The 70,346-nt window shown below is 53.3% G+C and overlaps 1 protein-coding gene across 4 annotated transcripts; it reads right to left on the bottom strand.

Annotated features, from left to right (window-relative positions):
* Positions 1–41,745: 41,745 nt before the first annotated feature.
* Positions 41,746–63,049, bottom strand: EFNB1 (ephrin B1). 4 transcript variants are annotated; one of them, XM_033849170.2, is made up of 7 exons: positions 62,140–63,049; positions 53,369–53,646; positions 52,510–52,602; positions 52,164–52,292; positions 51,673–52,001; positions 42,373–42,446; positions 41,746–41,800 (listed from the first exon to the last, which is right to left on the bottom strand). In XM_033849170.2, the coding sequence occupies exons 1-7, from the start codon at positions 62,265–62,267 to the stop codon at positions 41,761–41,763; spliced, it is 1,071 nt and encodes a 356-aa protein (XP_033705061.1). In that variant the 5' UTR covers positions 62,268–63,049; the 3' UTR covers positions 41,746–41,760. The 4 variants fall into 4 exon arrangements, with proteins under 4 accessions (XP_033705061.1, XP_073655302.1, XP_033705063.1 ...); XM_073799201.1 differs by lacking the exon at positions 41,746–41,800 and having other exon boundaries at positions 42,241–42,446; XM_033849172.2 differs by lacking the exons at positions 41,746–41,800; positions 42,373–42,446 and adding an exon at positions 50,150–51,155 and having other exon boundaries at positions 62,140–63,048.
* Between the last annotated feature and the right edge of the window lie 7,297 nt (positions 63,050–70,346).

The following is a 70,346-nucleotide window of genomic DNA, read 5'->3' as shown; positions in this document are numbered from 1 at the left end:
ACACACACAGCTCTCCCTCCTGGCAGCCTGCAACCATCTTCTCCGTGCTCAGCCCTGCCTTGGCCCAACCTGGCCAGGTCAGAGGTAGGCACAGAAACCCGAGCCTCCCTTCTAGTGCCCAGGGTTGCAGGGCTAAGGACCAAGTTCAGCCCAGCTTCCAGTCCTGGCTAGGCAATTCAGGAGCTCTGTGGCCTTGGGCTAATCCCCTCTTGGGATCACATGCGACACATGAGGTGAATCCTTAGGCCCACTTTGCAAGGCTGGTGGGATGAATCGGGAGAACTCTGTGCAGAACCTGGGCACAGATGGGCTCCTCTACCACCAGCCTCTGCCTCTGGCCAATGTCCTCCCAGACTCAGACCCGGCTGAACTATTCCCAGAGCACTGCACGGGACCTGGGGGCCTGCTGGCCTGTGCCCCATCACCAGCACAGGCAGCCTTAATGGACTATTGCTTGGGCAACAGACAAAGCTGCCCGGGGCACGTCGGCCCCCCGTGTCTTTACAAAGGTCCCAAATATTCCTAATGAACTAACTCTAGCTCACTCACTTTCTCTCAGAATTCTTGGTCTCTTAGTAACTTACCTCTCCCAAAACAGGAGCCCAGCTCTGTGCCAAGCTCGCCTTTCACACTACTCCAGCCCAGCCTTGGGGGGGATGTTCAGAATGTCTACCCCATTCCTCCTCACTGGCTGACCTCAGCCTTCCCATCTGCAAGACATGTGACCTGCGCTCCCCTGCCCACCCGGGGGCAGGGGCTGCCATCTCCAGGCAGAAGAGTACTTCACGGGACGTTTGCCAGCTCCCAGCAAGTCTTTTGAAGATTTAACTTCATACAATATTCCTCTTTCTCTGTCTGACTATATCCTATATGTGGAATCTAAAAAGAAATGATACAAATTCACTTATTTACAAAACAGAAACAGACTCACAGTCTTAGAGAACGAACTTACGGTTACCAGGGGGGAAGTGTGGGGTGAAGGGATAGTTAGGGAGTTTGGGATTGACATGTACACACTGCTGTATTTAAAATGGTAACCAACAAGGACCTCCTGTATAACACACGGAACTCTGCTCAATATTAGGTAACAACCTAAATGGGAAAAGAATTTCAAAAAGAATACATACATGTATATGTATAACTGAATCACTTTGCTGTACACCGGAAACTAACACAACATGGTTAATCAACTATATTCCAGTATAAAATAAAAAGTTTAAAAAAGATTTAACTTCAATCTTTGCCTTTGGGGCTGGCATTGACACTCCTCCTAAGTTCGGAGGCATGAATTAGATGCCATTTCAAAAGCTCTCAGAGCCTGAAGCATTCATAAGAACAGCTTAGTGGCAAGAATCTTCATCTGGGAGTCAGATGGTCCTGGATTCAGATCTCTGCTCTGCAAATCACTGGCCATGAGACCTTGAGCAACTTAACTCTCCTTTCTGAGCCTTAGTGTCCTCCTCTGTAAAATGGTGTTAATGACCACAGCTGCCTCGTGGTATGCCTGCGAGGATGACACGAGATCACGTGTACACAGCATTTAGAAACCGTGCCTGGCACGTGCTAGATGCTCAATATATTGGACTATTTTTAAATTGAGATATAATTGACATATAACATTGCACTCGTTTTAGGTGCACAACATAATGATTTATTTACAGACATATATATTGTAAAATGACTACCACAATAAGTTTAGTTAACATCCATCACCACAGTTACAATATTTTTTCCTTACGATGAGAACATGTTGGGCTATTATTATCACTCCTCTTGCCTCCATTTCCCCATATCTCCCCCACCCCATCTGGCCTAGCCCAGATCCAAATCCCCCCAGAGCAGCCCAGATGCTCCCGTGCCTGGTGGGGCAGAGGGCATGGAGGGAGTCCCCGCCCCGGGGGAGCTGGGCCGGGACTGCAGGGGTCCATGTCACCCCCGGGGCTCCTCCCTGTGCTCCACAGCAGGCCTGGGGGAGCCGGGTTCACGGAGGCTCAGGCTGGCCCAGGCAGTGAGCTCAGGGACTGGGGCTTCAGCACCAGGAGTAGCCGGCTCTAGGAGCAGGAATTTTGTGGCCTGGGGTCTGGTAGCCTGGCTGCCCGTCCCAGATGTGCCGGGGACTCCGTGTGCCCTTGGCCGAGTCCCCGCTTCTATAGGGGTGTCAGCTGGCACCCCTTCCCCAGCGGTGAGGCAGCAAGATCTCCAAGGCTGCAGAACTGGAAGTCACTGCTAAGGCCTTGCCCCGCTCAGTGCGGTCAGTCGGCAGAGGTCAGCTGGCATGTCCCATTCCCACTGTCCGCCCCTGCCCCCGCACTGCTCCTCTCCCCTCCCTGGCAAAGCTTTTTCTCGAAGGCTCTTCTGCAGCGCGCCCTCCGAGCCTTTCCGCCCGCATTCCTGTGCAAGCCTTCCAGCAGTCCCAGACTGAGCTGGGGGCTCGGATGGGATATGCACTGTGAGCTGAGTTCCCATTGTCCACAAATCGGGACCAGCTGTGAGCAGCCTGAGAGCCCCGGGCTCGTGGCCACCCCCACTCCCACTGCAGTTACAGAAGAAGGGAGTGGAGTGAGCCCACCGCCTGCCGGCCTGCCCAGGGCTCCCCCAACCCCAACACACACAGCATGATCGGCTCCCTAGCCAGGAACAATCAAGCATTATGAATAAAGATGTGCAGCTGGACAGAGAATTCCTCCACACCCACCTGGCCCACCCAGCAACTCCCAGCCTTCCTCCCCCATGCAGGCCCTTTCCACCTCAGGGGTACCCCACCCTGGCATGCATGCGTGCAGAGGCCAGCTTCTAGGGGCGGAGGACTGCTCCCGCCTGGCACTGTCTTCAGAAGAGCACCCTGGTCCTCTGGAAAGAGGTCGTTTGACCCTGTCTGTCATAAGTTGGGTGGGCTTGTGTATAAGGCTTGCTGTGACCTTGGCCATCAGGACTGGTGGGGAAGAAGGAGGCCAGACCCTGGGGAAGCTGAAGCCAGGAACCTGATTCCTGAGCAGGAAGCTTGGTCCAGTGGGGTGTAGACCCTTAACTTGGTCAGACTCAGTATTGGGGCAGGTCCAGAGACAAGAAGCCAGGGGGTGGGTGCGTCTGTTGGTAGCAGAGTCAGAGGATTCTAGATACTCTGCACTGACAACAGCATTCTAGCCAGGGTCTGAGCACACTGGAAATAGCATCCAAGGCTTTGGGTGGGGAGGGCGCTTTGGGAAGAGCATCAACCCTGGGAGGAAGAGATGTGCTCCCCTGGACAACAAATCATAGGGTTTGGACCCATGTATGCCTGCGGGGTGGGGCGGAAGGGAAGCCACGCCGGACACAAGTTTGGCCCAGGATTCTGCTGTAGTGTCTGCCTAGCCCCAGGCACTACAGCCTATATAATAAGAGGAATTCCATATCCTTTCCCATCGCACCACTCCTCCCCTACTCCTGCCCCTGTGTCCTGACTCTATCCCAACCTCCATTCCCCACTCCTATCCCAAAAACCCAGTGGGACTGAGGTGGCCCAGGTCAGGATTAGCTTCAGACCTGAGGGCTGGGTCTCTAGGTCAGTGGTCTCAATCCTGGCTGCACTATTGAATTACCTAGGGAGCTTCGAAAAATCCCCAAGGACCAGGCTATACCCCAGACCAACTGAGTCGGGATCTCTGGGGGTAGGATCCAGCCATCAATAAGTTTAAAGCCCGCCAGGTGAGTCCAATATGCAGCCTAAGTGGAGACCACTGTTAGAGGCAAGGGCCCAGCAGAAGCAGAGCGGTTAAGAACAGGAGCTCAGAAAGCAGAGAGCCTGAGTCAGAATCCCAACCCTGCCGCTTCCTTGTGTGGCAGATTACCCAACCTCATCAAACCTCAGTTTCCTCATCTGTAAAATCGGACCTCCATGATTGTTGTGAGTATTACACAAGAAAATACACACAAAGATCTTAGCATGGTACACAGGAAATACTCAAACGATGTTGGCTATTATTATTATTAGCCGAAAGGGCTGATTCCGGCAGAGGCTGACACGTAGGTGGAAAAGTCATTCCCTCTTCATCCAGAGGCCTGTAAACTTGGGTTACAGGTTGGCAATGTCAATGGCGTCCCAGAAGAGACGGGCAAATTCATCAATGGTGGAGGAATAAAGTATCAGGACTGAGGCATTAGAAACCATTCACTCATGTTACAAAAATGGAAACCAAGGTGCAGGAAGGGAAAGAGACCAGAAAGCTGGTGTCTCGACTCTCATGTGTGTGCTCAGGTCAATGTACGTTTATCTACTATGTAGGTAAACACACAGTAGGGCATCTACTATGAAGCAGGAATTGTGTTGGCATGGAAGGAGCACAGAGGTGAATATGGCAGAGTCCCTGCTCTCAAAGGGCTCAGAGCCAGGCTTGTAGATCTGTTAATCACAAAGGATGGGAAGCGATCAGTTCCACCTAGACAGAGAAGTTGTATCCAGTTGGAGAATTCCAGAGAAGGCTTCAACAGCCAAAGGTGGGCCATGGAGAAGGCATTCCAGGCAAAGGAAAAGACATGGGTGAAGACACTGAAGGTTTTGGAGCAGGGTTAATCTTTCTAATCTTTCCAAAGAATAACTTAGCTTCTGCGTGGAGGATGGAGGAAAACGTAGAAGTAGGGAGGGGACCACTGCTCTAGGTCAGGGGACAATTGATGAGGATATGATTCAGTCCTTCTGTTTCTTCCCCAGTCCCCACCCCTCACTGTTGATAACCTCGCCTCATTATGTATTGAGAAAATGAGCGCCATCAGACAGGAACTTCCTTTTCTCCCCACAAATTCTATAGTCCCATTGCTCCTTCTTCCCCCATCACAATGGAGAAGGAGGCCTTCCTCCTATCTCAGACCAACCTTTCAAACTGCCCACCCTTCTCACCTTCCCAAGGCGTTTTTGGGTAGCCCCTTCCACTCTCTGTCTCATTCCCTTTAACAAAGACGCAAGTTCTGTAACTTCCTTCTTAACAAAAACAGGCGGGAGAGGGGAGGGGAAGGGAAGGAAGAGGACAGAAGGGGAGGGAAGGGGAAAAAGGGACACTTTTTAAAGACTAGACTTTCCTTTGATCCACATCTCCCTCTAGTTATGGCCCCACATCTATGCTTTCCTTCACAGGGGAATTTCTCAAAAGAGCCATCTACACTCCATCTCTGCTTCCTTAGAGTCCATTCATCTGTCAACCACTGCATTCTGGCTTCTACCCTTGCCCCTTCACTAAAATCACTCTTGTCAAGATCACCAACAACTGCCGGATGGCCAAATCCAGCAGACACTTCTAGGAGCCGATATTATGACAGGCAGGACAGTGTGGTGGTTAAGACAGGGCTTCTGGAGAGAGCCTGCTTGCATTTGAACCCTGGCTCTAACACTACCCAACTGGAGGACCTTGAGAAAAATACTTAACCTCTCTGAGACTCAATATCCTAACCTCTAAATTGGAGGTGATAATCATAGCACCTATCTCATAGAGTTGATGTGAGGAGTCAGTGAGGTAATACCTAACCCCCTGTGCCCAGCACTTGGCACACAGCAGGTGCTCCACATGGGTTGGTTCCATCCAGGCTCCATCTGACCTGACCTCTCAGCAGGTGTCCCAGCGCTGATTGACTTCTTCCTTCTGTAAAAAGTCTCTTCTCTCAATCCTGGGAGAACACGCTCTCCTGTTTTTTCTCCTACCTCACTGGCCCCTCCATTCACTCCTCCTCTATCCAAACTCTCCTCTCCTCTTTGCACTCTCTCTCGAGGTGAGCTCATCCATTCCTGTGGCTTCAAATGCCATGTATATGCTTGTCACTCCCAAATGTTCATGTCCATCCCAAACCCCCCTGATCTCCAGCCTCATTTAACCAACCACCTACTTGATATCCTCACTTGAACGCTTAAAGAAAACTCCAAATTAAACAGGTCCAAAGGAAAAATCTGAATTCAGCAGGAAGCCTGTTCCTCCCGCAGTCTTCCCATCTTAGTAAATGGTACCATTTACGAGTTGCTCAGGCCCAAACCCCAGGAGTCTTCCTTGGTTCTTTCCTTCCCCTCACTCCCCGCGTTCAATCTATCGACAGATTGTGTTCTACCTCAAGTATATCTCATCCATCCACGTCTCTCCACCTGCCCCACCATAACCATGTCTCTCTCCTGGACAGCTGCATAGGCCTCCTCGCTGCTCTCTTGCTCCTCTCTTAGCCTGTGGCAGTCTAGTCATTGGTTTTCGAAATGTGTTAGGAGACTCCTCCTCTCCCTAACTTAAAACCTTGCGGTGGTTTTGGATTGTACTTGGAATCAAAGGTAAGCTTCTTTCTCTGGTTTACAGGGCCCCGCAAGGTGTGGTCCCTGCCTCCCCCTCTGACCACATCTTGTCCCATTGACCCCCTCTTTCTCTTCACTTTAGCCGCAGTGGCATTCTTTCTTCTCCACAACACACTTGAGCTCTTTCTGGCCTCTGGATCTTTGCAGTTGTTGGTTCCTCTGCCTGGAAAGTTGACTCCTTAGCTCTTCACATTGCTGGCTCTTCGTCAGCCTCCAGGTCTTAGCTTAAATAAGGCCTCCTTAAAAAGGCTTCCTCTGAACAGCATACCTAAAATAGGTGGCCCTGTTGTTCTCTATCACAGCCATGCATTTACTGCCTTCCTAGCTCCTTATGTATTTATTCATTTGTTTCTTCACTACCTGTTTCCCTCACTAGAATGAATGTGTCATGAGGACAGACACCTCGACTGTCTTGTTCACCATGGATTCCCCAGAATCTGACACAGTGACTGTCACAGAGAATTCAATGACTGCTGAATGAATGGATAAATGAAGCAAAACAGAAAATAGGCCTGGAGAGAAGGGGACAAACTGGAGAGATATTGAGGAAGTAGACATGATAAAACTTGGTGATGGATTGGATGTGGGGGGTGAGAGGAAGGAAGGAGGCAGCGATGACTCCCAGGTTTCTGGCTTTATTAACTGAGTGGATGGTTGTACCATTTATGAAACTGGACAATAAGAAAAAAGACCAGTTTGGAGGAAAAGATGATACCTTCAGCTTGAGGCATTGAGTTTGAAGTCCCTGTCTGACATAAAATGAACATGCCCAGTAGGTACCTTGGGGCTTGAATTGAGTCTGGAACTGAATGAATGATCAGGGCTAGTGATGATAAATAATGGAATGTGATGAGAATGGCTGGAAGCAGGAGGATGGACATGACTGCTCTGGAGAGAGCATAGAGAGAGAAGAAGACAAAGACAAAAGTAGAGCAAAACTGGCCCATGTATGGCAAGAGTAGAGAGTAAAGGAGCTGCAAGATGCAAGAGACCTGAAGCCATTCGGTGTCTCCAAAGCCAAGGGAAGAGAGAATGGCAGGCAGGAAGGGGCGCGTGGTAGGGTCAGATGTGAGGATGGAAAAAGCCCACTCGATTTGGTGACAAGGAAGCCATTGGTGATCTTTAAAGAGCAATTTCAGGCAAGGGGGACAGAGGACCATAATGCAGTAGACTGAGGAGAGAGTGGGAGGTGAGGATGCAGAGGTAATGAGGGGAGACAATGCTTCCAAGAAGTTTGGCTGAGAAGGGAAGGCAAGAGAGAAGATGATAACTTAAGAGGGAGGCAGGGTCAAGGGAGGGTTTCTTTGAAGGATGGGGGAGAGCTGAAAATCCTTGTAGGCTGAGGAGGAAATAGCACTCAAACGAGGGGGAGAGATGGAGATATGAGATAAAGAGAATAATTGATGGAGTTAGAGGTTAGGTATGGAGCAGAGGGTAGACATGTCTTCCTAGGAGACAAAAGGGAGAGGGAGAAAGAGAGGGAGGGAGGGAGAGAGGGAAGGAGGGAGGGAGAAGGAGGAGAGAGAGAGACTGGGAGGGAGGACATACAGAAAATTTCTGAGATGGACAGCCTTTGTCTTAGCAAAATTGGAAGCCAAATATTAGGAGGCGTGTAGCCGTGAGGCTGGAATGTAAGAAAAGTGGAAGATGGGAATGGCAGTCCCCATGGGATGAGTTAAAGGACTGTGGAACATCAGTATCAGTAAGGGCCTCCTGTTGAGGCTGGCAAACTTGTAAGTTCTAGGAGCTAACCGACCAGGGCTGGGGGCAGCAGCAGAACCAGCAGAGGGTGTGCAAAGCTTGAATGGCTTTAAGCCACGAAGGTCATGGCTGGCATCAGGGTCTAGAGTAGACAACGCAGGGAGGTGAGGGAGGCCTGAAGAGGACTGAGGGCTGGTAGAACGGGGTAGGGAATTGCAATGAGAGACTGAAATGCTCAGGAGTGGGGGAACCAGTTCATTTTTTTTCATTAATCCAACAAATGGTTACTTAGCCCAGTGCCAAGCACTGGAACCAAGACCAGGTTTAGGAGGAATGAAGGAGCCAGTCATCTGAGGGGTGGGGGTAGAGGAGTGGAGGATCGGAAATCTTGGGCCTGAAGTCTTCCCAAGTAATGACAAGGCTGAAGATGTAGCCAAGTCAGTGGGAAGCTTCTATAGAGAGGATGTGTAGATGAGGTCATGAGCATTGTAGGATGGCTGGGGGTCGGGCTGAGGGGATGTCCATGAAGATGCTGAAGGCAGTGGAGAAGGCAGCAGTAGCCAGAGTGGAGAGAAAGGCCAGGGGCCTAGTGCTGTGGGAACTGAAGAGCAACCAATATTTTCTGGTGGGCAGTGGGGCTGAGAAAGGGGAGAGGGGTTTCTGGTCGATAGCATGGCTTTCTATGGAAGAGCGGGTGTTGGAAGTAGGCATGGGAGCCCTGGGCCATAAACAGCAATTGCAAACCTGGACTACAGCAGTCTCCCTACTGCTTCTAGAAGCCAAGCTAGGCAAAGGTAAAAGCAGGGCGTTCACTGGAGAGAGTTGCTGAAGGCAGACACAGGTTTCAGTTCTGATCTGAGGGTAAAGGGAGGATGATTTTGGAGGAAAGATGGAGGCAGGTGGCTTTGTGGCCAATAGAACGGTTTCCATGGAGAGCACTCAGGGTGTTGATGGGGTAAGATCAGACCTGGAGAGAAGGACGAGTGACTGGGCGATTCCTGAGAGAACCCTTTGTCCTTGGAATGTCATCACAGGTGGCAGGACCCGGGGTCAGGGAATGGGGCAGCCAGGGAGATGAGACTGGCCTCTGGGAGCATGACCACAGCAGCTGGTCCACCCTCTACTCCTCCCAGCAGAACCATGTGCAAGAGGCAACAAAGAGTAAGGCTGCCTGGGTCCCTGAGGCTGATCAGCACAAAGTGTGGCAAGCCTCCTGCCTTTTCCTGGAGGTTTCTCAGCTCAACCAGCCAACTCCACTTCACTTGTCAAGAAGTTGGCCCTAATATCTCCTGAACAGAATTGAGGTCAGGTGTTTGGTGGTGTAGACAGAGCACTGTATTGGCCCAGGACAGTAAGCAGGCCTGCGTAAGTTCTATTCTGCTGCTTTGTTCTCTGCACTTCATCAGTTTCCTCACCTGAAAAACCAGGGTAACATTGCTTTCCTCACAAGACGGTTATGACAATTAACTGAGAGAATGCTCTGATAAGTTTTTGTAAACCTTTAGTCACTGCAGAGATATCAGTTGGAAGCATCTCATTACCACTGGGAGGAGGGCTGTGGGCCCGAGGCACTCTGATGAAGGCCAGCGGACCCATTAGTTTGTCTGGCTGTCCAGCGGCCCATCTTCCCACTTGTCAGTACAGGAAGCTGGCCGTTAAGGACCTGTACCAACCTAGGCACCTGCTGCTCCTGGGCAGGTAGGAGTCCAGTGGAGAAAGGGATGGGACACCAGAATGCGGGGAGAGGGAAGCATGGGAGGATCAAGAGGAGGCATTCAACTGGCTGCCATCTAACCCTGTTCCCTAGAGACACCAGGACCTATATGATTCCTATTTCTTGCCTTTCTGGCTAGTTGGGACCTCAGGCTGGCCAACTGGATGCTGGGCAGGAAGCCCAGCGGACCAGCCTGAGCTGGGGGGCATTTCTACAGGGGACCCTCGGGGACCTAGAGAATGCAGTGGGAGAGCCCTAGACTGAGCAGGGAGGGGCCTGCAGCCCCAGACTCATCCTGCCCGGGAGGGAGGGGATGCGAGTAAAACAGCTGAGCTGGAAATTGGGGAAATCAAACATAAACCACCTCAATAAACCTGTCAAGGCCAACAAACTCCCTCCTTTGTTCCCATTGCATGACCTGTACTTGGCTTATAAAGGCACAGCAAATTAACTCTCGTTTTGAGGCAAGGCCTCTGGTACCACTCCACCCGGGTTGGAATCCCGGCTCTACCACTTACTAGCTGTGAGACCTTGGACAGGTAAGTTAACCTCTCTGTTCCTTATCTGTAAAATGGGGTGTTGTGGGATTAAATGATTTAATATTGGTAAAGCAGTTAGAATGGTATCTGGCACAGAGTAAGCACTCTTTTTTTTTTTTTTTCGGTATGCGGGCCTCTCACTGCTGTGGCCTCTCCCATTGTGGAGCACAGGCACTCCGGACGCGCAGGCTCAGCGGCCATGGCTCACGGGCCCAGCCGCTCCACAACATGTGGGATCCTCCCGGACCGGGGCACGAACCCGTGTCCCCTGCATCGGCAGGCAGACTCTCAACCACTGCGCCACCAGGGAAGCCCAACACTCTTAATGTTTCTAGAACACTAGAGTCTGGGCAGCAGAGGTTCTATGGAAAAAGCATTAGACTTGGATTCTGACAGATCTGGGTGCAAACCCTCCATATCTCACTTGACCTCTCTGAGCCTCAGATTCCTCATCTTTAAAGGAGGTGGTGGACTAACTCTAGCCCACAGGACAGACTATAGATCAGATGAAGAAATGCCTATAGTTGTGTCTGGCCATCCCCAGCCCTTAGTAAGTGCTGAGTAAACGACAGCCTCCTGAAATCTCCCAAACACCTAGCACCATTTCCCAGAGACTATCCCAGATGTGTAATCACCAGTACAATGCAGGATCCCTTTTAGACGCTGCGGCCCGCCTGGTACCTATCTTTGCAGGGGTTGGGGCAATTCAAGGGCCTGAGACTTTTCTGCAAGTGCTTCCTGCTTCGTGTGTCTTAGAGCAACAGTGCTTCTCAAACTCTAGAGCCTATCGGAACCCCCTGGAGGACTTATGGAAACACAGATTGCTGGCCCTACCCCTAGAGTTTTTGATTTAGTAGAACCAGGGTGGGGCCTAAGAATTTGTATTTCTAACAAGTTCCGGAACTGCTGATGTTGCTGGTCCGGGGAGCACACTTTGAGCATCACTGCCTTAGAACAGCAACTGTGATGTGCAGACAGAGCACCTGGGGAAGTTGTGCAGCCGTGAATTCTGACTGAGTGGATCTGGGGTGGAGCCTGGGATTCTGTATTTCTAAGAAGCTCCCAGGTGCTACTGCTGCTGCTCCACTGACCACACTTTGGGTAGCTAGGCTCAGAGGAGTGCTTGACACTTAGTTCATCACCGGCCCTTCCCAACCGAGAGGCTAGCAGGTTAGCAGAGGCAAACAGACCCGGGGAGGGGAGTGCAGGGCTCACAGTCAGAAGTTCAGCCGAAAGGCAGTATCAGAGAGGAGGTGACAATGGAGAGCTTTGCTGGCAAGGTGAGAACAACACTGAGGGCAACAGGGCTTGATTCCAGGAATGGCGGGCAGCCTGCGTTTAAGGCGCTAACAGTGGCGTGTGCTCATCCGTGTGCACACACGAGAGAGAAAGCACAAAATTTTGAAATAATTTGATATTTGTTTCTCAAGCATCAAAGTAGTATCTTGGGAAAAATCAAAACTTTGTTGGACTTCTTTACATGTACTTTATAGGCTAGTATTGTTTTTAAGTTTAATTATTTATGGACAGTGGGGGGCAGGGGGTGTGCAGTCTGTTCAGAGCTTAAAGCCTCGAAAGTTCTTAAAACCCAACCCTGGTGGCCACTGAAGTCTCTGTCCCTGAGCTTTGGGGCGTAAGGTTGTGGCCAAGTGTGTGTTCTGCTGGCTGTCCCTCACTTCTCCCCAGGAACTGCAGAGGAGATTCAACTTTCTTAGATGGAATACAAGTCATCATCAAAGGGGATTCAGGATTTGTAGATGGGGCACCAGATGTCACACCAGAATAAAGAGGGTCCAAGGGCCTAGAGAGGCATCAATGTCACTGAATCAAGGAACAAAGGAAGGGCACAGGTTCCCCGTGGACATTCCAATCAGCAGCCTCCCACACCAGCAGCTTGCTCCCCTGTACCATGAGAAGTACCCCCAGCCCTCCCAAAGGCAAAGAGGCCAAGGATTCCAAGTCACATTGACCAGCACGTGAAGCCCAGTTCCACCTCTTCTTAGCTGTATGACCCAGGACGAATGAACTTTCTATTCTCAGCCTTGGTTTCTTAATCTGTAAAATGGGAATAATAATAGTTTCTACCTTATAGGGCTGTTATGAGAACTAAATGAGTTAATATAAACAAGATGCTTAGAATATGCCTGAGACCTAGTGTGCTCTCAAAAATCATGGTTACTATAATTATCTAATAGTAGTCCTTATCATATTAATAGCACCATCTCAGTAGAAACAGAGATGAGTTTGGGCAATGGGAAACATCTGTTCAAGGAGACAAAGGGGCAGACGTGAGAGGTGAGTTGTGTTCAAGATGTGTCTGAAAGGAGCCTGCCAAGATTTCTCAGGGCCACCACCCACTGCCCAGTCCTGCCAAGTCACATGGGGTCCAGTGAGACCATCAGACAAAACCCAGAATTGTCCTGAGGGACCCAAAAACCCCAGTAATGGAACTGAAAACCTTGGGGACACAGGTCCTATTTCCATCTCTTCTCCTAGTTGAAAGTTGTTAAAACAGAACAGCAATAAGAGTTGGAGCTCGGTGTTCCCTCTCCAGACTGCTGTGGGCCTATAAGAATAGTGTCTGACCCACTAGTCAACACCAAAATGCTAGCATAGATCCCAAATACCCAAGGCCTTCCTTTTTCAAAAGAGCACACCTGCATTCAGATGTACTTGGGAGCCGTGAATCAGCTGAACAGTTCCCATTCCATCCCCACCAGGACACAAAAGTTGGCTGCAAAGGCGGTTTCAGGGAGTGATAACCTGGTCCCCACCTCCTCTCTCACCTGTGCCAACCCGTCCAGGCCAGTGGGTCTCCCAATTAGCATCACTGGGAATCTCTTTCACCAGCTTCTTCAGGCTTTGAAAGATTCATTCTCCCAAACACTCAGAATTGGAGGCATAACAATTTATTTGTCTTCCTGGTTTTATCATACAGACATCCTGGGCTGCCAATCGAAGCTTCTGGCCAGCATGAGATTGGCCAGGAGCACACCGAGCTGCCGTTGGAATGACAGCCCAGACCCGGGACAGGCCTCCTGAAGTGCTGCAGCTGACTTTCAGATGCCTCTCCAGCTCTTCTCTTCACGGATGCTGGCTTGGGATGGGAACCATGGATCCTGCCCCATCCCTTCACATCCCCAAAATGGCCAGGGACTAACCTAAGGGTGTACAGGGATTTCTGGGAAGAAAAGCCAGGTCTTGGGCCTTCCGGCTCTTATAGCCATGTTACCGGACTGCCTCAAACTTTCTCAAACCTACCTCCAACTGTGCACGCAGTGCCTATTAAATCAGTCTTCTTGGCCTGGCCAAAGCCCTCCTCCCCCTTCCTCCGGGCCCTCCATCCTGCCTCACAGACCCCCTCCCCTCCAGCTTCAGGGCCTAATCCCAAAGTGTCCTTTTCACATCTGCACCCCTCCCCTCTCCCAGCCTGTTCTCCATAGGAATGGGCCTCCCTCAGCCTTCCCATCTCCTGCTTCCCACCCCCCTCACCCCCAGCACTATAGAGTGTCATAAATTCTAACGAAACCCCATCAGGGGAAGAAAAGGAGCAAAAAGTGCCTAATTGGCAGGGGCCTCGAAGCTCTTGGTCCCCGTGGTGGGATTGATAAGGTTCCTGGGAAGCAGTAGGGGTTTGGAGAGAGAAGGGGGGAGGCTGGGGGCCTGCCTGCCAAATGTAGCCAATTAATGTCAGTGCTGCCTTTCATGCCAGCCAATTAAGTCCCACATACTTGTCACCAGCCCTGGGAAGGGGGGCAGGGAGGGCGGGGCAGGGGGTTTCAAGGGAACAACTAATTTCCCTGCAGCCAGGATAATGCAGCCTTCAAAATGGGGAAAGGGTTCAGGGGGAGTTAGAAGGTGTCTGGGGGTCACCAGGGGCAGGCAGCTGAGGAGGGGGCAAAGTGCAGAACACTGGGGCTCTGTGGGGACTTTGTTTGGGGCCCTGGGAGAAATGGAAGCTGGGATTGGCTTCAGGGGCCAAGAGCTGCTGGGAACTGGAATGGGAACTCACTTTCTCACTTTGTGCCCTGAGCTAGCAGAGCCGGGCACTTGCCAGTTATGCCATTCAGTTTGTACAACTCCTGCGCAGCTCAGAGAGGTTAGGGAACCTGCTCAAGATGGAACAGCTATAAATGGCCAGAGTAACAAGGTATCGACCTGCCAAGGTCCACGGTAAATGTTCCCTAAGACCCCTGTAAAGCAGAGACAGTGGCCTAAGCATCCAGGAGCCCTAGCCACCTCCCTCCTCACCACCACCAACTGGACAGAGGATTCTAATGGAGGGCAGCACAGTCCAGGCTCCTAGACAGCAGGTTAGCCTGGGAGATGGTGAAAGATCTTTCGAGGCAGGGAGAAGGACGTTGGAAGGGGCACAGGAAACAGCGTCTCAGTGAAGGAATATCCTTGTGAAACTGGGGGTGCCCACTGTTAGCCCTCCAAGGATGCAGCTGGCTACAGATAGAAGAGATATTTCCAGACAGTCAGAGGTATCAAGAGGGTCTTGGAAGCTCTTCCCTTGGAAAGCCAATGCTTAGGAAAGTTGCCTTCTTGCTGGCTTGGGGGAAAATTCTGAGAGCTCCTGAAGGAGGGTCCAGTGGCTCAGGAGCAGGCCGACAGGGGGCTTCAGGGCTGGGGGAAAAAGACCACCCAGGGGTCCCTGGGAGCGAGCAAGTCTCTTTGGGGCAGCCTCTGGCTCAACATCAACCACTTACCCTCAGGAGCAAGTCAGGCTTCTCCCAGGCCTCCCCCGGGGAGAAAGTGAGTGAGTGAGACAGAGCCGAGTGCCGATCTTGGCTCCACCTCTTGTGAGCTGAGCGACCTTAGGGGAGTCCTGGACCCTCTCTAAGCCTCAGTTGTCTCATCTGTGAAATGGGGTTAAGCAGAATCCCTACTGCCAGGGCTGCAGTGAAGCTCCCAGAAGAGATTGGATGGGAAAGGGTTTGTAATCTATGACTGACTAGCTAGGTTGGAGGTGCTTGTGAGCAGGCAGCTGGGGTAGGGGCATGTGCCCAGGAGCGGGGCTGCACAGTGCCGCCAGCTGCCCCTCTGCCCCGGGTGCAGGGCATAATATATGCATTGTCATGCAGATGCTTTTCTGGGCTGCCCACCCCCAGTGGGCCTATAATGACCTTGAGAGCTGGTTGGAGGCTGGGGCAGGCTAATTACATGGCCCCAAGCCCGCCAAGACCCAATAATTACACATCAACTTGTACAGAGAGGGTGGCTAATTGTGTGACAAGCTGTGAGGGGAGGGCCAGGGTGCCCCCCAAGCTAATGAGCTTCCCCCACAGTCCATGGAGCAGGGCCAGGGTGAGGGGATGTGGCATGCAGGCCCTTCCCATTCCCAGCCCCCCATGGTGCCCAGCTCCCTGGAGGGTGGCAGGGAGCGCAGGAGGGAGGCAAGCAGTGATTACGAGCAAAAGCTCACCTTAGGCCTGTCTCCTCTTGCCAAGTCTTGCTCAAAGACGCACCTGGTTGGGTGCTATGGGCCTGCTCTCTAAGGAGAAATGCCCCCCCACACGCCTCCCTCACCCCAGGATGGCTCAAGCTCTTCCAGGCTTGCCTTCCGCCCCTGGGCCCGACTGGCTGGCAGACTGGCCGTGACAAGGAGTAAAAGACAGATCTGGGAAATCCTTGACCATCAGAGCTGGCAGGATCCACCAGGATCCCTCAGTCCAGCTCCTGCTTCTCACAGGGGTGGGAAACCAAAGCTCAGATCAGCCAGAGCCCTGGCGAGCTGGTGAGCTACTCTCAGGCCCACCCGACTGGGCTTCTTATTTCTTTTTCATTCAAAGTAGTCCTAGGTACTCTGAAGGCCGTGCGGTTGGCCATTTCTATGTTCAATTTTCTTTTTTAATATTTATGTATTTGGTTGCACCAGGTCTTAGTCGCGGCACATGGGATCTTCGTTGCCGCATGCGGGATCTTCAGTTGCAGCATGCAGGATGTTTAGTTGCGGCATGCAGGATCTCTTTTTTTTTTTTCAGTTGTGGCATGCAGGATCTAGCTCCCTGACCAGGGATCGAACCCGGGCCCCCTGCATTGGGAGTGCAGAGCCTTAACCACTGGACCACCAGGGAAGTCCCTCTATGTTCAAATTTAGCCCTTTCACTTTCGAGCTGTGTGACTTTGGGCAAGTCACTTTACCTTTCTGAGCCCCAGTTTCCCCACCTATAAAATGACAAGGTTACGAGGACAACATGAGTTAATTCCAGTGAGTGAAACCTAGTGCCTGGCACCATGTGACCCTATCTAGTGTCTTCTTCATGCAGGTTCTTGACATCCCATCTGATGCCGAGTGCCACAGAACAACTGGCCCCACCCCCCTACAGCCACCTCCACCTCCTTTCCAGGCTCAGACTCTACCCCTATCCACCAGAGGTCACCCTGACTGTCCAAACCCACCCCAACCACTAATTCCTGCCTGGATACCTCTCTCTTTTCCCTGAGACTGGAGCAAATTGGAAGGGGCAGGGGTGTGAGGGCAGGGGACAAATTAGGCCATCTCTCTTTCCTTCAGATGTGACACCCTATGGAGGTAAGGCTTCAAGGTGGAGAGAGGCCTGGGCATCTCCTGTTTCTCAGATGACCTCCACCTGTCTAGCTTGTCCCTCAACTCCTGACACTTTTGGACACCCCCCCCCCCAAAAAAAAGCAAGCAGGAGGCAGAGGCATTGAAGTGGCTGCTGACAAGTTGGAACAGCTTAACAAATTACTCCTAATAAACTACTGGGGGAAAGAGGAGGGGAGGCCGGAAGCCAGCCTGCTCCCAAACGGCACCTCCATCTGTGCCCTAGTGGGCCTCGCGACTCCCAGGACAACCAGAGGATTTCTTGCAGGGAGGCCTACACAGGCAACCTCTCCAGCCACTCCCACCCTGACCAGCCCCAACCCTGGGATCTGTGGTTCCCCAGGCCTCAGAACCATGGGGCTCCCCCAAGTCAGAGAGGCTTCTCACCTTAACTGAAGCCCCGGGCCTCAGGCCCACTCTGCTGGGCACAGAAGGAGAGGTAGCAAGGCCAAGGGCTCCCACCCCCAGACTGTCGGGTCCAGGGCCTCAGGTTGGAGGCCCCCAGCTTATCGGTACCTGACCGTTCTACCAGCATGTGTGTGGACAGGATTCCCTTTGCGGATCCAGCTCTGGCCACTGGCTGAGGCAAATCATCTCTTCTCTTGGACTTGCTGTCTTTCTTGTCTTTCACATGAAGGCTGTAAATCCCCCAAGGCCCCAGATAGCCCTCCGAGGGCTATCCTAGGCATTAAGTAAGATCATGGACAAGAAAGCACTGCCTCAGTTTTAAAGTGCCACACACGGGTTGGTTGTTGGAATGGCTGTTGATTATGACTGTTATTAGTTCTTGCCCCTTCTGTATTCTTCACTTCTTCCCTTAGTTGGACTGGACCACTGGGAGGAAACGGATGATGGACCCTCCCATCAATAAGGAACACTTGCAAAGCGCTTTCACTTACATTTTGTCTAATCCTCACATCAGTGCCTCAAGGGAGGAGTTACTATCCCCTTTCACGAAACCATCAGGTGGGCAGTTGGCCTCTGACCAGTATTGGCTACTGCCCCAGACACTTTAGGTCCTCTCCCAGGATTCCTTTCAGCATCACGGCAATACTTCTAAGCTCAGTAGGCAGGCTGGGGAAGAGACTTGGGCTAGGATGGAGGGGAAAAGGCAGGGCATAGACAGGAGCCTGAACACTCGGGCTCAGAGAGGTTATAGATAACTTACCTGAGGTTACACAGCTAAGAAGTGCCATCTCAACCGCAAATCCATGCCCTTCCAATCAGCTCACTTTGTGGGCCTGGACCTGGCTAAGCTGGACAGGCAGGGGGTCTCCACGGTGGAGGCTCAAGATGCCAGGTTTCAGAGTGGGTCCTGACCAGAGGGTGTGGGCTCCATCCTGGAGAGCCCTGGAATGGGGATGTTCTCGAGGGGGAGCTGGGCACTGCTGGGACTGACCATGTGCCAAGGCCTGTAATCTGATTAAGCCATTAGAGTCTCTGCCCCAAGCACGTGCTGCCAGGCCGCCAAGTCCTTCAATTAATCCCCAGATTAATCTGCTCCTTGACCCTGTGCCCGCATCTCCACCACACCCCTGCACCCCCAGCCCCAAGAAGTTCATTACAGCCTGGAGGGGGAGGGAGGCCAGCCCCTGGGGCTTGTGGAGCTGCATCAGGGGCACTAGACACCTCCCTCGGTTGCCATCACTGCTGCCCCTCAGAGAAGGGGGCCCGAGCTTCTCCGGCCACCTTACCTTTGGTCCGTCTTCCCCTGCAACCCACATCAGACCCTCTACTCCTTAAAGTTCTGCATTCATTCAACAATTGGTTGAGCACTTAGTATGTGCTAGGCACTGATCTTGGGGTCTAGTGGTAAAGAAGACAGACAAGGCCCCAGGGGCCCCAGTGCAGGAGAGGAGAGAGAGAAATGCACGGGTGCTGACAGTCTCATGTGCTCCATGCTGCAGCAGGGGGCCCAGCAACTGTTGTTGAAGGAGGTCAGAGAAAAGAAGAGGGTCACTCTAGGCAGGGGAAATGTGTGCAAAAGCACAATGACTGGTGTGTAACACACAGCCTTTTTGAGGAAGGTGGCTCAGTTGGGATGGGGATGGAGAGGCAAAGCCTGGTGGAAGATGAGTCTGGGAGTGGGCTGTGGCCCATGGTGAAGGCTCTGCACGTGTAGGTATAAGATGGTGTGAGCCATGCATCGGTGTCCATGTGTGCACATTGCTGTAGACATGAGTGTGCATCTCAGCTTGTGGGCATGTACAATGATGACCACTTTGGCGATGGACTTTCGTATCTGAATGTGTATCTGAAGGCTCTTCCTTTGCTGATGTGTGAGTGTGTGTGTTTGGTTTCCTCAACCACACTCCCAGCACCCCGGGGACAGGACTGCGGATGCCACTTCTATAAATTACTTGCCCACCAAACGCCAAGGACTCGTAGTTTCCAACAGAGCATCACTAGATCTAAATCTTCATCAAATATGCCAGATTCCTGATGGGTAGGAACTTCCAGACCTGGATTCATACTCCCTTCTTAGACAGGGCCCTTCACTCTGCCCTGACTAACAATAGCCGGGGCCAGGCAAGCCTGGGAGGCTGGCAGTGATGGGGTCTTAAACCCGCCTCTCCACTGCCACCCTGGCTAAGCTCCCTTCATGTCTCACCAAGGTTGCTCCTCACTGCTCTCCAGCTTGACCCTGCCAAAGTCTAGTATCCATATAACAGTTTGGGGTGGGGGGAGGGTCCATTAAAACTAAGATCCTGTCATTCCTCTGTTGCAAGCCCTGCAGTGGCTCCCACCTCACTCAGAATAGAAGCCACCATTCCTTCCAAGGCCCTTACCACAACACTACAAGATGTGCCCTCCCCGCCCGCCATCACTTCTCTGACCTCTTCTCCTAACCCTCTTGCTCACTGCCCTCCAGCCACACACTTGTCCTCCAGCAACCAGGCCTTCTCCTGCCTCAGGGCCTTTGCACCTGCTGCTCCTTCTGCCCGGAGGACTCTTCCCTCAGATATAAACAAGGCTCACTGCCTCTCCTTCGTTTTTTGCTCATATGCCTCATGTCACCCTCTCAATGAGGCCCGCCAGGACCACTCTATCTAAAATTGCAGATCACCACCTACCCCATCCTGGCGCTCCCTATTCTCTGTAATCTGGTCCTTTTCCTCTCCACAGCACTTATCACATTCAAACACACTGCATGATTTACTCATTTATTATGTTTAGTATTTGTCTGTCTCCCCTCACTAGAATGTAAGCTCCATGAGATCTTTGTCAGAGCTAATCACTGATGTCTCCCAGCTCCTAAAACATTTTCTGGCATCTAGTAAGCACACAATGAACACTTCTTGAAAGAATGCCTCCTGTGGGAGAAGCCCCAAGGGTCAAGTTCTTCCCAAAGCTTGCTCTGAGCTCCAGGAGTTCCAGTCTTCATTCCCAATACTACCCAACCCCTTCTCCTCCCACCGAGATGCCATTAGATTCCTTGAAGCCCCAAATGGGATTAGAGTGATGATACACACAAATGCACGTATGTGTGGGCGCGAGCACACACACATTGCCCAGGTATGGCCACTGAAGTCAGGTTCTTTGCTTCCATTGCTGGCCGACAGAACTCCAGAGAGCCCCCAGGTCCTGCCCTTCCCCTCCCAAGTTTCTCTCAGCTGCTGCTCTTGTTTCCCCAACGACTCCCTTTTCCTCTCCAGGCCCCCTAGCCTCTGTCTGTCTGCCCTCTAGGTCTTCCTTGTTCCTCCTCTGACCCTCCCTCTGTGTCCCCAGGCCTTACCCCCTCCCCTTACTTGTCCCCATAGCCCCAGTGCCTCAGCCCTTGGTGTGCCTAGATCTTGGTCCTTCCCCTCATCCCCCGCCCCAGCCTGTGTGCCTCTGCTCTCAGGGTTGTCCTTTCAGCAACCCCCGTTATCCCTGCCCTTCTCTGCTTGGTGCCCCCAAATCCAGCCCTCTCCCTGCAATGCTCTCCCTCCCCGCTTACTGGCAAACACCCAGGCTTTGGCTCTCATAGCCTCTATGTGTTTCTGCCTGGCCTTTGTGCCACCTGCAGGCCCAGCGTCCCCAAGGGCTCTCCACACAGCCACTCACTAATTAGGTCAATTATGAGGTCAATTATCTAATCCTCTCCAATCCAGCTCTGCATTGCTCCACACACTCGCATCCTCAGGCATTTTCAGAGGCCCCAGGCAACAGATGCTCCAGCCCTTGCTACCTCTCATGTAGATGCCCTCCTCCTGGCCCCCTGGCTGAGCAGGTTCTGCTCATCACAGAAAATTTTGGAAGGGGCACTGAATGGTGGCTAGAAAGGCAGTGATTCCCAAGAGCAATGTGTAGGCAGCACCTCCCTAGGCAACACTGAGGTCACCATTCCAGGGATGTGACTTCATTTGGAGTCAATCCACAGTGCCTGGATTTGTGTGTGTGTATGTGTGGTTGGGGACTGGAGAATGGATCCTGCCTGGAGACAAGGGGAGGGACAAAAAGACCTCTAGGACAAGGCTCCTTAATCTTTTCCTGAAGTCACATGACTATTGAGCATCTTGATAGAAGAACTGGACTGGAGAAAGACACATCCACACCCGTTTGCAATTCATTTCAAAGAATTGGTCCCCAGACCCCTGGAAACTGTCCAGAGATCCTGGCCATAAACTTGGATCCAGAAACTCTGATCCAATGGCTCTTCCCAGAATAGTGCCACTCTCTCTCAGGAAAGATCACCCCTTCAGGATGAGGTCAAGAAATCCTCAACCTTCCCTGCCTCTTCCCAGAGCCTCAGTTTTTACTTCAGGAGCGCCTTGCCTGCCCACCCAGTTACCTGACAGCCAGTGCCACGAAAGCCCAGTATCACTGTAGCCTCTGGGGCAGCAAGAACTGCCCCAAGCCCTGGTGTCCATGGCAGATCTCTGCTGGAGCACTCCACCTTGCAGTCAAGGCCACAGCTCACTGGCAGTCTGACTGACCCAGTAAGAGAACCAAGGAGAAGCAGACCAGAGGAGGGGCAGGCAGAAGTGAGGAAATGAAAAAGGGAAATAGGGAGTCTAGGGAGGGAAGGAGATGGAGGCCAGAGAAAGACACTAAAGAGAATGAAAGCAAAGAAAACACTCAGAGAGAACAGTGTTTACATTGCCAGGGAAAACCCAAGAACTTCACCAAGTCTGATTTCCTCCACTGTACAGATGGGTAGATTCAGGCCCCAGAGAGAGAAAGGGACTTGCCCAAGACCCCACAGCCTGTCCCTGGCAGGGTTCCAAACACCCAAGGGGTGGACAGGCATAGGGCTGACAGCCTCCAAATCTCTGTCTCACTGGCCACATAGATATTCATTACAATAATCAGTATAATAGGGATATTTTAAAAATAACTTGAATATCCAACAATAGGGGATTGAGTATACAAATTCTAGTTTACCTATAGTGTTGAATGCTTTGTAACAAAAAGCACTTATAGATTAAATTTAGTATCAGAAAATGTTTACAGTACACTTTAAAGACCAGTTTATAAAACCAAACCATTAAATACATGCAGGGGGAAAAAAAAGGACCAGAAACAGGAAATACACCAAAATGTTAACACTTGTTATCTCTGACAAGGATATTGGAAATTATTGCTGTCTTCTTTTGGCTTGTCTACATTTGCCATGTTTTCTTTAATAAGCATGTATTACTTTTGCAATGAGAAAAAGCAGTAAAATGTTACATGTAAAGTACTTTTTAGAACCTTCATCTCCAGCTCAGACTTCTCTCCTGACCTCCAGGCTCCAAAACCCACTGTTGGTTGTCCCACCAGCTAGAGTCAGAACATGGGGCCGCAGGCTCCTCTCCCTCCTATGGCTTATCAACATTAGCTGTCCCTTTAGCTGTCCCCACCCTAAGCCCTTCCCAGCTTCCCCACAGCCACACCCAGGCGGGGCTACTGCAGCCTCTGCAATCACGTCTCTCCCACCTGCAAAGTGCCCATAGGAAAGGACCTATGGGCCTGCAGCTTCTTTGCAAACCTCATTTCCAAGGTTCCTGTCCCCAAAAGAGGAGGAACACACACACACACACACACACACACACACACACACACACACACACACTTCCCACCTTTGCTCCTACTTGGCAAAAGCCCTACCAAGACTCTCCCTGTGCCACCCTCCCTACACACATGCCCTTTATTCAACTCCCAATCCATTTCTTCTGTCTGTCCTCATTTGGGCACTGGGTTCATCTTCCCTGGCCAGCCAGAGGCTGATTCTTGTGGTTCAGCAGTAGACTCTACTAGAGCCCAGCCTCCTGATGGAGGCAATTCCAAAGCGCAGCAAGGTGAGTCACAAAGTAGGGGCTGGGTGTGGGGCAAAGAGGACCGTGGGACTGTCTCATGGGACTGTAGAGCTCAGAATACATATGCACACGCAGCCCTGCACAGTCTGCACTCTCCCTCGTAGTAGCCGGCCCGTGCCTCCCCCAGTGCAGGGAGCTCTCATACTCGGCAGTAAGTCCACCAACATGCACCTCCCACAGCCTCTACCCACACGCACACCCCCAACACAGAATGTGCACATTTTCTCCATTCAAAGAAGCCTCTCCCCAGCCCTATCTTTCAGGGGTTAAAGACTTGGGGTGCACACCTGGAAACAAGCACACAACCTCACACCCTAGGATCTGCCCACCCTACAGTGGATGGACCCCGCTGCATACCAGGTGAGAACCGTTCAGTGTGGTAGTAAGAGCTGGGATGCGGGGCCACACCAGCTACCTGTACTCTTACTAGTGTGTGGCCTGGCGGCAGGTTACATCACCTCGCTGAGCCTACTCAACTGTAGAATCGGAATAATAGTAATGCCTACCTCAGAAAGCTGTTGTGCAGAGGAAATAAGTATGTATAAATACGTAAAGTGCTCAGAACAGTACCTGTCATGGAGCGTTATATAAGTGTTTGTTGTTATTATTATTACCTGTCATAAAAATATATACCTATATCCACACAATTCAGAACCTTTTTGTGAGAATGAGAGAGATGTGTGCATGTGTGCATGTGTGTGTGTGTGTGTGTGTGTGTGTGTGTGCTCTCACACATGTGCACATGTGACCTTATGAATAAGTGATTACCGAAGTGGTATGATTTAGAAGGGACTACCCACACCTCCACCCTTAATCAACACCATTGCCCGAAATTCCACCAATATAGTATATATCGTCTGAGTCTTGAAGGCCAGTTCTTTTCAACAATCTCCTATTAAAATGCACATACACCTTGGGGGGTGTTAAGCCTTATCAACTAACACCTTAGTTGTCATCTAACACCTTAGTTATCAGCTAACACCTTAGATATCAGTTAACACCTTAGTTGGCAGCTAACACCTTAGTTGACAGCTAACACCTTAGTTGACAGCCAGCTGAGAGTAAGACCCTGCAGGACTGGATTTTGGAAGAAGGAGGACAGGGATAATAGAAATAGAGGGGCTTGGAGAGGGTGGAGAGGAGGGCACCAGGGCCAAACCCCACCAAACTACCAATCTTGTCCTGCCCTGCAGCGTATGGAAGGGATGGAGTCCTTCCTTCCAGCCGATGTCACCAGGTGTGTGTGGGGGGGTGTGAGGCAGAAGGATAGGGAGATCATATGCCAGACATTCCCCACAGCAGCTGGTGAGTGTTGGCACAGCCAGCCCGAGACTTCCTGGGAAGGTGGGTGGAGGTGGGGAGCTGGAAACTTTGCATCCTACTGCCTCTCCTGCAATTCCCGCCCCTTCTCTACACACCAATCTCCCTCCAGGGGCTAATTGAAGGGAGTTGAAAGGAGGGAATACAGGTAGATGGTCTCGGTGACCTCCCCACCCCGAATTCCCACCACCCAGGACTGCCACTCTGGAAGCCCAGGGCTAGTCGCTGATTGGGCCCTAAGGGGCCACTTCCCTCCCATTGACCTTAGAGGTCAGCACTGCCAGCTTCTGCTCAGAGCCTCTGGCATTTATCATTCCATCCAAAGCCATTCCTGTTTCCTGCCTGGACCACTCCCGTGTGTAATGAAAGCCATAAGCTCATTAAGTTGGGGTGAGGAAGGACTTCCTTTGATTTGTCCTCAATTTACCTCCCTCAGACTTCAAAGAGGCCTCCCACGTGCACAGGGCTGAAGCTTCAATGGGCCAAGTAGAGGACCCTGTGTTCGCAGTGCTCACAGTTGGAATGGTTAAACTCCATTCATTTCTACAAACTTTGGAGACCCAGGATTCTTGGAATGTCAATGCTAGAAAGATGATCAGAGATCATCTAATCCCCTCTCCCCTCCCCCCAGCTCCCACACATTATTCAGATAAGGAGACTGAAGCCCAAAGAGGTTATTAGTCCCTTATTTAGGTCCACACTGGTAGGGTGGACAAAGCTCTTTCACGTGCATTCCCACATGGCATCCTTGGAACAATCCTGTAAGTAAGGGATGATTCACATGCCCAACTCAGAGAAGAGGAGATTGAGAGTCAGAACTGCCTAAGAACTTACCCAGGATCTCAGAGCAAAGATGTGGCAGATGTGGCCTCCAACCCAAGCCTTGTCTCAAAGGCACTTTCTCACACAAGGGAGGGTTAACAGCATGGGCTTTGGAGCCATACAAATGTGGGATTGAGTTCCAGTTACACCACCTCCAAGGGTGAGGACTTGGACTTTCCCAAAGCCTCAGTTTCCTCCTCTGAAAACCGGGGGTTACAGCTACCACTCTCATGGGGTTGTCGTCAGGATGAAGGGAGCTGATACATTGTAAAGTGCTTATTCATTCAGTCCACAAAGATTTAGTGAGCATCTACTATATGCCAGGCACTGCTCTAGGCCCCAGAGATATAGCAGTAAACAAAAAACAGACAAGCCCTGCTTTCATGGAACTTACTTACAGTCTCACACAGTAGAGAAGCGTGTGAAGAAGCAAGTGAACAAGATAACTTCTGGTAGTGATGAGTGTTGGAAAGGAAATAAAACAGGGCTATGGGATAGAGCACACCTGGAACGGAAGCAGGAGGTGACTTTAGACTGAGGCGATGTTTGAGCTGAATGAGGACTGAGTGCTGGGCAGTGTCGGAAGAGCAGGTTCAAAGGCCCAAGGTAAAATCTCAGATCTCCTCCACGTTTATATCTCGTGCCCTGACGGTTGTACTGAGCTCCAGACAAGTGCCTACCAGTCACCTCTGCTTAGATGTCTAATAGGATCTTAAAGTTGACACGGCCAGAACAGAGATCCTGAGTTCCCCCAAACCTTCCTTCCCACAGTGCACCCCAGCTCAGTAAATGGTATCATCACTCTTTGTCCAGATGCTTTAGCCCCAAACCTGGGAGTTACCCTTGAATCTTTTTTTCTCACCTCCTACATCCAATCCATCAGCAAGTCCAGCCACTCTACTCCCAAAATATATCCTAATCCATCCACTCCTCAGCACCTCCCCCTCCACCAACCCGTCTCAAACCACCATGCTCACTCACCCCAAGAGATCTCCCCTCACCCCCACAGTCTATTCTCAACGCAGAGACCAGAGTGTCTTTTAAAAATGCAGATCAGATCAAGTTACTCTCTTGCTTACCGCTGGCCTCTCAATCTGACTTAGAAGAAAACCCCGAGTCCCCCACCCCTAGCCTACAGGGCCCTGTCTGTTCTGGCCCTGCCTGTGTCTCCCACTCAACCCTTACTACTGCCTCCCTTGTCTGTTCACCTCCAACCCCACTGACCTCCTTCTTGCTGAGCCCTCCAACATGACAAAGCTCTTAGAATAATCACTCAGAAGATGTGAGGTGGTGGGTAAAAAGAAGGAGAAGCCTGAGAAGGTCTAGCAGAGAGAAAGGAGGACACAGAGGGCAGTTCTGAAGAAGCCCAGTAAGAAGGGGCCTGACAACTGTGTCCAAACTGGCAAGGGGGTGTTGTCCAAGCCCAAGTGGGGAGGAGATGACCTTTAGTCATCCAGACATCCTCGGCTTTTGCAGTGAGAAGGGAATGTAAGGCAAGCCAGACCAGAAGACAGTGAACGTGGATACTCAGCTGTGCAAGAGGAGGCAAGCAGGAGGGCGGGAGCTGGAGGAGCATGGAGGACAGGATTTTTTCAGGGGAAAACTGGAACATATTTGCAGGCTGAGGGCAGGGAGCCAGCAACAGAGAGAAAATTACTGGCGTGTGGTCCCCTGGGGAATGGGCTGGTTAGACTCAGGAGAAGGAGGGGAAGAGGGCAGTTGGGAAGGGGGAAGGGGGGAAAGGGGGCTCAAGCTCGTGGCCAACAGCCTCCTGTGTATCCCTTCGTTTCCTTGCCCTGCCAGGCTTTAACCACCAAGGGCAATGCCAGCCAGCAGTTCTCCAGCTCTGGCATTTACATTTAAGGGATGACAGGGGGCGGGGTGCCGGGCAATGAAGTGGGGTGCTAAAACCACCCCTTTGTTCTGCCCCGGGGCCTATGGGCAGAGTTGGCTCAGGTGACCAAGATAAGTGGAACCCATACCTGGTGTGGCCTTTCTCCCTGGCTCCTTTGTCAGATTTCCAAGTCCCAGACCAGTACCTTCACCAATCCCCACGCCTATCACCTTAACTCACACCCCTGCCTGAACGTGCAGGGGGAGCTAAGACTGGTCCTGAGACTAGGGACACTTTCGGGGATGACGCTACCAGCCCCAGCCCAATGGTCTCATGCTATTCTAGGCCCACAGGCTCTGTGCCAGGACTTTTGCATACATGAGCACCCACAGTTAATGCCCCCAAAGATCTTACGAGCAAGGTAGTTTTATTATGCTTGTTTTACAGTTGAGGGAACCGAGCCTAAAGAGATGCCATCAATTGCCTAAGGTTACCCACAGCCATTAACCAAGGGGAAAAGTCCCCCGGAATTGGGGACAACAGTCACTGAAGCAGGAAAGGCCCTCTGAGCTCACCTTAGGACAAAAAGTCCCAGGACAAACGGGAGAACGGAGGACCTGGCAGGGAGAGCGATTTGCGAAGGCCACGTGGTGAATGGAAGTCAGGCTCTGTGTCTCCCAGCTACCTGGCCTGTTGAGCTACCAGAGTGAACCGGCAGCACCAGGGCCAGCCACCAGCCCAACAGGGCCATGGAGGAGGCAGGATCTGTGAAACCATGGAGAAGGACACCCAAGAACGCACTAGGTTCAGTAGTCTTGGAGGCCAGGGACATATCTGCCTGTTTGGTGTCCTGATAAAATGCTTGGCGTGAGAGTCACGGCTCAGTGAATGTATGTGGGATGGATGGATGGAAGAATGGCTAGGTGGATACATGTCCGGAACAAACCCAGAGGAAGGCCCAGCCAGGATACTCCACACCGGTCCTGAATCCTCTCCCGGAGCCAAGACCTCACTCCCCACCCCACTATCTGGAGGCCGGAACCCAGGGATCCGACTCCGCCTGAGCTGGAGAGGCGTGGGGAGGAAGCTCTGACAAAAACTGGCCTGGGGTTTTGATTGAAAAGCCTGAAGAGTCACCATCAGTGCATCCCTCGGCCTCCTTTCCCACCATCATTCAAGGAACCCCTTCTGAAGCCCTCCTTGATCCTGCTGATGAAGCAGAAGCCCTTGCCCCTATACAAACACACACAGCCCACTGCCCTCCCGAGTTGGGCGCTAATAAAGCAACCCCCTTCTCAGTTCCCGGGGCACACAGGGAACAGCTTTGTGGCTGGGGCTGACACATCTGGTCTTCCTGTCTATCAGACCCCCAGGCCCGCTCAATTCTCTAGGGCCCACTCTCTTTCCCACTCTTCCCATCACCCTCTCACTCACCTTACCTGTTTCACCTGCCCTCCAGCATGTGCTCCAGGAGAGCACATTTCTGCTCAGAAGCAGAGAGCAGTAGGAACAAGTCCTCACACATGGGCACCAGCCCACAACCTTGCGCACACACACTCACAGGCACACACACTGCCCTGGTTATTCACACTCACGCCTATGTCACTACACACACATACTGGCATGTGTAGATAACCATGAACACATACAGGCTTGTACCAAAGATAGACACACATTTGAGTAGACCTAGGTATACACCTCTCCTGCCAGGGCCAGTCTGTGAGGTTTCTTTCCTGGGTGGACCCATCTGTGTTGAGGTGGAAGAGATAAGAAAACGTAGAGGCCGGGCAGGTATAATTGTGTATACCTGCGGGTATAATTGTGTCTCTTGTGGTTGGAAAAGGTTCTAGGGTCCAAAGAAAATGAGCCAGTGTTTGGACCTAACTCCCCCCAGCCCCCCATGCCCCAACCTCTGTGTTGGACTTATTCCCGAAACTCAGCTGCCTGCCCAGTGCCCAGCCTGGTGTTCTGGCCTGGCCCTGCCCCGCACGGTCCTCTGGGGTCCAACCATGTGCCCAGGGCTCAAGAGACTGGCCTTCTCATGCCCAGCCTGGGAGGCTGCTCAGTTGTGGAGGAAGACCCCTCCAGGCCAGAGGTCATCTTGCGCTCCCCTTCCTGAGAGAATGCAGCCCAGAGGCCTTCCCCAAAGAGAAAGCAGGAGGTTCCCTCAAGGAGGAAGCCATACTTCCCAGTATCAACAGGCCCAGCGTGGATCCTGCTAAGAGGAAGTGGAAAAGAGGCCATTGCAGCCAGCAGAGCTTCAGGTAAAGGGTCGGCTGCACTTCCTGACCCCTGCTCTACTGAGCCCCAACCAGGGATTCCCTAAGCCCCTCACTGCCCTCCCTGCCCGCCATACCATGTCTCTCCCATCCTGACTCTCCTCTCTCCACCATCCTTCTCCTGATCTTCTCATGAAAAATGGATGGAGCTTTTATTAAACTGTTTTCTCTTCAAAGGAGCTTTCAATTTTTAATGCTTTGCTGGGGTCGGGGAGACAGACTGGCCCAGACAGACCATGGGGAGGGGGCAGAAGAGGTCTGACCTGGAGTCGGGGTGGGAGGAGGGAGAAAGGGGGCTCTAGGCTTGCCTGAGGGTCAGGGAAGCGGGAAGCAGAAGAGATTAGTTTCTGGGGTGGAAATACTTTCCCAGGTGGGACACAACTCTGTCCTTTTCCCTCTCCTCCCCACCTTGGGCCGGGAGATCTTCAAGGGAAGTGGACCAGCTCATGTTGAACACCTACTGTATGACAGGGCAATGAAGTGGGCTGCTATAACCACCCCTTTGTTCCGCCCCGGGGCCTAGGGGCACATTTGATGTACAGATGCCCCATTGGCTCATGACACCAGCTCAGTCATGGGAGACAGTAAAACAGAGTGACAAAGAGCAAAGACTCCAGAGTCAGCCCGCCTGGCTTCAAATTCTGACATTGTTTGCTTGCTGTGTGATGCTTGGCCAATCACTTAATCTCTCTGGGCCTCAGTTTTCCCACATGTCAAATGGGGGAAGGAGTACCTGCCTTGCAGGGTTGCTACGGAGACGCAATGAGATCACATATGTCAAGTGCACATACCTATCTAACACTCAGTAAGCCCTAGATACGTACTTATGGTAATGGTATGATTACTTATGGTAATGGTATGATTATTAATGGTAATGGTACACATTACACATCTCACAGATGATGAGGCTGAGTCTCTAGGAGCTTAAGGGCTGACATTCAAAGTTTCATGGCCGCTAAACGGTTGAGCCGCACATCATACTGCCTCTCAAAGGGTAGAATTCTGCCTTCTTGAGCACTCCCCACAGCTGGCACATAGCTGGCAGTCAGAAAACCTGTGCTGAATAATCTCTCCCACCATCTTCGATTTTGCTGTCTTATCCCAACCTAGCCTTAATTTACTATGTGTCCCCTTAGACGAATCACTTTACTCTTCCGGTGATGGAGACCGAAGACCCCTACCTCCTTCCCTGGCTCTCTTGGCAGATATAGCCAGTGTGGAAAGGGGAGGGATGGGAGAAGCCCAGTTACTAGCTGGGAGAGTAAGCCCCCAGTAGGACCAGACAGCCCAGGACAGGGACCCACAATCCCAACCACAAAGTGCCTATCACAGTGTCAGATATGTAAGTTTGGTTCTGCATTTAGAGTATGTACTTTCATACTTTTTATTGCGGGATTTCAAAAGTAATGCGTGGTCATTGTAGGAAATTTGGAAACTTTGGAAAATTTTGGCAGACCTCTGAAAGAAGAAATCTACTTTGAATCCATAACAGCTATAGGGTTGATTTGACCTCAGCTGGTCCACACACAACTGTGAGAATTCAGAATTCTCTGAATTCTGATTCAGTATGGATATTGTGGTGAATGTGTGTAGACAAAGGCGACATAAGGCCCAGCTGAATTCAATTCAACCATGGACCCAGCGCGCTCTGGGCAACTCCAGGGAGAAGGAGATGAGGACCTTTGTTCCAACCCATCTGGTCTGGCTCCAAGTGAAATGACAAAAAGGCTGGTTTTAAATGATAAACTAGAGAGAAATTCATACTCCCAGTCACTGGCTTTCCACATATTGATCATTTTGACTTACTGGGAGATACTTTAACAGATTCTTTGACAACGTAAAGCGCTTTCAGTGTATTGTCCATGCTGAGGGGAGGAGTTTGGTTTTTAGTCGTGGGGTGTTATCTCTGGCTCATTTAAACTCCTATTCTTCCTGGCCAGCTGCATTGGGGACGTTATCTCATTTTGTTGCAAAGATCAGTGTGTGCAGGGCCACTGGAGCAACTACTCTGAGCCTGGAATCTATACTGCTGCCACCCAGGAGAGGGGCCCAAACCAGTTTTTGAGGGAGGGCCCGTGTTGGAAGCACCAAGTGGCTAGGACAACATAGACCAACACTGAGGTGGCAGTATGTGGGCTGCAATGAACCATATGCCCTGATTCCTTCCAAGGGCTTCAGATGCCTCCTTCACCTCACACCCCACCTGGTGTGCCGTGTGTGTGGACATTAGGTCCACTGGCATTTTCCTTGCCAATATTTTCAAGCACCATTACACAAACAAAGCTCAGCCTAAGCCTGTCCCTGTCCCAGAAACCACATAGCACTTCAATTCTGACAGCGAGCAGCATTCCCAGTGGGAGCAAACGATTACCACAGAACAGTCGAGAAGATAGTAAGCGAAAGCCGCTTACACTGAAAAGGGATGGACATTGAAATTGGTGAGAATATGGGCTGCAGAGAAAGTTGGCATTACTGGCAAAAACACTTATTTGAAAAACTTAAAGGCAGATCACTTGGAAAGCAGATTATATTGCATTTAAAGGTTATATATCCATCCTCAGTTGCACAAACTTAGGGAAGCCGGAAGCAGCAGATGGAAACTTCAGTTTCAACTTGTTGGCTTTTGGGGGCAATTTACTTAGAATCAGAGGTAAGATTTCAAAGTTCAGGGAAATACTTCTGAACCAACAGAGCAGGAAGACGAGTTGAAAATGAATTCCCAAATTATTCTCCCCAAAGATAAAAATGGAAGATTCCAGAAAACAGGCAAACATTCTCAAAGACTACAAAAAACTTCCCCACGGTGCCTGGAAATTACTATTACATGGAAAACCAGTGACTGGAAATATTTCTTTTCAACCAATTTATAATTTCAACTCATTTGCCATTGTCACCGCAAAGTTGTTTGACAAGTTTGTCTCTGACATGCTAGCAAATCCTCGAAGGTCTCCTGGTCTCAGGCCTGCAATGAGGAAGCAGACAGTACACTTCCGGGCTTCATACCCTGTGAGCCAACCACTCCCCCTCTCTGAGCCACAGCTTCCTTTTCTGTGAAATGGGGAGAAATGACCCATCCAGGCTCATTTCCAGGGCTATTACAGGGACCACACGAGATAGGGGAGTGTTAAGAAAGTGTGCTCAGGAATCAGTCTGCCTGGCTCTGCCACCTAGAAGCAATTTACTTAAACTTCCTGGGCCTGATTTTCCCCATCTACAGAATGGGGCCACACCTTCCTCAATGACATCTTGACATCTTACATGTAAAGTGCCTGGCATATAGTAAATGTTCAATAAATGTCTGTTATCACTATGGATGGAAAAGTCCGCTTTGGAGACTTGTGAGGCATTGTCACTTTTATATATGTCTCCCGACACAGTGCAGGAGTTGGGGGAAGGCAGGGACTTCTGCTGACCCAGATCCACCTCTAGGTATCTCCTAGAGAACAGCCGTTGGGTCCCTGGAGCGTCTTCTCCTTCCGTGGACACCTCTTTCCTTCCTTGCCAGGTGAACTCACCTGGGAAAGAAGGAACTTGTTCTACAGGTGCTGCAGACTGGAGCGAGAGGGGGTGGGGCGAGATGGGCAGGAAGCCAAGAACGGCCATCTCTCTATTCCCTCTTTCCTCTGAGAGGCTGCTGTGGGCAGGGGGAGCCCTAGACCAGCACAGGGGGTAGGGGTGGGAGGATCTAAGGTAGACGTTGGGCATGGGGATAAGACCGCCAGGCTTGGCATCTGTCAGGGACTGGCTGCTGTATGAACTAACCTCCCTGGATGTCAGTTTACTCATCTGGGAGGTGGGCGGGATCTCCATCGTTGAGAGGATCAGAGGAGGTTATGGGTGAGAAAGTCCTCTGCAGACTGTAAATTGCTGTGCCCTGAGCACATGCATACATGTACACGGAAGCCTGCATCCCAGCATGCTTTGGGCCCCTCCCGTCTGTCCTAATGCTCACACTTGAATGTGCATCAGAATCACCTGGAGGGCTTGTTAAAACACAGATTGCTGGGCCCCACCCTGAGTGATTCAGTAGAGCTGGGGTGGGGCCCAGGAATTTGCATTTCTGACAAGTTCCCAGGTGATGCTGAGGCTGCTGGTCCTGAGACCACAGTTGGAGATCCATGTGCAGAGGGTGTCACGTGCAAATGCTATCTGTGCATGTCCTTGCTGTGTGTGTTGCTCTAGGTCACAGTTCCCGTGAACCACAGGCACCCCCCTCCAGCTCTCACAGGGGCCTGCCAGGGAGAAATCACTTAGCTAGCTTGCCCTGTTCCCCAGGCAGCCCCTGTGCAGAGCACGAATGAGCAGTCAAGAGTTAGCCAGGAACCCCTCCCAACACACATTCAAACATATTCACACGTATAACCACAATGTACACACACTCATCTCACACCTGTATAACCTAATGGCTACATAAAAAAGACAGAACAAAACTGCCCAAATCAGCCAGCTCCCCCGCTTCCTAATGTGTGACCTTGGACAAATCATTTAACCTGGCTGTGCTTCAGTCTCATCAGTAAAGAGAGGGGTAATAAGAATGCCTCATAGGGTTGTTGAGAGACTCAATGAGATAACAAATGGAAATCTCTTGGAAGAATGTTAAATGTTAGCTATTTTTAGCAGTGGGCTCCAAGCCCCCAAAGGAAGCCTCAGTAGCAAAACAAAAAATCCAGGGCAGTCCATAACCATGAACAAACCCACTCGGGTCAAAGCAGCCTCCTGGCTCCACCACAACCCCCTTGGAAGCCAGGAGACCTAGACCCCAGGTGTTTCTAAGTCACTCCCTGTGTGCCCGTGAGTCAATCCCTTTGCCCTCTCTGGCCTCAGCATCCCCATCTGTCCCATAGGGGCTAAGCTGGATCATTTGTCAGGGCTTTCTTCCAGCTCTGCCACATGGTGGGTTCATGCCCAGTGGTGCATGGCAGAGGCAACAGCCGCAATGCCACAGGCCCAGCCCATGGCCCAGTTTCAGCCTTTCTGGAGCTGAGAGAAGCTGCTCGCCCTCCCCGGAGCAGGAGACTGTCAGCAACTCTCCCACAGCCATCTCTTCCACTGGCTTCTCAGGCGCAAAGAGCCTTAGGGCTGCCAGAGGCCTGGGAAGGGATGCCAGAGAAAAGATTCGTGATAACCCCTTTAACTCTGGGCCCTGCCTGTCAGACTACAAACACTGTTGTGCCCATCATCTCACCATGGCCGCAGGAGGCAAGGAGCACAGGAGAAAATGGAGGCTCCGAGAGGTGGTTTCCTGCCCAAGGTACCAGGATTTGAACCCAGGACTACTAAAGCCCAAGTCCACTGGCCTGGGCTATGAAAGGCTGTGGGAATCAGACACGGGAAGAATCCCCATATAACCTCTGCTTTCTGCCTTCACGTTTTTAGTGAAATGTCAACATTCTCAATAAGGTCTCAAGCCAGCCCCACCCTGACAATCCTGACCCTCCTAATTGTGCTCTATTTTCTCTTCTTCTGTAGCTCAAATCACCTTCTAACATAATATATAAATTCTTTATTTATTATGTCTAGTGTTTATTGTGTGGCTCCAAGGGCAGGGAGCTTTGTCTATGTTGCTTATTGAGATATCTCCAGTGCTTACAACAGTGTTCGGAACTTAATAGGTGCTCAATAAATATTGGCTGAGGGCTTCCCTGGTGGCGCAGCGGTTGAGAGTCCGCCTGCCGATGCAGGGGACACGGGTTCGTGCCCCGGTCCGGGAAGATCCTACATGCCGCGGAGCGGCTGGGCCGGTGAGCCATGGCCGCTGAGCCTGCGCGTCTGGAGCCTGTGCTCCGCAACGGGAGAAGCCACAGCAGTGAGAGGCCCGCGTACCGCAAAAAAAAAAAAAAAAAAAAATATTGGCTGAGAGAGCAGCACATTCTGAGTAGTGGCTCAGAATGGGGCAGTGGAAACTGAGTCTTAGCTGGTCTCCTGGCCTTGGCCCCCCACACTGCTCTGAAGATGTGGATGACTTTCCAAAACACCAAAGCTGATCAGGTCCCTCCCCTGCTTCCAACCTTTCCAGGACTCCTCATCAGTCCTGAGGTGAACTCCAAACACCTGGACCCTTCATGATTTGGCCTTCTGACCCCTCCAGCTTCATCTCTTAGGCCACCTGACATACCTCTGCCTTCCAACCCGAATAGATTATTTGTAGCTTCTCCAGAGTGCCCTGGTCTCACCTGCCTTTGTGCCTTTGCCCATGTGATTCCGTCTGCCCTCTGGCACCTCTACAGCCTAGCAAACTCTTAATCATCCTCTACCCCTAGCTCAACTCCTCATCTTGGAAGCATTTCTCAATGAGATGATGACTTAAATCATTTCCTGACTCTCACTGACCTCCTGCTTCCCACCCCTGGCTGCCTCTGTACTTCCCAAACACCCTGGAGAGGCCTGGGCTCCAGGATCTGTACCCGTGATTTCTAGTCTTCATGTATGTCTCGCTCAGTGAGTCAGGAGCCCCTTGATGGTTGGGGACCCATTGTGCCTTAGTTATCTCTGTGTCCCCAGTGCCCAGCCACAGAGTAGCTGCACGAAGGATGCGCGCATGAATGAAGAGGGGTCTGCAAAGGCATTAATGAACAGCCATGAGTATCTCAATTTTCAAAAGCCCTAAGGGAAAATGAACATTTCCTTATGGTAGGATTGCTCAGGCTAAGATATCAAGTTCTTTTTGCCTTGGGCTAGAATTATATCACCTCCATGAGGCAACCTTGGTTATCTTACGGAAAAACGAATCATACCTTTCATCTCACTCTCCGTCTGCCACCTATGTCTATCTTACCTGCCTATATCTATTTATCTAATCTGTCATATATATATATATATATATATCCCCTAGATACCTGCCTATCTATCAGAGAGAGGCACACAGTGGAGTGAGGGTATAGATCCGGACTCGGATGGTAGAGGTTCCTTCCCAGGTCTACCAAGGTGTATGACCTAGGGTGAGTAACTTAGCCTTTCTGAACCTCAGTTCTCTCATCTGTAAAAGAGAGATGATAATAATGGTCCCTTTCTTATAGGGTGATTGTGAGATTAAGTAAGCTAATTCTTGGTAAGCACTGGTAACAGAAAACATTCACTAAATGATGATGCCTCTTACAACCGTAATTTATATCACAAGTTATTCATCAAAGAATTTGGGACAGCTGAACAAATGCCATAAAATAGAAAATGATAAAATGTGTACTTGAGAGAAATCAAGATAAAGAAAAATGAGGCAGGAAAATAGTAAAGCCAGAAGTAAGATTAACACACACACAAAATGCCTTCTCTAAAGTTCTATAGTTACTAGAGTCTGCATTTGGCTCTCAGCTCCCCTGGTAGCCACATGAAAGAGGGAAACATCATCAGCTATAAGCTTCACAGCATCTGTAACATAAAAATGAACCAAGTGTTCCAGGGAAGCATGGCTTTTCCTGGTCAGAAAAGAAATCACATCTTTCCCTTGGCCCTTCACAAAGAGGACCCTGGGAGAAGCGACCACCCTGTGTCCTCAACAACATCCCTGAAGCCAACGAGGACCAGGCTGACTTTCTCACAATGCTCCCTCCAGCTACCTGTTATGAGGACGCAGGGCAACTCTCCAAGAATAAAAATAAACAATAATGGCCACAATTTACTATGTGCCAGGCATAGAATCCCCCCTAAATCAACTCAGGAGGTGAGCATTGTTATTATCCCCACTTTACAGATGAGGAAACTGAGCGTCAGGTGAAATCACTGGCCCAAGGACGCACAGGCGGGAAGTGGTAGGGCTAGACGCAAACCCAGGTCTGTCCGTTACCAGAACCAAATTCATGATCACTATACTCTCCTCCCTCCGGAAAGACCCCAGTGTTGCTCTCCCAATACCCAGCCCTCTGATGAGCTGCCTTAAGCTAAGGATAATAAAAGACTCCAGGAGATAGGTGGACAGTCTGCTCTGTAGACAGCCGACCATAAATATTAGTTCTCTGGAATGAGCTCTTGATAAGGCTGGGGCATCAGGGGCTTCGAGGCTGAGTTATCTGGAGGGATCCCAGAGTGCCACAGTGGTGAGTCGCTGATGCTGGGCAGAGCCCCATGCTTGTTCAGAGAGCCCAGCAGATGGGAGGGCTTAGACGGATCAAGAGGGCCTAAGAGCGATTCTCACAGAAAGGCCCAGAAGGTTCCTACGGGTGAGGGCAGCGTTCCCCTGAAAAGAGTTCTGAATCTCCTCCAGTGTGCAAAGTTCTCCGCCATGGAGCCAGGCCTGCAGCCGTCTCTGTCTGGAACGTTTTCAAAGCAGGCGTTACCAATTGCCTCTGTGGCCATTTAAAAACTCTCAATAAAACACCCTGAGAACATCTAATTTAGGCAATATAGCTTCCTGGTGAACCCTCCAAGATGAATTAGTTGCAAATTGCACCCCCAGGTAACTGAATGATTTGACCTGTTGTATTACATTGTTGGAGAGAAACCAATTGGATGCCAGGGGCTGTCTGCCAATGCTGATGATCTGGGTTTTCGGGTAGTTGATCTTTAGGCCTGCTTTCTGAAAATAATTGAACAGTAGGATCAATTGTCTGTTGCAGTCAGTCCTAGGCCATGACAATAAAACCATACCAACAGCAGAGAGAAAAAGACTGATCTTTCTGTTCTCATTTGCAGGGTGCCGAGCCCTGGCATCTGGTTTGCCCAGAAGTCGCATCGAGTCATTCAAACTCAGGTTCAGAAAAAGCGGGGTCAGGAGAGAAGGTAAAATCCATACACCTCTCAAATGTGGTATCTGATTTCCCAGGAGACCAGCCTTCCCTGCTGGTTCTGTTGTATATTTTTTAAATGCAGAGTGTATGGTAGACAAGGTCTTTCCAAGCCTTCAGATTGAGCACGGGGGGAAGAGAGGAGTGGGGAGGAATAATTCAAAAGGACAGTCCTAGATGGTGAAATGGTTAAGGACCAGTGGCTCAGGGCACCTCTAAGGCCCCATTTAGCCTCATGAGGGTGGTCAGACCTGAAATGTCCCTCTAAACCTTCTCCCCCACAACTCCACCCCGCACATACACACACGAACCCCGACCCTCCAGGTGCTTACTTTGAACCCATTGGCTTTGGAGATGAGTTAAACACCTGGAGAGGTGGGATTTGTGTGTATGGACATGCAGGGATTTTTTTTTGTTTTTGTGTTTTTTTGGTTGCTGTGGGGAGAGGTCATTCCAAGTGGGGGAAACTGCCTAAGCCAGGGCTTGGAAGCAGGTGAATTCTCATGGTGTTCCATTCTCAAGGTGATTTGTAGTGTGAGGAGGAGGAGGGGTGGGAGAGCCTCGAGTGGCGGCTTAAGGAATTTAGACTTTATCCTGTAGGTACTGGGGAGTCACAGACTGTTTCTAGGGAGGCAAAATGGCCAAGTGGGTGAGGTCAAACTCTGGAGTCAGACTATATGGGTTCAAATGCTTGCTCAACAGGGTACTGGCAAATGGGAGCTTTGGCAAGTTGCATAACGTCGGTGTGCCTCAGCATATCCATCTGTGAAATGGAAATGATAGTAGCAATACTTACCGTGGAAAACTGCACTGGAGATTAAATAAACTCTCACACATGAAATGCTTAGAACAGTGCCTGGCACACAGCAACCCCTCACTTGGTGTTAGCTTTTTTCATTATTAGCAGATTGGATGATGACAGAGGGCTTCCTCTGCTCCAGGCATGGTCCTATGTGCTCTATGTGCATGCTCTCAGCTCTTCCTCACAACCCCACGAGACAGGTCTGATTTTTATCCCCATCTTACAGAGGAAGCTGAGGCATAGAGAAGCTCTGTAACTGGATCTGGAACTGAAGGTCAGGCTGGCTTCAGTGTAGAAGATGAAGGCAATGTGGGACTAGGGAGGAGGCAGAGGCAGGGGACTGAGTGAGAGGCTGGGGGACTAGGGCACTAAGAACAGCGACAGGGAGATAGCAGAGATGGAGGGATGACATGGGCCCCTGCTGTACAGGGAGGGCTCAAGATCTCACAAGTCCTGTCTAGGCATCCATTAGTCTTGAGGTAGTTGTGTCCCAGAAGCCTCATGACTCCCTATAAAATACAGTGGGTCTCAGACCCCACCATGGGGCTGGATGCGAAGACGGAGTAGCCCCACATGTTAGCCCTCTGGCCAGGACTGTCCAGCCAGGAGATGGAGGGGATGGGAAGAGCTGTCGGAGCCAGGGGCCACTGACTGAATCAAAGCCTTAGTCTCCTTATCCAGGGCCCTCGGTTTACCCAGTGATGAATTGGAAAGTTGGCTCCAGGGTGTTTCTGAACAGCGTCAAGCCAAGGTGCATGCCAGAGGATCTAGGAGAGAGGGGAGAGGGGGAGGAAAGGGCCAGGTGGGAGAGTGAGGGGAGAGGGACACACTTCACCGGCCTGCCCCTCCTCAGCAAAGCCAGACTGCTGTCAGGCACTGATCAAGCCTGCGTCCCGCCGCTGGGAGGAGGGACAGAGGACGGGGGAGGATTGTGTCCCTGACACCCAAGGGCCTTCCCCTCCTCCTGGCTACTGAGAATCACAGTGGCAAAGGAGGAAGCAGCTGCCAGAGGTCCACACACCTTTCCCTAGGGTAGGGCTGGCTGAAGGCAAATCCTTTCTGGCCCCCAGCATTGACCCCAACCCCTATCCCTGCCGTCCCCACCCCAGCTCCTGGCAGAGAGCTCTTGCTGCCCAGGATCCCGGGTAAAGACTGAACAAACGCAAGCAGCTGTGCCATGTGTGGGTGTCTGCGGGTCAGGTCAGAGGGGGGTGGCATCCAGCAGTCCCTTGCATGTAGCTGTGGTGGGAAACCGCTCTCACTCGGAGCTGTCCGCAAGATGGCAAATGGAAGGGGTTTTCATCTGAGGGTCAGAAGACCTGCGGCCAAGTCCCATATTCACCGCCACTTTCCCATATGGATGTGGGTAAGCCTTTTCTCCTCTCTGGACTGTGAGATTCAACTAAAAGGTCTCAGCTCATTTCTGCCTAAAAATCCATCACACTGTGCCTATCAGTGGGTCACATCCCCATCCAAGCATCCAGGGACTGACACTGTCCTTGGCAGATCAAGGTGAGGAGTGGAGAGAAGAAGACCCTTGGAAGCAGAAAGCCGAGTTTGAAACCCCAGAGCTGTCACTTAAAGCCTGTGACGCTGGGCGAGTCCTGTGGCTTCTCAGACATACCACGCCCATCAAAAAACAGGGATAATACCACCTCCTCATAGGATGATGGTAATGAGGATTTGATGAGGTGATACATTCAGAGAGCCCACAATGCCTCAGAAATCGCCCTCCCTGCTCAGCCTGCCACATCGCAGTGTAAAATGTTCCTGGGCCAAAGAGCCAGCCTAGCAAAGCAGGGGCTGGTGATGGCCAGGAGGCTGACCAAGACTGGGGAGGTGGGCAGAGGGCAAAGCAGGGAGCTTGGATGGGGATGGAGAGGGGCAGACAGGGTCTGGGGAAGGGGAGATGGAAGAAAAGGGGAGCCTCTGAGTGGGAAGGAAGGGAAAGGGGGGCAGGAGAGAGGAAGTTTATTATTCTTCCTGCAGACCAATCATGGGGCTCCTGGAGTGTCGAATTCCAGCTCCTGCAGCCAGATGTGACCTGTTCCTGTTATCGTGGAATATTAATCAGAGGGGCCCTTGGGTAATTGGGGAGTTTTGATTAGAGAAATAGCCCTTACAATAATAAGCAGGCAGGAGCTTGGGGAAACCCACCCCCACTCCTGGTCGCCCACCTCTTAGGCTCCATACTTCTGAGGGCTCAGGGACCCAGAGTGAAGAGTTGGGGAGTGCAGGAAGGGGGGTGGTACCAAAACTGGTTGTGGGGACCAGGATTGGACCTGGCGGGTGGGGAGAGGGGGGTGCAGGGATAGGTGGCTATGAAGGGGACTAGAGACTGAGGGATCTGGGGCCTGGCGCTGGCGTGGCTTCACTCACCTCCCCATCAATCATCACATTAGCTGTTCCTGGGGCTTCTCCCTCGCCAGGACCCCTCCCAGTCAGCCCGCAGCAGCCAGCACCGCTGCCTCAGCCTCTGGTCCTGCTGGGACCCCAGCTCTGTTGCAGGCTGCACATGGCCCCTGGGCTCTGTATATTTAGACGGTTAATGAATCTTCCTGTTTGGCTGGGCCAGGCTAGAGTTTGAGATGGAGGAAATGAGGGCAAGAATGGGGAGGAGGGGCAGCACAACTGCCCGAGCCCTGGAGATCCTCTGACCACAGGGACCCCAGACCCAAAGTACAGAAACAGCCCAGGCAGTTCAGCTCAAGGAATCCGGGTAGTTGCCCCAATCCTCAACTGTACCCCCAAGTCCCCAAGGGACCACAGTTTGAAGACAGAAGACCTGAGTTCTAGGTCCAAATCTTGCCTTGCCCTCTCCTGGGCCTCGGCTGCCTCTTCCCCATGTTGAGGACTTTGGACTAAATTTCTTTTCACCAGACTCACTCAGCAGCTACTATGTGCCAAGCTCTGTACCGGGCCCTGGAGGTTCAGAAAGAAAAAAAAAAAAGAGAACATAGTCCTTACCCTTCAAGACATCATGGTAATGACAGAGGCAGTCATGTAACTATCGCACATGGAGATAGTAATTGTAATTACAATACTACAATAGTGTTGACTGAACAGTCATGACACACTGGGCCCTGTGCTAAGCGTTTCCATGTCTTATCTCGTGGCATCTTCTCAATGACCCAACGCCATTGGTAGTATCAGCAGCCCCATTTTACAGATGAGGAAACTGAGTTACTGAGAGGTGAAGAACCCAGTAAAAGGGTACCATTTTAGACTCTTGAGATATATATATATATATATATATATATATATATATATATACACACACACACACAAATATAATTTTATATATATGCTATATATTGTATATTATATATAATAAATCATATATATATCATATATATGTGATATATAATTTACATATATACATATATATTGTTACCTAAGTGGCCTTCCAGAAAGGCTGTACCAGCTTAAACATCACCAGGCTAATGAGTGTAGAAAGAAGCCAGTTAGTGTAGCATCTTTCTTTCCAACAGTACCTGGAAACTCCAGTGTCTCTGCTTCGGATCTGGGCCTCTGGCTGCTGGAGCCTGGCTGGGGTTGAGCATGGATTCTGGGTGGGAGAGACACTCACTTATTCATGTGTTTATCAGCTCTTTACTGAGTGCCAGGTTCACTGCCCCAAAGGAACACACATTCTGATGGGAAGTGGTAGCTCTTTGCATCAAGGTATACTTGCTGCTTTTTACAAAGCAGTTTTGCTTACATCATTCCGTTCCCAATAAATGAAGAAGAAACCCAGGCCTCAAGTATGAGTGGCAGAGTCAGGCCTCAAATGCAGGGCTTCTGACTCTGACTCCAAGCTCCTGTGGGGGCACAGCTGACTGGGTGTTCCTCCCCTTTGGTTTACAGGAGTCAAGGCCAGGCCAGCCAAGCCCTGGGGCCTTGAGCTTGAGATGCAGGGAATGAGGGAAAGAATGGAGAGGAGGGGCAGCACAACTGCCCTGGCTCTGAAGATCACCTGACCACAGGGACCCCAGACAGAAAGCATGGAAAGAGCCCAGGCAGTTCAGCTCCAGGAATCAAGGAGGCTGCCCCCCCTCACCGCTGGACTTTCACTGGGGGCCATAGCGACCCAGGCTGAGGCTGAGGCCGAGGCTGAGGCCCAGAGAATCTCTGGTCACTGAGCCTCTGATTAAAGTGGCTACTCAGAGACCAGCCTGGAATGGTCTTGGCTGCCTATGGCTGGGTGACAGGAAGAAAGGCTGCCTCCGGACTCAGAAGCTAGCCGATGCCATGTACTGAGCAATCACCAGGGCCCTGTTCTCAGGGCTTTCTGTGTGTGCATTCACTTCATTCTCACTTCAGTCTCATGAGATGGCTGCTACTCTCAGCCCCATCTTACGGAAGAAGAAACCAGGAACACAGAGGGGTTTAAACGACTTGCTCAAGAATTCATAGCTAGAAAGTGGTAAAGCTGGGATGTAAACCCTGGCAGCCTGATCCCAGAGTCTGGGCTCTGCACTACCGTATTAGACAGCCCCTGAAGCCATGTGTCTGACATCGAGGGTGCAGGCCACAGGACCCCACCTCACTCTCTCCCCATGCTGGTACCACCACCTCACGCCCCTCAAGCACCTAAGCGTTTGGACTCTGGATTCAGGCTTCTTGATTTCAAATCCTTGCTCTACAACTTCCTAGCCGTGTGCCCATGGGCAAGGTACTTTCCCTCTCCGAGCCTCCATTTCCTCATCTGTAAAACAGGGCTAATAGTGGTTCTACCTCAGATAAGGACCTCCCTTATGAGGCTCATGAGACTTGCGGTGTCCATGGAACAATGCATGTGACTAAGTTTTGAGCACGGTGCCTGGCCCGTAGTAAGTACTCAATAAATGTTTGCTTTCATTGTAGGGTAATATAATAAGGCGTTGACTCTGCCGATTGGCTGGACAGTAATGTGAGTAGGTAGAGGGCAGAGACAGAGCCCTGGGATGAGGTTCCAGCCCAGCTAAGCCCATTCAAGTGGACAGATGTTTCAAAGGTTCATTGATATTGCTCTGTGCTCAGGTCTGTTCTGGGCCCCACTCTAGGTAAGACACAGAGGTGGGGCACAGTTCCTGCTCTCCAGAAACTCCCAACCTATTGGGGGAAACAGACACAGGCACACAGTATAAGCAGAAGCACTGCGAGAGCTGAGAAGAGTAGCAACTTTGCCTGGATTTGAGGGTCAGAAGTGTCCATGAAGGATGCACAGGAGTTTGCAGGCCAGGGGCAAGGGGATGGGCATTTCTGGCTGATGGAAGTGCAAATCGAAAGACTCAGAGGCTTAAGGGTGCCTGTGCTGGTCAGGGACCCGTGAATAGGCTTGTGTGATTGGGGTGTAAGTTGAATGTGGTGTTGGAGGGGTTGAGGTGAGACACTTAAGAGGTGGGCAGGGGCCAGATCAACCAGGGCCCTGACTGCCATGATGAGGAATTGAGGGATGACTGACAATGTGAAATGGAAACTGAGATGACAAGATCAGGATGGAGTTTGGGAAAAATCACTCTGGCTGCTGTTTTGCAAGAGAGACGGACAGATGGAGGCGGGGAGAGAAGTTGGGAGGCGATTGCCATAGTCCCGGCAGGAGGACCGGAGTGTTGGCACTGGGGGTGGTCAGAAGTGGGCAGAGTCAAGAGATGCTGCAGAGGCAGAACTGAAGGATAACCCAGAAGTTTCTAGCTCAGGCCCATCTGTGGCAAGACCTCAGCTGAGCTGGGAGCAGACACCTGTGCTCTGTAAACTGGTCTCTTTTCCCCCTTTGGTGTTTATTTTCATTTCCTTGTAAAGTTCAATTCAGAAAATTCCGATCTTGTTTCAGCTGAACTGAAGAGAAGGAAGGTTTTTCCATACCCCAGATGGGATCTGGGTTCCTGGGGCCTCCCAGGGCCTCCCAGGGCCCAGGCTTTGCTGGTGGCAACTCCAGCAGGGTGATGTTACACAAAGCTGGGAAGATCTGTGGGGCTAGAGCCCAGGAGAAGGCTTGGCATGGCTTGGCAGGACTGCTGTGGGGGATGAGAGCAGTTTAGCCAGGATCGGGGGACTGGAGGGGGCTGTGCACAGAGAGAGAAGCGAGCAAATCCTGCCTGTTGCCTCTTTGAAATGAGAAAGGCTCCCTTCCCTGGGCAGTGCCCCTAAGTCATGGACACCTCTGGCCTTTTCTTTTCTGGATTCCACGCTCCCAGGCTCCACTGAGGGGTGTCTTGGATGAGTGTCTGTGCTAGAGGGAGGGATCCCAGAGCCCACAATCAACAGCCCTGGATGGGTGTGGGGGTGGGGTGGGAGAAGGGGGATTGGGAGGCTGTGAGGTAATGTGAAGAGGCAATGGGCTGAAAGTCACAAGACCTGGGTGAGGGCCAGTCCCGGTAAACTCTCTGTGTGACTCTGGGCAGTTCCTTCTTCCCTTCTCTGGGCCTCAGTTTTCCCATCCATCCAACTAGGGGGCTGGACTAGAAGGTCTCTAAACGCCCTAACAGCTTGAAAGATTCCATTCTCTTCTCTGAATCTGCCCAGGGGGAGGCGTTGGGGGCTGGGGCACCGGCAGGGGCTGAGAATTCCATAGCAATTTGCATGTGAAAGCATGTTACTGCCATGGCTATTAGTGTGTGCAGGGGGGCTGAAGACAGGGCAAGGACAGCTAACTGTCAGGCTGTCCAGAAAGGCCCGCTGCCTGCGTGGGGGAGGGAGGGAGGGAGGGAGGCCCTGGAGGTGTGCAAGGGAGGCTGGACCACCACCTTGGGTTCCCAGGGAAGGGTGAATCCCGAGACCTTTAGGGACCCAAGCTCGAGATGCCCAATCCTGGGTCTGGCCCCTACAGGGACCTCCAAGCTGTCGTGTCGAGGAGTGACTTCAGAGCTGCGTGAGGTGCCACAGGAGAGGGGCCCCCAGGGAGGGGGACAAACTATTAGTGCATTTGCTTTTCCGGGTCTGCTCTTACCAGGCCTAAACCTCCCAGGACCATATTTTCCTCAGGTTTATAATGTGACCTTTTGGTAATTGCTTTGTATAAACTTACATAGTTTGTCAATATAAATACTGTGTGTGTGTGTGTGTGTGTGTATATATGTTTGTTAGGTTCACTCACACAAACTCCTGGGGATTCTGGGAGAACAAAGCAGCTGTGTGCAAAAAGGGCTCACAGCTGTGGCCTGTGAGGAAAGAGAGGTGGCTCTGTCAGCACTCCCTGTGTGCCTTTAAGTCCCTTCCGGTATCTGGGTCTCAGTTTCCCCATAAGGGGTTTGATCTGGAAAGGAGCTCTCAGGAAAGTCCTAGCTCTGCCATTTCCTGGCCTCTGACCTCTCAGATTCTACTGAACAGGCATGAGGGCAGCAAGGGAGGCCACCAGCCAGTCCCCCCTGAGAACAAGGGCTCTTCCCCGCAGAATCCAGCTGGTGGAAAGGCCCTGGTGCAGGGTGGCTTCCACGGTCTCGGCTGCTCCTGGTACCCTGGAAGCAAAGGAGCCACCTGGAGCTCCTCCCTAGGGCCCTGGTCAGAAGCCAGGTCTTTACCCACTGCTCCTGCGGAGGCTGAGAGAGACCAGCCCATGGGGCCACAGGGGTAGGTAAGGGCTGAGGACACACACCTCTTCTACTTCGGCTTTGGGAGGTGTTTATCATGAGTATATTTTGCCCAGCCCCCAGTCCAGGTGGGACTGGGGCTGGGGGAGGCAGACTGGGATTGAGGCCTCAAGATAACTTCTGATGAGGATGTTTAGGAACTCTGTAAGAGGCCGGCTTTGGTCAGGGATGATGGGAACAGCCAGGGCTTGGGGGCCACTCTCAAAGCAAGAAGGATCCCTGGGAAGCCCAGCCCCAGAGTCCAACTGCCCACTCCACACCTCGTGAGAGAAGCAACAGCTATCACTTATTGGTGCCAGGCATTCAACACTTGTTTAAAAACTATGGGTGAATGAACAAATGGAAGGCTAAGTTTAGTACCCAAGCTTTTAATCTGTGTATCCTCCATTCTGCCTCTCACATCACCACACAAGAACTTTAAGAGCTAATCAGGCACTTAAAGGCCAGTCTAGAATGTGAGGTCCCTGGGAGCAGGGACCTTGACTATCCTGTTCATCACTGTACCCTAGTGCCCAGATTGCTGACTGGCGTATAGTAGGTGCTCAGTAAATATTCTCTGGATAATTGAAGAAATCTAATCCCACTCCTCATTACCCAGACAGGGAAGTCGAGGCCCAAAGAGGCAGGGACCTGCTTGCAGCTGGTCAAAAAGTCACGGTAGACCTGGGACAGGCCCTGGGCTCCAGGCTCTCAGCACAGGGCTCTTTCCCCTGTACCAAAAGGCCCCCGTGGCAAACTCCTCCTGCCCTTCCCTATCCCTTCACGAATTCCTTATTCCCCGCACCCCCAGCTTTCCCTCTTTCCTTTCTCTTTGCCAGCTGGATAATTAACCACTGGAAACAAAACCTGTAATTACTGTCCTCCCCATGCCCTTAAATTGCTTTCAGTTTGGGCTCCATGACCCCCGTCCTGGGTGGGGGTTGGTCTCCCCCTTAGCAGCCTCCCAAAGGGGGAGTCAACCTAACAAGCACCAGCTGAGGCCCCAGCCCCCCAGATCCAATGGCCAGCTGTACAGGAGGCCGGCAGCAGATGGGCGAGGAGGGTCCCCTGGCAGGCTGGGGCTGACTCAGCTGGGGTGTCAGTGGGACTGTGACGTGCCCGGGCAGGACAGGAGGCCAGGCAGGCGGGCCGGATTTCCGAGAGTGATTGATGCCAGGTGGCCAAAGGGCCGCTGGCTCAGCAGGGACCAACTTAGGATGGTCCCAGTAGAGCCAGGTCTTTTCTTGGGTTCTTCAGCTCACCCTCATGCCCCTGCCTAGAGGGTGCCAGGCCATCCACATCCCTGGTGCCTCCGGGAGGCCTCCTGGGAGCTTAAAATGGATCAGCGCAATAAGTCCCAAGAGCCCTGGCCTTCCAGCTCCACAAGGCCTATCCCTTCGGGGAAACTGAGGCCTGGTTAGCACCTGCTCAACTTGGCTTCGTTGGTGATCTGGGCTCAGCCTGTGGAGGAAGCGAGGCAGCTCCACCCTCACCTGGGAAGCATCCTCTATCCCTGACTCACCAGGAGTTTGGGCCCAGCTGGGACAGGAAGGAGAGCTGAGGGTGGGGCCAGTCTGGGGCCCTACCACAGGAGGCTCACAACCCCTGCCTCCAGCTAGCTAAGCTTGTTCCGTTCCTGACCCACACAGAGGCTAAGGGAACGGCGGGGGGATGGTTCCCGTTCTTCAAGAGCCCCAAGGAAGCACGCTTGCTCAGTCCCACCCAAGACGGGGCAAGGAGCAGGGCGGTGGGCCGGAGGAGAATCACCTTCTAGCAACTTCTGTTTGCTCATGGTAGAGTAAAAACACCTGGACTTAAAGCCGCGTGCTTGCGTTCACTTGATGTGTGTTCTTGGGCAAGTCACTGCCCCTTGCAGAGGGTCTGTTTCCTCACCTCAAATATGGGGCAAAGAATTCCCCACCGTCCACCCTCACAGGGAAGCTTATGAAAGTCAATGAGATAACATGTGTAAGTGTTTTTATTTTTAAGTGGCAGGCACTGGCCGGGTGAAGGACACTGCCACAAGGGGCTACTGAGCAGTGCTGTGTGGCCGGCACAGCAGACACGGAGCTCAGACGAGCAGCGGCCACGGTGCCCAGGCCAGGGCACGTGACAACAGCAGTCACAAACCTTCTGGGCTGTTGGAGAGGCTGCCTTATACTCTGCTTTGCTGTCTCCCAGAGATTTTACTTCACACTCCTCACAGCTACTCCCAAGGGGCCCCCAGAAACTCGATCCTCCACTGAGAGGGTGGGGGCAGCCGTGTCCTGGGCTGGGCGGGGGACCACCCAAGGACACTCATTGGTGATGTGTGGGAAGGGCTCTACCCAACCCAGATCAGGCTCCCCCTCAGTTAGAGACATCAATCTGGCCTGAACCAGCCCTGAGTAGAGACCCCTGGCCCAGGCAGGGGCCCCCGCTCTGGGCAGGCAGTCAAGCAGCAGAGGCCCCATCTGATCCAGGCACTTCCTTTGGTTAATGAGAAACCAAATAAACAGCCTCTGCCCCAGCTGGCTTCGGGAGCACCCCAGCCGGGCCCAGCCCTGCCTGCTCCAGCCAGCCTCCCTCCCTTTCACCCTGCAGGTCCCGTGACTTTCCTCCCTTGCCTCCTCCGTGCGCTTCCCACTTCCCTCACAGCCCTGCCTGCTCCTTGGCTGGTGCGCTGGGGCTTCCTGCTCTGGATCGCTAACCAACCCTCCCCTTCCTTCCTCCTCCTCCTTTCCTCTAGTGCCTTCTTACCCATTTTTAGCTGCTGGGATCCCACTTGTCCTCCTCTCCTGACATCTGTCTCAGCCATCTCCATAAGGAGGGAGTCCCCCGCCCAGAAGACCTGCGGGCTGCTCCGGGCCTTGCCAGCCTGTGTCTCTGCTGTGGCAATGAGGCCAAACCCTCTTCAGGGCCCTCACTCCACTCTCAGACCATCAGCCTGCAGGAGGGAGATGCTCAGATGCTTGGGTGCTCGGGGCTGCTCTAGCTCGAGGGCTTTGTCAGCCGGAAGTCCCCAAGTGTGCCATGGTGAGAGCTCTGGTGTGCAGGAGAAGGAAGGCTCTTCTGGCTAAGAAGCGAACTGGACAGCCTGAAGCAGCCTCATTACCCAGCGGGCCACAGCTGAGGCCCAGCTCTTGGGAAGTTATTTCTAGCCACCTCCAGGTGTCTTGAGGCAGGGCAGGGCTGGGCCTGCCAGCAGGTCCCAGATCTAGCCCCAGTGAGGTGGTGGCAGTACTTGCGGACACACCCAGGTCCCCATGGAAACACCTCCTCCCCCATCTACTCTCTCTAGCTGAGTCTAGTGCCAGACGGGGCAGATGCCCATGGCCTATGCCACAGTGGTGATAGGATAGACAGGGGGCTATGGTCACAGGGTCCAGCAGAACAAGAGGGTAGAAGAACTTGTGACGAAGAAGGGCACAGAGCATTTTCAACATCTTGCTCCACTAGGACAGCCACCATCTTCCCATACCAGACCAGATCACCAGTGTTTTGGGCACATGAAAATCACACACACGCTCTCTCTCTCTGTCTCTCTCTCTCTCTCTGTCTCTCTCTCTCTCTCTGTCTCTCTCTCTCTCTCTCCCTCTCTCTCTCTCTCTCTCACTCATATACTCACTCATACACTCACACGTCATTCCCCAACATCACGACACCATTTTACACCCATTTCTCCATGTGGTTAATTTTTTTTTTTTAGTTCTCATTTTTTCTAAGAAAAAAGCAACAAGAAAATAATTCAGAGTTTATACAAAACATCTTTACATTATTTTTTTTCCAAAAAAGACTAGTATTTACACAAATGGCAACAGAAACAAAAACAAAAAAAACCTTTCGACTGCCACCTGGAAGGGACTGGCTGTTCCGCTCCCTCTCCCACCTGGCAGTGGGGTGGGCACCTGGCCAGGAGGCAGTGTGGAAGTGGATGGTGGGAGGCCCAGCTCCTTCCATGGCCACTCTGGGAGTGCCTGCAAGGCGCTTGCTAGTGGCAGTCTGTTAGCAGCCGTGCTGGCAAGGAGCCGGGGTCAAAGTGCACGGCGTGCTGGCCCAGCCCTAGGCAAGCCTCTTCCTCTTTCCAAGCCCCAGCCCAAGACTGGGGGGCTAGCGGGAGCTGGGTTAGGGGGGCACCCACCTGAGCTAGAGCCCAGAAAAGAAGCAGGCTACCTGGCCTTATACCCGCTTAGTTCTCCGCCCTGGGCCTCTGTTTCCCCACCAGGCCGAAGGGTGCCAAAGGTGAGGGGAGAACAGGGCAGAGAGGAGAAGGGGGAACTCCCAGCTCTGCAGGGCAAATAGCCACCTGGGTACCTCACCTCCCTCCACCCCCCATGAGGTCATCTGCCTGCAGCAGCTCTCCTGTTCCCCAGGCAACAGCCAATTAAGACATTAATAACCGTGAGAGTGAGGGAGGCAGGATATGCCCAAGTATCCCACAGGAAGTTTTTTTTTTTTTTTTTGGTGGAAGGGTGGCAGCCACTACCCCATTGCCAAGATCAGCACTGTAGAAGGAGAGTCAGTGGGGGAGGGTGAGACACCTTGCCCAATGGCACTCTTGTCTTCCCTCGTGGGCAAGCACAGCCCTGGCCTGTCCCCTCCCCACAAAAAATACGCCAACAAGTTTATAAAAGAAATGCCATCCTATGCTTCCCGGCTGGCCACATCCTGCCCCAGGCCCCTGATACTGCGGAAGGCTGGGCTCAGAAAACCTGGGGAGGGGCTGTCTTTTCCATTTTTCCATTTTTCTTAAAAAAAAAAAAAAGAGAACAGATGAAAATGAGTTGACAGCTAAAAAAATGAACACAAAAACATTAAAAACAGTGATGATAGCGGACAAGAAGTCCTGGGAAGGGAGAAAGGGGGCGAGGGGGCACAGGGCCAGGGGGGGCGTCTCCCTGCCTGCTGTCCATCAGCGTCCGACCCTGCCCTCCAAGAAGGGGTGCCCCCGCAGAGCCCAAAGGCCTGGCCAGAGGGGGAAGGCACAAGAGCATGGGGGCTGGGGGCACAAGCACCCCCCTCTGAAGCCCAGGGGGCGGGGCAAAAGGGGGATTATAAAAGCCAAGAAACTACAAAACTAAATACAAAGATGGGCACAGCTGGCAAGGGGAGGGACGTGGGTGAGGATGGAGAGGTGCAGTCCCGGCTGACTGTCCCTCAGGGCCGAGGCTGCCAGGGCCCTCAGACCTTGTAGTAGATGTTCGCGGGGCTCTGGGGCGGCATCTCCTGGACGATGTAGACAGGGTGCCCGTAGTCCCCACTCACCTTCTCATAGTGGGGGCAGTAGTTGTTCTCTGTAGTCCGTAAGGGGATGATGATGTCGCTGGGCTCGGTGCCCGCCGTGCCACTGCCCCCCTTAGGACTGGCCAGGGTGCTGAGCGAGAGGGCAGGCGCCCGCTGCTGCGTGTGCTTGCGGTGCCGCTTGCGCAGCTTCAGCAGCAGGATGGTCAGGAAGATGATGATGAGCAGGAAGATGACGCAGCCGGCGCCCACGGCCGCAAACAATGCCACCTTGGAGTTGAAGAAGCTGTCGGGGTCCCCGCTGCTGCCTCCACTCCCACCGGAGCCGCTTTTCTCATCCTGGTTCACAGTCTCTGTGGACGGGGGAGGGAGGCAAGGGAGGGGAAGAAGGTCAGCCAGGGGTCCCAGGGACACATAGCAGATCTCGGGCCACGCCCTGCCTTCCTTCAGAGCTAGGGCCTGAAAGGGCAGCCGAGCAATGGCTTCTGCCCTCTGGGAGACTCCCATACACTCACCGTGCTTGCCGTCAGAGTCACCCAGGGAGCCCCGACCACTGGGGGCCTGTGTAGCCATCTTGATAGTGTTGTCTGCCTCCTTGCTGGGCCGGCTGGTAGTCAGCTGCTCGGGCGTCACAGCATTGGGGTCTGCGGGTGGGGAGAGAACAAGTGAAGGGGGAACTCCGGCAGCGTAGGTGCCTCAGTTACATAGCACCCACCGGCCAAGAATGGCCCGGATACTGGACCTCAGATCCCCTATCCCTACTGCCCCCTCTGCCACTACTCCCCACGCCACCCCCCGCCACCCAGTGAGGAGCATCTGTCGCAAAAGCCTAGCTGAGGAGCCCTCGGCCTGGGTGCTCACCTTGCCCAACCTTCATGACAATCTTCATGGTGCGTGTGCGGCACACACCTCCCTCCCGGTTCTCCAGTCCCTCCAGGCTCCCATTGGATGTAGCTGCAGCAAGAGGCCAGAGCAGTCAGGAGGAGGAAGAGGTCTGCCAGCATTACCCAGAAGCCCTAGTGACGTCTAAGCCCTTAAGAATAGAACTGGGAACCAGGGAGTTGCAGGCAGCTCCCACCCACCCGTGAACCTTTCTACTTCTCTCCTCCCACTAGGAACAGAGTCCAGGAACTAGCCCCTCCCATGAGGATGCTGCTCCCCTACCATGACCAAGGCCACAGGCCCTTCTTTCTCAGTGGAAGCTACATGTGTCTCCTCATTGGGTGACGTTGCTCAGAGGCCAAGCAATCAGAACTGGCATGGTGAGGAAGACTTCTCCACAGACTAGAAGGAATCCTAGATTAGGTGTCAGGAGAACTGGGTTGGAAACCCAACCCGCTCCCTAACTCTCTGTGTGATCTAGGGCAAGAAGCCCCTTCACCTCTTGGGGCCTCCGTTTCCCATGAAGAGAAAGGCTGAAGCTTTGCCAATTCTGCCATTCCCAAGGTTAGATCTTAGGTGGGCAAAGAAAATAAGAGAGAGAGCACCACGAATCAGAGTCGTCTCCCACCCAGCTCCTAGAGCCAGGGCGAGCTGGCAGCGGAGGCCCCTTGGTAAACGCTGGGGCCGGAATTCCAAGGCCACACTACGAGGAGAGCACGCCACTCTTCAAAGGGGACTGGATCAGGCTGGGCCTGAACTGTGTGCGGTCTCAGTGCGCTACTCAGAAGTTCCCACTGCTACAGGACAGGAAAGAACCATGCGGTGGGCAGGGACTCACAGGTAATATAGTAATCGTGGTGCTTCTTGAACTCCAGGCCCATGTAGTTGGGGCTGAACTCCTGGAACTTGATGGTGAAACGGATTTCCTGCTCTGGCCTATTGCAGGTGACCAGCACGTTGGGGTCGAGCACGGTGCTGCAGGCAGCTGCCTGCTCAGGCCGCACCAGGTACAGCTTGTAGTACTCATAGGGCCGCCCAGCTTCTGCTCGGGGGCAGATGATGTCCAGCTTGTCTCCAATCTTTGGGTAGATCACCAGGCCCTTCCCACTCAGAAACCTGCCCAAGAAGGAAGAGATGGTTAGCCTCAGGGTTGGGGGTCTCAGGCCATCCCCAGAACCAGGGGAGCAGACAATGAGGGCCAGGCTGGGCACACTGGGTGGAGATGGCGAGGACAGGCATTCTGTCCTTTTTCCATCCTTATGCTGGGGGTGGGGAAAGAGAACCATGCTGCCAGCAGGGTGTGGAAGGGGTGGCCCATGGGCAAGGCTGCCAGGCTTTGACTGCTCGGCAGGGTGGGGCACTGCCTGGCTGGGGGAGCCCTTTGTCCTAATGTGGCATTTCCGCAGGGGGGCTGACGTGGCAGATGGGCTGGGCACCTAGATGTCAGGCTTGGGTTGCCTGGATGTGGCAGCCCTGTCCTCCTCGCACTCCCAACATACTCACATTCCTTCATAGCCTCTGCTACCGGCCCTCCAGCACACACGCGTGTACATGCGCTCATGCGCACAGACACACACAAAGAAGCACACACACAATGAGCCCTAGAAACCACCCCCACAGCTCCCAGCCAACGGCTGGGGATGCACAACCTATCTTGGCCCCATGCCTTCTCCCCCATCCTTGCTAATCTTGGGCATGATGGGGAGATAGGAACAGGCCTTGCCTAGAGCCAAGGGATAATGGGCACAGTCTCCAGCCAGGTACAGCTCCACACAGCTCTCTCCACTCCCCACTCCCACTGCCTGGCATCCTACCAGGACTCATCCCACCCCCATAATGCAAAAGCCTGAATCCCCAAATCTGGCCAGTCTCACTGCAAAGGATAACAGAGAAAGGGGAGAAGAGGCCTGAGCAGGAACAACAGATCATACAAGACAGAGCCCCAGGAACCTCGCTCATCTGCCTTCTAATCCACTCCCACCACCCACACACACACACACACACACACACACACACACACACACACACACACACACAGCCTCTGCTCCCCATCCTGAGAGGAGATGGACAAATGCCTCCCGAGCCAGGTTCATCTTCTAATCCAGAAGGCCAGGCACTGGGAAATAGCAGGGGGAGGGCAGCTGCCTGGGGCCACCGATTCACATCATCCTGTCCTTGCCTAAGCACAGTAAGCGCTCTCGGCCATTTCTGAGCCTGGGAGCAAGTCGGTACAATGTAGGAGAAAGAAGACAGACTTTGGAATCAGATGGATGGTGGCCCTTACTAGCTCTGTGACCTTGGATGAGCTGCCTGATCTCCCTATCTTTCAGTGTCCTCACTTATAAACTGGGGATGGGAAGAGGCCCTCCTCCAAGGATGGTGGAGGGGAGGCATGATGGCATGTATAGAGCACATAGTTGGCACTCAACCGTGATTCCTGCTTAGAAATAGCGTGGTCTGCCAAGAGGCAGGAGGCCAGACACTAACACCAAGGACCTATGAGCCCAGTCTCGTTTCTTGGGTGGGAAAGAGGAAAAGATGATACAGCTCCATCCTCAAGGACTCTACTGTCCGGTGTGGTTCAGAAAAGTAAATGGCCCATGCCGCAGCAATGGATAGCACCAGGCTATCTGGAGGCTGTGTGAGAGGATGGTGGCTCAAAAGGCAAGGGCTGGACGCAGAGAGAGGAAGGAGACAGCTCATCGGACAGGACAGTCAGAAATGGTCCCACAGAAAGAGTGGGATGAAAGCAGATCCTGGGGGAGGAATAAGAAGTCAACATCCAGCAAGAGCAGACAGCAGTGGTTGGGACAAAAAACCCAGGCCAGTGACTGGCCCAGTGATGGGTAGAGAGGAGCAGAAGAAGAGGGGGTAAAGCTCAGCTGGGGCCAGACTGAAAGGCCAGGGTCACAAGAAGCAGTGTGGGTTTCATCCAGTGGGGGACAGACTCTCTACCAGAAGGGACAATGAAGGGCCGAAGGCAGTGCTTCAAGGGAATGAAGCTAACGGTGGAAGAACATGGTTCTACTCCCTGAGGGCCCATTCCACAGTGGGGGCTACAAGGCACAAGGGCCTCCTGGGAGCTCAGTATCCTCACCGGATGGAGGGAAATGATACCCAAGGAGGTGACTAAGGGAACTAGACCAAGTAGATGGAGTGGATGAAGAACAGCAGCCCTCTCTCCACGTCCAGGGAAGCTCCACTAAGCTGGGACCTGCCATCCTTCTGTGCAGGAGGGTAAAAGCAACAACAAGGAGGTCTCACCCACCTTAGTACCTAGCTTTACCACACTCCAGAAGGCCAGAAAGGAAGCAGGCATGGGATGGAGGCCCACACAAACATTTGAGAGAAAACACCCCCAACTCCATGCGCTACAGAAAGCCAAGAAGTTTCACCAAAGCCTCTATAATTCCTAAGGCATTTTTCACTTTCCAATCTTCATACTGGTTCCATCCAGGCAGTAGGATTAGACAACTTCTAACATCTTAGAGATAGAAGGAACCTTCGAGACCTACTGAGTCCAGGCTCCTCATGTGAGGGAATGAGTAACCAGGTGAATGTTCCTGTTGAAGAGGGGTGCTCAAAGCCAACCCGAGGAGCCTAAACTCACCCAGGATGTTAACTCCTAGGGGTCTAAGAGTACCTTAAACATTGGCTGAATCCTTATAGAGCTGCACCTCCATAAGACCGTAACTGGAGATGACAGCAGGTAGAGGGCACGCAAAGGGGTACAGGCCAGCTCACTTTTCTAACCACTTGGCCCGCCTTACTCACCAGGGAGTCTTGTCTACCCTGAGCAGTCTCCCATCACCATTCAGGTTCTGGAGCCCTGGAACCCAGAGACAACCGAGGAAACAGATGTCTACATAGTGGGTGGGGGAGGGGGAGGAGAGAGGACTATTGCCCCCAACACCCCTCAGACTCTCGTCAACCTCAGAGAACAGAATTCATAAATATTCATGAGTTCATTTGCATAGCAGCTGGCAGAGGGAAACTCACCTTCCCCTAAAGTGCAGAAGGGAGAGGAGCCTGATGAGACCCACCTTCCCTGACCCTGGTCCCCCATGATGGTACCTTCTCAGCTTCTTCCCCACCACTGTGAAAAGTGCCTCTGGGCCTGTGAGAAGCCCCAGAAAGTGGTGAGAGGCCACGAGGTGTGGGTATGCAGCCCGTGAGAGTGAAGCCCAAGGTCAGGTATGACGCTAGTCATCCTGTACAGCGGGGACCCTGCTGGTCTCCCCTCGTACCCACCAGGTTAGGAGTAGGGGCCGACAGGAGGAGGAAGAGAGTACCTAGTTAAACTCTTTACCCCCCAGTTTTCAAAAACTACTACTCCCCCCATTATCAAACCAAGCTTTCCTGCCTGGGGCCACCCCCAGACAAAGCCCTTTTCTGGAAAATAAGGGGATTGACATGGCCCAGCAGGAAGCCTGCAGCAGGTCGCCATGGTAACCCCTGAGGCCTTCCCTCCTTAGCCTCTGATAGCTCCTGGGACCCCAGGGAGCCACCCCAGGGAGTAAAAGGACTTAGGGAGGCAGCCTGCCATTCAGTCTCTGTCTGTGGCCTGCCTCTTCCCCTCTACCCTAGCCCAAGTCTCTCCCCCAGCCTGCCTACTGAGCTTAGAAGTATCACCATGACTGCTGAAAAGAATCCTGGGAGAGAAGAAGCCTGAGGGTCTGGGGTAGTGGCCAGTGCTGGTCAGAGGCCAACTGCCCCCCCCCTGCTTCTTTGTCCAGTTAAGCCCCTATCCACCCAGACACAGACAATCTATAGCAGAGAGAGTTTGGAGCTATGGGGGTCATGCCTAGAAAGCTGCCCACGTTCCACCACACTTCCTTCCCTCTCATCCTTCCCTCAGGCTCTAGGGACTTGTGGTCAGAGAGTGGCCAAAGGGAGAGCCTGGTCCTAGGCCATGCCAGCCCAGGTTTGGTAGAAGACTCTAGCCACAGCTTTGATTCAGTGACTCCGGCACCACTGCGCCTGCACCCCAGGGTGGCAGGACCAGCGGAGGACAGAACCCAAGCTGGAGCTCAAGTGTGCTCTCATCCCAGCAAGGGTGGGGAGACCCCAAATTAAAGGCTCCTCTTTCACTCCCCCAGCTCCACCCAGCCCCCGAGGCAGCAGGAGCAGGCCTGGCATGTCCCAGCAGTGCCCGCCCAGGCGTGGGTGGGCAGGAACAGCAGCTGGGTCCTGGCACACACACAGCACTGTCGGAGGCAGGGAAGCCAGGAGAGCCCCAGAGGAAGTCCCCCCCACACCTACACTGAACTATGCCTCCCCTCTGCCCCACCTGGCCAATGCTAGGGCCCACTGAGGGCTTAACAGCCCCTTCCTTGTTGTCTGCTTTCTGTGGGGTCCCTGAGAGGCAGTGAGATTCCTGGCCCAGAGAGGAACCAAGGCTGCTATTCAGAGCCCGGGAGGGAGAGTGCCAGGCATCGAGCTGGCTGCCTCTAGATCAGGTCACCCCGAGCAAGCGGCCCTCAGACGTAGGCCTAGTAAAATCAAATGAGGAAGCTGGAGCACTGCTCATCCCACGTGGGCAGGGCCTGAGTCACAAGGACAGATGCACACACACCTGTGAGGTGAGAGCGAAAGCCGGGGGCAAAAGCCAGCGCCTCCTCCGAAACCCAGTCTCTCCCAGATTCCAAGGCAGTGGGATGGTGTGGAAAGAATGGCACAAGGCACAGCTCTCCCCACTACGAGCTGACTGACTTTAAACAAGTCATTTTCCTTTTCTGGGCAAATGCCTCCTCGTCTGGAAAATGGGCAATTCCAACTTCCCAGGGCTGTTGGGAACATCCAGTGAGTTCATATCTGAGAATGCTTTGGAGGTAGCAAGGTACTGCCCAACTGTTAGTTAGCACACCAAGCACAGTACCATTTAGAAGAAGCTGAACGAGCTGACTACACTCCTGGCTGCTAGCACCGCCACCCAAAACAGCTACAACGAGAACCCACCCAGGAGGGGCTGCTACAGAGCCCAGGGCAAGGAACCCAGAACATGGCTGGTGAGCATTCCCTTACCTCAGCTCCCCTAATAATCACAGGGTGGACCCTCCCCGCAAACCTACTGTTCCCATGGCAACCAGCGGCCTCCTGGCTGGCCCACCCACTCCATACTCCCAACACCAGGAAACAGTGATGCACAGTGGTATCCAGGGCCCACTCATCCCCATCCCTCATAGTTGGTGAGGCAGTGGAGAGCCTGAGGGGAGAAAGGAAACCCTGGATTCAGCCTCCAGTCCAGCCTCACCAGGCCCTTCTTGCCCCAGGTCTGGCTGCCTGGGGGTGGGGGAGGGAGGGAGGGGAACAGGGAACTTTAGAGGAGCTGCTGGCTTCCCATCACTTTCAGGCCCCCACCTGTGGCCAATCAGCCACAGAGTAGAAGAGGTCAGGTCCCTAGCCACCCCGGAAAGGGGCCCCCTGAGCTGGCCTCCCCAGGACTGTGAGCTGGAACAGCTGTGAGGGGGCTGGGACCTACACTTTGGCTTGTAACAGGCAAGCCTGGGTTGGGGTCTGCAGCTGCCCCCACCCATGCTGGATGGAGTCAAGGGTCCTGGATGCCAAGCTGAAGCCCCCACCCCCGCCCCTTGCAGGGAAGGTGTAATATGATCTCAGGCACATTCCCACTCTCTGGAGGTGGAGGAACCTGAGTGGGGGGCAGGAAGGGGTCAGAATGGGACTGAGAGACTGAACTGCAGCAGCTGGACTTGGCTGAGGACTCAAGTATGAGGCCTGCCGGCTGCCCCAAGTTCTCAGGGGAGGAGGCTGGAGGAGGGGTCTGCCCTGGGACCTTCCATCACAGCCCCCCCACCCCACACAAGCATGCCCATGTACTCTGGTTCCTCCCAACCTCTAACGGGCCCAGACCCACCTTCCCACCCTACACTTATCGGGCAAATCTGACAAGGGGCCAAGCTCTTGCCACCCAGGGACTACCACCCTGGAAGGCCGCAGCACCAATTTGGGAAAGAGGCTGGGAGTCTGGAGTCAGCCCTTCCGGCTCCCCTCTCCCGGTCAGGGCTGGGGCTGCCCGTATCCTGGAACCTGGAAACATACCCCCAGCCCCACCACTTCTTTATTTTGATTTTTTACCAAGGAGGAAGCAATTAAGCAGGGTTTATAGGCGCTGGGAGATTTCGGGGGGGGGGGGTTGCCAGCTCCTGACAGGACTGAGGCGAGAGACCAAAAGCTGGGAGGAAGAGGGGAGGGAAGAGAGAAAATGAGCCTGTGAGGGAGAGCACGGGCATGTGCGAGAAACAAAAGGACTCGAGAAAAAGAGGCAGAGAGTGACTAAGAGTGAGAGGGAGTGTGAGAAAGAGGGAGAGCGGGCAAGCAGAGCTGGAGAGGGGAGGTGAACGCGGCTCACACAGGATGTGAGAGGGCGAACCGACAAGGGCCTGAGAGGGAGAAGTCAGGCAGGAGGAAAAGAGGGAGAGACCGACAGGAAAAGACCGTTGATTTGAAAGGCTGTGGCAGTCCCAGGCTGGGCGCAGTGGCAGAGACAGCCTCCCCGAGCTCAGAGTGAAGCTGAGGGCAGTGCCTTCCTCCTGTCCTCCTGCCCCCCCAAACCCGTGCCAACACACACAGACAGGCTGCATTCCAGACCCCTGAGCATAGACGGAACTCTGGAGGGGGTGCTGCGCGCAGGGGCACCAGTATGAGTCCCCCACCATTCCCAGGATCTGCTCAATTACAGGATGGAATTCGTGCAAGTCCTATTGAGGCCTCAGCCACCACTCCCACCACCCCCAGGATGCCTACCCTCAGCCTGAAGTGGATCGGGGAATGGGGCAGATCTCAAAAACCTGCAAACCGTTCCAGAGCACTCAGGCCTCAAGACACAAAAAGGGTGAAGCTCAGGGAGATCTTGTTTCTCCCAGCCACCCCCGACCTCACTCTGCAGGAGGGCTCCTTTCCAGCTGTGGAGCTGCCTGCTATCTCTGGTTAGAGACCCGAGAGAGCAATTAGGTCACTCCCATGAGCCCCTAGGATGGGCTACCCCAGGCTGATTTCAGCTCTCCTGGCTCAAGAGAGAGCATTTCCAGCCTCCACCTTTACAGGAGGGAACTGGGCACTTCACAGCCTTTCTCCTTGGTGTGAGCAGCCCGAGGCCCCCAGACCATTTTGAGTCCCTGCTGTTAGGAGAGCACTGGGCCCAGTTTGGCTTCTGGGTTAAGGAAAAATCGTTGTCAATCCCTTTCCTTGTACCCTGACCCTGGTTTAGACATCCCACTAACCAATAAATAGGACCGTACCTTAACCTAAGGAGAAGAGAAGTAAAGAAGCTGCCCTCTCCCACTCCAGGGCTGAGAGGTGCATGACCCCTGGAACCTAAGAGGTCAAGACAGGCAGGAGCTCGGGAAGTTAGCGGGGAGCCCATAAGAGTGGACAGGAAGAGATTCCAGGTACAGGAATCATAGAGCACAGAGGACAGGCCAAGGGCCCCCAGTTTCCCACTAAGTGGGGTGTCCGCACACTGCTGGGACCTCCAGAAAACAAGAAGGAAGAGCAATTTTGACCCTGGGTTCCAACCTGAGTCCTGGATGCCAAAAGAGAAAAAAGGTCCAGAGGTCACTACACAATCCAGCGACTCCCCACTAACAGCCCAGAAACCACTGAGCCACCGCCCTGAAAGGTGTGTGTGTTGTTGGGAGGTGGGGGAGGATTGTGAAGGGTAAGGAGGAGGGAGAAAAGAAAGGATCTCCTCTACATAGCTGCCTCCCCAACCCCTTTGGGAAAGCTAAGCACAACTCCCCAATCTGAGGACAGAAGGTGGGGGGGCCAGTGGGACCCGCCTGGGCAGGAATCCTTTGCTTGCCACCCACTTCCCTAGCCACCTCGGCCGCCACTCTCCACCCCGGCCAGCCCTGGAAGCTCTGCCACCGGCTCCATTGGACCCCCGACGAGCGCTGGATCGACACCCCCCCCACAACAAAACCTCTCTCCCACTCCGCCCCTCTCCACCCGCCGCCTTTGTGAGCCTGGGAGCGGCGCCCGCCCTTCCACGGACCCAGCAGGGAGAAAGTCGGGGGTGGGGGGAGGCTAGGAGAGACGGCAAAGCGAAAAGCTAGGGAAGCAAACTGGGAAGAAAGAGAAATGAAAATGAGAGAAGCCCGAATGGAGATACAGGCACTGCCACCCGCCCCAAGCGCGAAGTCCCACGCCACGGTCCCTTCACAGCTAAACAAACGGGGAACCTGTGTTCCGGCCTCTTCCCCCGCCCAGGTCAAGCTCGCCCACCCCCCGCCCCCAGCGGCTCTTGGCGAAAACCGCCACGTTCCCAGGGGCCCCAGAGGGGGCTGCTTTCTCTCCCCGACCCAGCTCTCCGGTGCGCTCAAAGGCGCTCAGACTCCCAGCTCCGCCCGGCGCGACCACCTCGACTTGATCCGGGACGTGCGGAGGAGAGGGCCGGGAAGCTGAGGGGTCACAACCCAGCCAAGTGCCCCCACCCAACCCCACCGCACCCTTCCCCGCCCGGCCGCAGGGAAACACACTCGAAAAAGCCATAGACAAAATGGGGCGCCGCTCCTCCTCCGAACACCTTCCCACAGGCGCTCGGGGGCGCGCGGCCTCACCCCCAGGGACCAGAGCAGATAAGTTACTCACTTGGGGTTGAGGGAGCTCCAGGACACGGGCTCTAGATTCTTGGCCAGCGGGGTGGCGAGCCGGCACAGCGCCAACACGACCATCGCCACAAGCCACTTGCCGAGCCAACGCTGGCCAGGCCGGGCCATCTTCCCTGGGGCAGGCTGCACTTCGGGATGCCCTGGCGCCTCCTCAGCAAAGCTGGCCTCGCCTTCCCGTGCCGCGCTGCGCTCCGAGAAGCTCAGGCGCCCATCCTCCGCAGCCGCCGGCCTTGAAGTGCTCCCCTCCCGCCGGCTTCGGTGTCGCTCTTCTCCGCCCCGCCGGCCAGGAGGACTCACTGGGCAGCCGCCCCCAACCCGAGCATGAGCTGTGGCCTCCGAGGGCTCGCTCCACTGGCCTCTCCGCCGCACGAAGCACGACGGGGGCTCTGCGCCCCCGGGTGATCCCGTCCGATTCCGCTCGGCTCCCCGAGACTGTTTGGGACTGTGCGACCTCTCCCCGACGGGGTCTCACCGCTGGGGACTCGGTGGCCGCCCGGACGCCTCGACCGCCCCGGGATCGGCACCCCTGGGAAGAAGTGGGAGTCTCCCCACCACACGAGCTCGGTCTGGGGGCTCCCGACCGGGCCGCCCTAGCACGGGCTCCGTTCCTCCAGGCCACACTGGGACTCCGGGCTGCGCGCCCCCCGACAGCTTCGACTTCAGCGCGGGGCCCGCTCAGTGTACTTAGAAGAGCGCAGAGACACTGCCGAGCGAGCTAGTCCCATCAGTTTGCGCCTCTGAAGCCTAGGCCGGGTGGCCCGGCAGCCCAGTCGCCGAGTCCTAGCTCCCTGGCGATTGCGCCCGAGGCTCTACGGTCAGTGCGAGGCTCACACACCTCCCACTGCTGACCAGCGCGCATACACTCCCTCCGCCGCCGCTGAGCTGTCTACTCCCCTGCTCAGGCGTACGCAAGGCCAACCCTACGCATCTTAGCCAATAGCAAGCTCCGTCACGGGGTCCTTGCCCTGCACCACGCCCCCAGAACAGGAAGGAGGCGGGGTTTTAGGGAGCTCTTAAGGACGCCGCGCTCTCGATGGCACCAATCTGAGTGTGCGGCTCCTGCGGTTATGGATGGATCCTGCCTAGTCCTGTTCCCAGAGCGCTCAGCCCGTGGGAAGTTGGCGCTCCTCTAGAGCTATCGGCCTGCTCTCCTCCCCGAGCGCCTGGTCGACACTCCGGCCCACTGACCTGGGCCAAACAGGCTCAGTACTTTTCCCGGGAAAGTACTACCATTCTTTTTGTTACACACGCGAGCCCTGAAGTCCTTGCTCGGTGCCCACCTCCGTGACAAGGATAGCTTGTTTACTCCTGGTCCCATCTCACATAGGGCTCTGGTGGGCTTTCCTCCTTCCGCCCTCGCCGTGCAGTGTCCGCTTGCACATGGACCCGGACCCGGAGTCCTGAACAAACGGATAGCGGTGGGCGGTGGCGTCTCAGAGGGGTCAAGTACGGGAAAGTTGGGAAGATGAGTTCTTCGCCCCTGGGGAGCAGGCCTTGGGAATCTCAACTTTGGGGAAGAGACTTGTGGGACACCAGGGGCCCAGATTTCGAGTCTTGTCCTGTCTGAAGGCGCGGGCAAGGCCCTGGGATAGGCCAGTGGGGATGAGAGGGCACCTCGATAAAGAAAGACACCTCGAGGGCAAAGAGGGAAGGGCGTAGGGCAGAGGAGCCTTTCGAAAAAGTAAAAGTTGGCGCCCTGGTCCCAAGACGCCGGACTCCAGCACCTCCCGGCCTCGCCATCTGGGTCTTTGTCTCCCAGCCCCTTCTCCCCGGCCCTCCTTGCTTCCTTGCTTATAACTTTGGCTCCAGCCCATAGCGCAGACCCTCCCGGTCCGACCCGCTCTCCCCAGTTGGACCTCGGCAGATGTACCCACGTGCTAATGTCTCCCCCTACTGGTCTTCTATAGCACCGCGGGTGCCTGGGACAGACTGAGAGCGCCCACTCCAACGGGAGCGTGGCACACACGAGCCTGGCACACGCGCTCGAGCACAAGACCCGGGACAGGGGTGGTGACCTTGGCTAGAACCGCGGCCCGGTATGGGGAGGAGGAGGGAGCACTAGGAGTAAGATCTGGGTTTGGGGTTGGCTCGGCGACTGCCGAGGACATAAAGTCTCCTCGCTGCTTCTTTATGGAGATAATTCGGTGAGCGACATTCCCAAAGTGCTCGCCATTTACACAGTTTCCTGTCCGTCTCTCACTTAAGTAGGAGGCTGATCTACTGAGTTCCTCACTGGATCCTCTGATGATCTCTTTGGTTCATAGAGTGGACCTCTATTTGGGGGGAAATAAAGAGGGAGAAGTGTGTTCCTCCCACTTTCAGGGACAGAGCCCGGAGGATGAGAAGGATCTGTGTAGAAAGAGAAGAAGAGGAGCTGTTTAGGGTCTCTCAGCTCCCAGCTGGACCCCTTATTGGGGTGTGAGCAAGGAGAGACAAGAACAAGGTGCAGGGACACACCAATAGTCCAGCTTGGAGACTAGGATTGCCCGAAGTGCATGGCAGGACAGCAAAACCTGAGAATGGAAAACAGCCTGCCACTTACTGAGTGCCTACTATGTGCCAGGAACCATGGTAGAGGCATTTCCCTTCACAATCCTTTGAGATGAGTTCCACAATCCCTATTTTATGTAAGAGGGAAAACTAAGGCTCAGGGGGAAGTGACTCATCTGAGGTCATGGAGCTGATCGGTGGTAGAAGCAGGATTTGGCCCCAGACTTCTCTGTCTCCTAAGCCTGTGCCCAGTTCCCTATACCCTACTGACTCGCCACATTTCCAGCACCTTCTTGCTTACTTGCTTACTTAATTCATTCCTGGTTAAAAGCTCGTTCATGCCTGGAAAGCAGCAACCTTCAGGACGGCCAGGACTCCACTCTTCACTCACAGTCCTCTGAGAGGTTTCTAGGCCTAGGAAAGTTCATCTGTGTCCCTGGCCATGCCCCCAAGTTCCCAGCTAGAGTCACCACCACCAAGCCCAGAATCAGCCTCAGATTCCACTGCCAACATGTCCAGTGCCCCTCGGGAGGTGAGCCCAAGACCAGGTGGGAAATGGGGCCGATGAAGCTATGCTGCCAGACTTGGGAAGCCTGGGAAGACAGCAGCAGCTCCTGAGTGTGCCAACGCCTCATCCTGGGTGGGGAGGGCACAGAGGAAAGAAGAGAGGACTCTGTGTCTAGGCCTGCCCCACAAGCTGGTCACCCCTGGTCACGACATAGCCTTTCTGCCTCAACCTGCCTACCGGAGCCTCAGTAGCAGGGCTGGGCCTACTCCCTGCTGCAGCCAGGGCCAATGACTCCAGGCTCCCACCTCCTGCCCCACCCTAGCAGGGCTTCTGATGTAGTGATTCATGCCCCTGAGGTAGGGAAAAATTACTCCTCAGGGAAGCCAGAGAGGAAGTCAGGATCTGTGGGGGATGTTGACCCTCTCTTATCCAAGCTCTCCCTATTCCAGTGGGAGTCACACCCCTCCCCAAGCCTCCCAGATCAGTGTCACCGAACACACACATCCCTCAGGGTTCAAGTCCACCGGTGTTTCCTGAGCACTGATCCTGTGCTTGCCTCTGAGCTGGGATCCAAAGAGGAGCCCACCAAGCCCTGCCTTCAAGGAGCTCCAAGCAGATGGAAATCAGTATGTGGGGGCCTCCTGGACCCAGGGATGCAGAACAACATCTAGCAGCTGCGGGAGGCCTCGGGTACCATAACAGCCCCCGGAGAGCTCAGCTTCCCACACCAATGGGAGGCAGGGGGAGTATGAACTTCAGAGCCATAGAGTTCACTGCTTATCAGTTGTGTCTCTTTGGGCAAGTCGCTTCCCCTGTGTGCTTCAGTTAACTCTTCTGTAACCTGAAGATCATCTCTTCTTCACGGAGCTGTGCTGAGTGGGGAGTGAGATATGCACAGAAAGGGCTTAGCTTCATGGCTGGCCCACCACGGTGCTTACTAAATGGAAACTATTATACCTCCGCAGAGCCTCCCACAGAGACATCCTCATTCCCGGTCACACATGTTCTCACCCGTTCACACATGCTTTGTGTGCCATGCACACATTTTTTAGCTCCTCTCGTTTTCTCACACGTGTACATATTCATACATGAACTTGCCGTCTTCCTCCCCTATCAGTTCACGCAGCACCAGCTGACAGGCTTGGTTCCTGCCTTCACGGGACGTGGAGCATAGTCCCCACATTTCCTCAAGTCACTGTCCTGCTCACGTGCATGGACATTCACACCCCCTCTCTATTACTGTGGCCCTTGTCCTTGACCTCTCCTTGCCTGCCTTGTACTCTCAGATAAGAGAAGTGAACTCCCTCATCTAAGGTCACACAGCCAGGAAGCAGAAGAGTCAGGATCCAAACCTGGGCCATTGAGCTGCACGACTTGAGCTTCTACACATGACTCTACTCGGACACCCCAGGGCTCTGGAAAGGAATGTGTGCCAAAGGGTGGACCTTGCACACTGAGGGCAGGAAGCCTGCCCCAAGGCCCGGGGCGATGCCATCTGGGACCACTCCATGAGGCTAGCAGCCCTCTCTCCTACCTACAATCATCTCTGGCCTGTCCTAAGCCTCCTGTCTGTCCCTTCGAAGACCCACAACCTCTGCCTGCATCCTCCTCACAGATACACACGACCACTCCCTACAGGGCAAGGGAGAGCCATGTTTCTTGAACAACTTCTGTAGGCCAGGCACTGTAGCCAGGTACTCTCACCCTTGGTCCTATGCTATCTTTGCTTAATTCACAGAACATCCCTGAGGTTGATATTGATAGGCCTATTTTAGAGAAGAGGAAACTGAGGCTCCAGGCTCAATCTGCCTGCATCCCCTGCCCCCGCCAACCTCAGCCTGCAAAGTCCTCTCTTGCCCAGCCAGATTTGTCCCGCCGCCCGCTTCTCTCCTTCTCTCCCTCTGCCTTCACTGCCCTCTAGCTGAGACCAGTTGGGGTCTGTGTTGAGCCCAGGCTGTCCTCCCTCCCCCACGAATACCTTGCTCTTCCCAAGTCACTCTATCTCTGGGTCAGGCTCAGGACAAGCCCAGGGTGGGACCTGAGCCCTCCTACTCCTCCTCCCGCCTGCTGGCTGCACCATATCCCAGATCAAGCCCCAGGTGGGTAAGCCCTGCTAGTCTAGTTTCACTGCAGCCATGGAGATTCTCAGTGGCTGGGGAAAGAGGGGCTGGTCCCAAAGGCCAAGGGTTCAACCAAACGTTCAACCCCCCCACCCCTCCCTTGTCCTTGCCCCAGCTTCATGCCTGGTTTATGGGTGTTTGCACTGAGATCACCTTGATCTTCCAAGTGTCAGTCACCAGAGATAGGAGGAGCCCTTCTCTTCCTGAGGTGGGCCTGCCCCGTCCCTCCCTCTCTCTTTATCCCCTCCTTATACCTCGTTACCCTTCCCTGGACTCCTAGAAATCTGTCCCAAGCCCATGGGCCCCACACAGGCAAATGGCCTCTGCCCCTGCTCCTCAAAAGAGCCTAGAGCAGAGCATCTGAGGGCCAGCGCATGGCTCAGTGTGGCATAGCAGGTGGCACAGGCTCTGGACTGCAGCCGGGACCCTCGGCTCCTTAGAGGCTTCATCTTTGGATATCCGTGCCCTGCTGTGTATCACTGATCTGGGCTCAACTTCCTCTAGCAGTCCCTCCTGTTCTCACTCTCCAGCCCTGTGGGGGACAGCTATGGGGGAAATCCTGCAGCACTCCAGCCCAGCCCACCTGTCACTCCCTCAACTCTGGTTACCTGGGGAGTGTGCAAAGAGGGACTGGGCCATTCATCACTGTCAGGGGCTCAGGAATTCAGGGGTGGGGGGCAGCCGTTGTCACCACCTGTCTCTGACCCCGGCCTAGCTCCCCATCTCGGAGAGCCAGTAAGCCCAGGGAAGGATGACACTGGCTGCAGAAATGACATCTTTGCCCAATTCTGCTCTTGGCTCCTTAGAGAACACACTGGACTTGTCAGGCCCCATAAACACAGGGAATAAAGTTCCCCTGGAGGAACACCCCAAGCAGACCAAATATTTGAACAACACGAGGAGCTGAGGGAAGGGGCAGTGCTTCTTCCTCTCTCCAGCCCTCCTAGCTCTGACCCCTCACTAGCCTATGAGATAACTTCCTGCCTTCCAACCTACCATAAATGCTAAAGGGTCAGGTTCTGGGCTTTCTCGACTGATAAACCCAAGCCTACTGTTACAAAGGTCATAAACCCCTGGGGGCATCCTGAGGATAGATAAGGGGCTGGACCCAGCTGGCCAGATAACCAATGGCAGATATATGGTACCCAGGCTCGCCACCCTCCAGCTGCCCCTGAGCCAACGGAGCCAGGATCTCTGACATTGAAACCTCTGCTCCCCACACGCACGACTTAGTCCAGCTTGGTTTAGAGACCTTCCTTCCCACCTTTTATCATCAAGGTCCCAGTGCCTGGGCTCAATGTACCTCCCAGTGCCCAGTTTCTTTCTAAGCCTTTAGTCTCCCCACCAACCTCTCCCACCGCGCCCCTGCCATACCCCCGCCTCCCCAGCGCTGCCCAAGTTGGAACTGGGGTGAGACCTCAATTGACAAACCACCCATCATCTTCCTCATGAGGAAGCCAACCCCCTCAGAAGAACATAAATTTCCCTGGCCTGGCTTGTTTTTCTTTCACAGCCGCTCTCCTGGACACAAACCAGAGACTATGGCAGCCTCTGGCTTTAGCCATGAGAGGTGGGGCTGGGGGTGGGGATGTGGAGAGGGAGGGAATTTTCCTCCTTAGACTGGTGTTCTGGGCAGGGGTGGGGAAGTCAGGAAGCTCTGGAGAGCTAAGAGTGTCTCTCTCGGGGGGATTAGGGCTCTATAGACGGTGGAGGAAGGAGGAGGGAATTTCAGAGGTAGGGAAATGAGACATTAGGCAGGTTGTTCAATCAAAGGGGTAGAATCTCCAAGGAAATCTGGCCCCAGTAGCCTCCATATTTCTCAATCTCTGTCGACCCCCAGTGGCCAGCCCAGTATTTGCATTCCAAAAGCTGACCCAGCACTGAGCCTGACCCCCAACAGCCCAAAGGGAGATGAGGGACACTCCCAGCTTCGGGTGCTGGCCTGCGCTGAGCTAAGCCAGGAACACCCTTTATCCTCCTCCCCCTCCTCCTCCCAGTACTAGAAATTCAATCTATCCAGGTCTACCGTAGCACCCACCTCTTCTGGGCAGCCTTCCTAGAAGGCCCTAGCCCACAGATCTGTTCCCTCCTTTGATCTCCATATCCTGACCGTATACCTCTTACTGGCACTTGGATTTTCAATATTTGTGTGTATCTGAGCTCTCCCACTACATGCTAACCTGGAGCAGAAACCACTGACTGCTTCTCCTTTATCTTCTGCATCAAAGCCAAGCATCAGGATGGGCATACAAGAGGTGAACAATAAATGCTAATGGTGTTGGAGTTGATGATGGTGGTGATGGTGGTGACAGGTACCATCTGCTGAGCACCTACTACGTTCCAGGTACTTTGTATCCATTCTCTCATTCAAAGTCATTTTATGCACAGACGAGAAAACTGGCATTCTCAGAAGTCAAGTGACCCAAATAACATCTCATGTCTAGTAAGTGGCAGACCTACGTGCTAGACACTGCCTTTACCCCTGGAAGGGACACAGGGATGACAATGACACAGGTCCTGACAACATGGCACGGTGTGGGCCACAGCAAAGACCATAGCTCCATGGAGCACAGAGGGACTAGCTTTGCATCCGTCCTCCTTGTCCTCTTTCTCATCTCAGGGTACTTCTTCTCTAGTTTGCTCATTTGGCAGAAGGACAGATAGCTCACCCCAGATGGGCAGTCTCTCAGGTCCTGTCACCTAAGGAGGCTGTGGCCAACTAGGAGACTCCTATAGACAATGGACACCTGAAAAAGTCAAGAATCCAGGATCACAGAAGGAGAGTCCATCAGAGGTTGCTACTCATGAAATACCCAGACCCTCCCAGGAACCAACATGGGTCAGTTCAGTTTACGAACACTGCTGGGCCTCCCCTGGGAGCCAGCCAGGTGCTGGAATCTGAGAGCAAACTGCCCCAGGTCAATACGCACCATTGAGTAGAGGGCCCATCGACCTGAGCCTTACTCTTGTCCGTGGCCTCCCTGAGTCATTTTGCCTTTCTCCAGCCTGGTGACCTTGGTGGAAATCGAGGCACTCTTTCCTCTCCCCTTCCCCAGGTAAGCCACTCAC

Source organism: Tursiops truncatus, chromosome X, assembly GCF_011762595.2.
Source record: "Tursiops truncatus isolate mTurTru1 chromosome X, mTurTru1.mat.Y, whole genome shotgun sequence".
In the NCBI taxonomy this organism is placed as follows: domain Eukaryota; kingdom Metazoa; phylum Chordata; class Mammalia; order Artiodactyla; family Delphinidae; genus Tursiops; species Tursiops truncatus.
This window is presented reverse-complemented; position numbering and strand designations above follow the sequence as displayed.

Bases quoted from the DNA above. Each gene is read 5' to 3' on its own strand.
- EFNB1 (XM_073799201.1), bottom strand. From the start codon at position 62,267: ATGGCCCGGCCTGGCCAGCGTTGGCTCGGCAAGTGGCTTGTGGCGATG. The intron at 52,293-52,509 runs GTGAGCACCCAG...CCCCACCCGCAG, and splicing joins TGTCATGAAGGTTGGGCAAG to ACCCCAATGCTGTGACGCCC. The intron at 52,002-52,163 runs GTGAGTGTATGG...CCCCGTCCACAG, and splicing joins TGACTCTGACGGCAAGCACG to AGACTGTGAACCAGGATGAG.